The sequence below is a fragment of the Triturus cristatus genome, chromosome 11, assembly GCF_964204655.1.
Source record: "Triturus cristatus chromosome 11, aTriCri1.1, whole genome shotgun sequence".
Taxonomy (NCBI): Eukaryota; Metazoa; Chordata; class Amphibia; order Caudata; family Salamandridae; genus Triturus; species Triturus cristatus.
In genome coordinates, this window is record NC_140594.1 from 598,778,436 (window position 1) to 598,850,524 (window position 72,089).

Below are 72,089 nucleotides of genomic sequence, written 5' to 3' on the forward strand. Positions count from 1 at the left end.
GCCTCTTTCTGCACCCTTCCTCCCTCATTTGTGCACCCCTCTTGCCTCTTTGTGCATCTCTGTTCCTTCTTTCTGTACTTTTCTTGACTCTTTCGGTAACCCTCTTTTTTTTGTCCTCATACGCCATTATAAGTATCCAGAGCTACTTTATTTAAACTCTGCGGCCCCCCAGTTCATTGACACCAGCAAGAGAGCTCAGATCTTAATGGTTTGCTCTTTACACAGAACCTCTCGTAATTGGTCAGTTCCTTTCTTCTATCTGGTTATTCCCACAAACTGACCCGAATGGTGAAGTAATTCTATGTAAGGGCATAATCATTGGACATATATACTCCTGATTTAAATGTTGTCCAACCACTCTATGCATGGTAACCAGAAGGCTATCTTCTTGCTATTTTTCCTTGATGCTATATCTAGTTTCATTACGTACTTAATAGAATTTAGCCAATCCAGAAATGTCGGGGTATTACATTTAATCCAGCATTTACATATTTCTCGACAAGCAAGTAAAATAAGGAAAAAGCATAATTTATTATTGTCTAAAGGTAAATTTACATAATTCTCAAAGATGCCAAAAAATATTAGAGAAATGCTCACCTGGATGTCAAACCCAAATATGCCTTCCATACCTCTTATTACTGGATCCCAAAATGTATGTAATCTAGGGCAGCTTAAAAACATGTGCTCGTCATTAGCTTTTTCTTGCCGACATTTAGGACAGCACGGAATAGCTCCTTTAGCAAACTTTGAGAGCTTAAGAGGAGACCAGTATACTCTGTGAAGAGAGAAGAGATTATTTCTTCTTAAATTGGCAGCTTGAACTGTGGAGTATAATAAATCATAAGATATTTGCCATATTGACACTGTGTTGAAGCCCGGCAAGCACTCGCCCCCCAGCTGCGATGGAAGGGAAAAATCGCCATCAGACAATTCAATCAAAAGCCAGTAGAGATTTTCCACTTCTCTCTTATTTTGTTGTCTTGTACTTAAGGCAGTCTCTAGGTCGTTTGTGTAGCCCACCTTCATGTCATTAGCTTGTAACCAACTTTTTATTTGTAGGTATTTAAATTTAGATAACTGGTTATCCGTAATTGACTTGAGGTGCTCCCAAGATAACAAACCGCCGTCAGGAATGAGTTTGATCCAGCTGTCTAACCCGGCAGCTTTTAACGGTGTTACTAATACATCCTTGGTCCATTCAGGTGAACCTGGGGTGTCCCAGATAGGCGCCATGGCATTATAGTAGCTGATTTTTAGGAGCTTCCTAATTTTGAACCAAGTATGTGCTAGATCTTTTAAAGATCTCAGTCGGACTTTCTTGAAGAAGCATGGATCTCCAAATTTATATATATAAACATTTTCGGCTCCCTTTAGACTTCGCAGCATTTCCCTATACATCTTCCCTATATCTGAAATGTTGGGCTCAGTCATAAGCATTTTACCTGCTCTGATTAAAAAAATCCATGCATATAAAATGATGTCCCGTGCGCACAATCCTCCCTTGTTTTTTTTTTTCGAAGTTTTTTCCAGGAGATCCTTATGCCCTTAGAGGCCCATATAAAATAATTAATTTTTGCCTGGATTTTCCTCAAAGTTTTTTCATTGAAGTCTAATGGTATATTTTGAAATATAAATATCAATTTTGGTAAGAGCATCATTTTAACTAAATTAATTCTTCCAATTAATGATAAAGGTATATATGACCAGCTTTTCATAGAGTCAGATATTTCTTTTATCTATTTGACGTAAATTTGTGTCAGGTATATCGTTAATATCCTGTGTGATTTTAATGCCTAAATATCTTATTTCTTTTTTCAATAAATGAGAACCAGCATTTAAGTTCCAGGCCATGCACTCTGTTTTGGATTGATTGATCTCATACCCAGAAATATTGCCAAATTGGTATGCGAGATTATATATAATAGGAATGGCTTTTGCAAGGTTTGAAGTGTATACCATGATATCATCCGCATAAAGTGACACTTTTTTTTCCCAGTTACCACACCTAAAAGGAAGGATATCTTGATGTCTCCTGATCCTTTCAGCAAAAGGCTCTATATAAAGAATAAAAAGCACTGGAGAAAGAGGGCATCCTTGCCTAGTTCCTCTTTGGACTATAATGGAAGGGGAGAGATTACCATTTATGAGTATCCTAACTGTGGGGGCTTGATAAATTGATTAAATTACCCTACAAAATGTCTCCCCTAAATTACATTTGCACAGTACTTGAATTAAATAAGCCCAATTAACCCGATCAAACGCTTTAGTTGCATCCAATGTAATAATAGCCAGGGGTGATTTATGTAATGTCGCATGATCTATAGCGCCTATCAGGTTATAAGTTAAGTCTTGAATGCCTCTCCCTTTAACAAAACCCTTTTGATCCTGATGTAACAGACCGTTCATAATACCATTTAATCTCTCTGCCAAAATCTTGACAAAGATTTTATAGTCAAGATTGAGCAGAGAGATTGGTCTATATGAATCATATTGGTTTGGTGGTTTGGATGGTTTTAAAATCAAGGCCACAGTAGCTTCATCCCATGAGGGAGGCATATTCCCACCCTAAGTTTATCCAAGACTGGAGTCAGGACCTCAGCTAATGATTTATATAGCTCGGACGGAAGACCATCCAGTCCTGGAGCTTTACCTTTCTTCCCTGCTTCTATTGCTTTATTGATTTCGAACTGACTAATGAGTTTATTTAAATTATTAGAGGCCTCTTGTTTGGATGGAAAAGAATCAAGCCAGGATCGTATTGTTTCTTCCTGTGGATTTAGATCTTCTCTATAAACCTTTTCAAAATGTTTTTGGAAAGCTCCTTCAATTTCTACCGGAGTTTGACACAGTTTACCAGTTATACTACAAACTACTGCCTATATATTACTTTTAGCTAGATCCTGTTTTGTTTTCCAGGCTAGGAGCTTACCACTGCCTTCCCCATATTCAAAGTGGGCCATTTTAGTAGCCTCCCACCCCTTCTGTAACCTAACATCCAAAACCGCAGCCAATTCCATTCTGAGAGATAGTATTTTATCAGCAATGTTCCCTTCTATTCTATCCCCTTGAGCTATAAATTCAAGCTCTAGTTTCTGAATATTCTCCTCTATCTCTTTTACCTTCATTTTATGTTTCTTTTGTCTGTCAAATTGAATACATCCTCTCAGAAATGCCTTATAGGCGTCCCATACAATTTCTATGGAAGTACTGGCGATGTTAACTTCAAAATAGTTCTTCGTTTCTTCCAACAACCTTGCAATATTTTTTTCCTCTGATAATATAGATCTGCCCAATGTCCATCTTTTATTTCTTAGGTTATTTTGGAGTTTCAGTGTTAATGTTACTGCCGCATGATCAGATAGGTGACCCAGTAGGTGGTTTATTTCTGCTACTAAACCCCTAAGTTCCGAACTGATTTAAAATAAATCTAACCTTGATCTGTGACCATGCTTTTTATTATGGAAGGTGTACCCTCTCCTATTTCCTTTTCTTTCCCTCCAAATGTCTGTCCACCCTAACTGTTTCATCGTGTTTTTTAATAAAGATCTCATTTTACAATTCCACGATGTTCTGCTATTCAAGGATCTATCCATCACAGGATCAAGAATTAGATTAAAGTCCCCTGCCAGAATTAAAGGATCTCGAAATAGTAGGAGCCCAGCACATAAAGCCTTTCAGGGGGTTGGATCGTCTAAATTAGGTCCATAAAAGCCTGCTACTGTACATTTGTAAGTCCTAAACCTTAAACTTACTATAGCCCATCTTCCCATCTTGTCAGTTTTAAAGCCTTCAATTAATAGCGCCGGATTTATTTTTTATAAGTATTGCTACCCCCTTCGTTGTGATTTGTTGAGTGGTACAAATAACCTCTTTAATCCAATTTGTGGCTTTACACAAGCTTCTCATCTCTTGTTCATTTAGGTGTGTTTCTTGAAGAATACAAATTTGTTCGGGACTATCTCTTAAATATTGAAATATCCTCTCCCTCCTATGCTTTACCCTTAGCCCATTTAGGTTCCATGACAAAACCCTCAAATATGATGCATGATCAACTGTGGGCTGTGTCATTACTTATGTAAATGTATAGTGTGCTTCTTGATAAAGTACATTTGCCGATTTGGACATTTTTTTTCCCCTATGCTCCCCACCTAGTGTCCTCCCCATTCCCTCCCACCCTCTACCAAAGTGCTCCCCTGGAGAACCCTAACTAATTCCCTTATGGCCCTACCCAGACCATTGAGGCTCACCTCCCATCGGTCGGAGTGAAAAGTAGTGACTGTAGTTAATATATGACTCTTTATCTTCTCTATTTTCGGCTAATATTTTGATTTTAAGGGTATCCCATTAACTACATAAAAATGAAAAGTAAGGGATGAAAACATAGAGAAACCCTGTTACCCCTGAGATTCGTAAATCGGAGTAGGAAGAGAGAAAAAAAAACGTATTTATTCTTTTTAATACTTAGCTCCGCTCTTTTGCATAGTAATATCCTGCAGAAAAGTTTCCGCGTCCTCCACCCGTCTAAAAACATGCCTTCTATTATTAAACATTACTTTTAATGTAGCTGGAAATTTGAGTTGTACTGTTGCACCTTGTTGTTTAAAAGAATCTAATAGCTCTTAAATTAAACATGTTGAGTGCAGAAGGGTTCACGTTCCAGATTCTGTCTGATGTCTCTTCCATAACTGCATCTAAACAATGGGAGTTGGGAAAACTATTAGATTCTTTTAAACAACAAGGTGCGACGGTAACCCTCTTGCCTCTTTCTGCACCTCTGTGGGTTCTTTCTGCACTGCTCTTGCTTCTTTCTGCACCTCTGTTGCAAATTTCTACATACGTCTTGCCTCTTTCTATACCCCTCTTCACTCTTTCTGCACCTCTCTTTGCTCTGTCTGCATACCTGTTCCCTCTTTCTGCACCCCTTTTGCCTGTTTCTGCAACTCTATTGCTTCTTTCGGCAGTTCTCTTGCCGCTTTCTGCACCCGTTTTGCCCGTTTCTGCACCCCTCTTGCCTCTTTCGGCACCTCTTTTGCTTCTTTCTGCAGTTCTATCCCCTCTTTCTGCACCCCTCTTTTCTCTTTCTGCACCTCTGTTGCTTGTTTCTGCACCTCTCTCCCCTCTTTCTGCACCCCTCTTTTCTCTTTCTGCACCCCTGTTTTTTCTTTCTGCACCCCTGTTGCCTCTTTCTGCACCCCTCTGTGAGACGTTGGCCTGATATATGCTGTCCACTAGTTATAGTGGGCACCCTGTATCAGTCCAAACAACCCCTTATGGTGATAGGTTAAAGGCAACCTTTATTGAAAGCTATCCTAGTGGTAGTTATGGAGAGCAGCCTTCAGGCTAAGTCTTGAAGGAATGTAAAGCAGCTTGTTTTACCAGTCTATAATCTCTTGAATGACCAAATGAAAGGACAACCACATTTTTAACCATATTTAAAATATATGTATTTAAGATAAAACACACCCCTCTAGTCTCTATGAGATTGGAGTTCGAAGTACTTAAGTTACAAGTTAGCAATTAACAGTAATAGCACAAATACACGTTTGGGCCATAGGGGCATACCAAACCATATACCAATAAAGTGGTATAAGACACATGACTGAACTAGACACAAGGCCTAGAGCCTGTAGAATCGCTGGTACCCCAAGGAACCACCCAAGAAGAGACAGAGGGGACCCACGGGGGCCGTGTGCAGTGTGTGAACACAGCCGCGGGTTCCCGTTAGCTTCTATGGGCAATGTCGCGGTTGGAAATTTACAGATTAGGAACACTTGGAAATGAGTCAGGACCAAACCCTTTTGGACTTAGGAAGTTCTAGGGCTAGCACCCATGGGAGCACCGGAGTACTTGTGTTATCTCACCCAGGGAAGCCAGGTGCATAGGTGTCTTTTGGTGTCGGGTCGTCGATTTCAATGGAAGCTGGCAAAGAAGTGCTGCTGCTGTGAAGAGGAGAAGTGTCCGAAGTGATCCAAGCCTGGATCTACGATGGAAGGAACCTGAAAGCAGAGGGGACAGAGTCTGGGTCACTTACCAGTGACCAAGGGCACGATAGACCAATGCCCACAGATGTCAGGTGCTTCAGGTGAGTTGACAGGTGTCTTCACTCTTCAGACACGAGGTCCAGGAGGTGCTGATGATAACCAGGAGCTGGATGCGAGCTGACGCACAAAGTTTGTCGAGTGCTGCAGTGTTGGTGACCAGATTGGACCCAACAAGCCTTAGCAACGGCAAGTAACTTGGAATCAGAGAAAGGACGGCGGAGCAGACCAGCAAGGTCTGGGGGACTCACCCCGCAAAGGTAAGTCAGGGCACATCTGGAGCAACCAGGAAAGCCCAATCAGAAGAGGAGTTGCCTTTGTGGGGACCCACTAGACAATGGGCTAGCGATCTTGAAGGAGCCTCAAGCGGTCGCACTGGAAACTGGCCCACGGGTCAGTCGTGGAGTGGAGACCAGAAATCTTTAGTGCAGGAGATGCTCAAGGCTGGGGCTACTGGAAGCCCAAAGCACAACTTTGAGGAAGACCAGGAAGATGATGGTTCAGCAAAAGATCAAGGTGTCCAGGGGTCATGGTTCCACATCACCCACAATATCCACAGGCCTCAGCTTTACTGTGGACTCAGGGTAGCCTCGGGGAAGTCTGGAAATCTACCTCTGGTGATGCAAAGACTTCGGCGTCTGGCGGGAGCTTCAGCGATGCAGACCAGTCAGATGCTTCTTTGGTGTCTGCCAAGGAGGGGAGTCACTCCTTAACCCCAAGGGAGATTTCTTCAGTCTTCTAAGCAAAGTAGAACATCGAAGGTGAAGGATATATATTGCAGAGTTTCATCCAGGGTAATCTAAAGTCGCAAGGACTGGGTTCCCATTCGTATACAAAGTTTGGGGGTTGGACATACCAACCCTATGGGAGGGTTTGGAAAGAGGGGTGGTTACACCCATTTCCTTTGTCCAGTTTCGCACCAGAGCAGGGGCAGGTAGCCCCTGCAACCGGTTTGAACTGGACTATTCACAGGGACATCAAGTGTGCCCCCAGTGCAGGACTTCAAAGCACCAGAGATTGCTTCCGCCCAGCCCCAATACACATCTGCCTGTCTGGGGACCTCCCTGGTACAGGAAACCTATTGTCCAGGCCTCCCCTGCCGGAGTTTCGGTCAGCAGCAGGAGGCCAGACCCGTGGCTGTGGCAGTGGCATCCATTTTGTGATGCCAGGGCTGTAGAAAGTCCTACCGGGTTAGACCAGTGTGAACATGCCTCTCCCTCTAGAAGGGTGGAATGCTACCCCCACCACCAGAACTGGTGGGGGGGTAGTATTCCAAAGCGTTTGACACCAAACACAACATGTTTCCGTGCACCCAGTCCAAAGTTATCATTTACCGCGAGGTTATAATGCACTTAAGAGTATATGGTCCGGCTGCACCACAAACAGCATCAGAGGAGGTACTCCGAACGCTGCAGAGGGGCTCTGCTCATGCAGGGGCACCCTCTCACATAAAAACCAAGCACTCTGCCTTCAGGATTGTTAAGGGCTGCCATAGGAGTGACTTATAGGTTTTATATGTGTGTGCAATGGTAGTGATATAGGTAGCCTATACCACTGTAAGGGGTGCAAGCACCACCTTACCCAGGCTGCAGTAGCAGACCTGTGGTGTCATTTTGGAGTGCTTCCCATATACTAGGGGCTTATAAGGCACTCCGGAAACCAATTAGAAATGTACCTAATGTACATGGAAACCATTTTAGAGAGGAAGCAGCTAGGCTGGGGTCCTGATTAGCAGGGCCACAGCCAGACTAAGGTCGAAAAACAGTGAAACACCAGCAAAAAGTGGGGGTACCCATGTTAAGCAGATCCTACTCTCCTACACAACCCCCCTCCCAAACGCACCGGTAAATTAAACTAACCTTGACCAGTTGAGTCTTCATGTTCTAAGTGGAAATACCTAGAGAGTCCATCTGCATTGGCATGGTTACTCCCAGGTCTATGTTCCACTGTAAAGTCCATCTCCTGTAGGGAAAATGAACCACCTAAGCAGTTTGGGGTTTTTACCCTTCATTTGTTTTAGCCATAAGAGGGGCTTATGGTCTGTCTGAACAAGGAAGTGAGTACCAAACAAGTATGGCCTCAACTTCTTCAGAGCCCAAACCACAGCAAAGGCCTCCCTCTCAATGGCTGACCAACGTTTCTCTCTGGGGGTCAGCCTTCTGCAAATAAAAGTGACTGGCAGATCCTGACCTTCATCATTCAATTGTGACAGTACAGCCCCTACCCCCAATTCAGATGCATCTGTTTGGACAATGAACTTCTTGGAGTAGTCAGGACTCTGCAGAATGGGAGCAGTGCACATGGCCTGCTTCAGGTCATCAAATGCCTTTTGACAGCTAGCTGTCCACTGAACCTTTTTGGGCATTTTCTTAGAGGTTAAGTCATTCAGGGGTGTCACTATTGATCCATACCCCTTGACAAATCTCCTATAGTACCCAGTCAGGCCTACGAAGGCTCTCACCTGAGTCTGGGTAGTTGGAGCAACCCAGTCCATGATGGTCTGGATTTTGCTCTGTAGTGGTTGAACCTGGCCTCCACCAACAAGGTGGCCCAGGTACACAACCTGACTCTGCCCTATCTGGCACTTAGTAGCCTTGATAGTTAGGCCTGCTTTTTGCAGGGCCTCCAAAACATTCCTCGGGTGGACCAGGTGATACTCCCAGGTGGAGCTAAAGACAGCAATATCATCTAGATATGCTGCACTATAGTCTTCCAGGCCTGTAAGGACTTGATTCACCAACCTTTGGAAAGTGGCAGGTGCATTCTTCAAACCAAAGGGCATTACCACAAACTGATAATGCCCACTAGGGGTAGAAAATGTTGTCTTTGGCTTTGCATCATCAGCTAGTCTGATCTGCCAGTAGCCAGCTGTCATGTCAAATGTGCTTAGAAACTTGGTTGAGGCCAAAGTATCTATTAGCTCATCTGCCCTGGGGATGGGATAGACATCAGTCCCAGTGACTGCATTGAGACCCCTGTAGTCTACACAAAGCCTAATTTCTCTCTTGCCATCTGTGGTTTGAGGTTTAGGTACCAGGACTACTGGACTAGCCCAAGGGGTAAGGGTTCAATCACTCCCAAATCCAACATCTTTTTGACTTCTGTCCTTATACAGTCCCTGAAATGGTCAGGTTGCCTGTATATCTTATTCTTCACAGGCAGACTGTCCCCAGTGTCCACTTCATGAGTGCACCAGGTGGTCTGACTTGGAGTCAGTGAAAACATATGTCTGAACTGGTTGAGAAGGTTTCTGCAGTCAGTTTGCTGCTGAGCAGTGAGGCTGCCTGCCAAGGCTACACCATCAACTGACCCATCATCAGGGTTCTGAGAAAGCAGGTCAGGGAGTGGGTCACTCTCTTCCTCCTGTCCTTCATCAGTAGCCATGAGCAAGCCCATGTCTGCCCTGTCAACATATGGTTTAAGTCTGTTGACATGAAGAACCCTATAGGGACTCCTAGGGGTTCCAAGGTCTACCAAGTAGGTAACCTCCCCTTTCTGCTCAACAATTGTATGGGGGCCACTCCATTTGTCCTGGAGGGCTGCTGGGGCCACAGGCTCCAACACCCACACTTTCTGTCCTGGCTGGTAGACAGTCAGTACAGCCTTTTGCTCATGCCAGGCTTTTTGTAATTCCTGGCTAGCCTCAAGGTTTTTAGTTGCCTTGTTCATGTACGCAGCCATCCTGGAGCAGAGACCAAGTACATAGTCCACTATGTCCTGTTTGGGGGGGCTTGAGAGGTAACTTCCATCCTTCCTTAACCAGACACAATGGACCCCTGACAGGGTGACCAAACAAAAGTTCAAAAGGGTTGTAACCAACCCCCTTTTGAGACACCTCCCTCTATGCAAATAAAAGGCAGGGCAAGAGTATGTCCCATCTTCGCCTAAGCTTTTCTGGGAGTCCTTTAATCATGCCCTTTAAGGTTTTGTTGAACCTTTCAACTAAACCATTGCATTGTGGGTGATAGGGTGTGGTGAACTTGTAGTTCACTCCACACTCCTTCCACATAGCAGCCAAGTAACTAGACATGAAGTTTGCAACCCTGTCAGATACTACCGCCTTAGGAAAGCCTACTCTTGAGAATACACCCAAGAGACCTCTTGCCACCACAGGTGCTGTGGTGGTCCTTAGGGGAATTGCCTCTGGGTACCTGGTGGCATGATCCACCACCACCAGTATAAATCTGTGCCCAAATGCTGTTTGAGGATCCATGGGACCAACAATGTCAATTCCAGCCCTCTCAAAGGGAACCCCCACCACAGGTAGTAGTATCAGGGGGGCCTTTGTGGTTTCACCTGCCTTGCCACTGGCTTGGCAGGTCACACAAGAGCGACAAAACTCCTTAGTGTCTTTAGACATGTGGGGCCAGTGAAAGTGAGGGACAATTATGTCCCAAGTCTTTTTCTGGCCCAGGTGTCCTGCTAGGCGAATATCATGGGTTAGTGTCAATAGGAAGCCCCTAAACTTCAGAGGTATAACCAACCTCCTGGATGCACCAGGCTTGGGGTCTCTACTCTCTGAGTAAAGGAGTCCATCATCCCAATAAACGTTATGGGTTCCACAAGCATTCCCAACAGCCTCATCAGCAGCTTGCTTTCTGAGGGGTTCAAGAGAGGGGCATGTTTTCTGCTCCTGGCTCAGATCAGACCTGGAAGGGCCCCCTGTCCCCAAGAACTCAAACTGGTCAGGTTCAAGCTCCTCTGGGACAGTTCCTTCTTCAGGCCCAAGATCATCTCCCTGAGGAGACTGATCAGCATTCTGAGTCAGGTGGGAAGGCTCTGACTTAACCCTACTGCTCCTCCTCTTGTGAGGCACCTGGTCCATTTTTCCAGAATTCAGGGCCTGTCCAGCTTTAGACATTTTGGCCTGTGAACTAGTCACAGCAAAGACATGAGCAGGGATCCCTAACATTTCTGCATGTGTCCTGAGCTCCACTTCAGCCCAAGCTGAAGTCTCTAGATCATTGCCAAGCAAGCACTGTACTGGTAGGTCTGCACTTACCACAACCTTCTTAAGGCCAGTTACCCCTCCCCAGGAGAAGTTAACAACTGCCAGAGAGTGGTCTGTTCTGACATTGCTAGCATTGGTCACTTGGTACATTTCACCAAGTATAATCTGCCCAGGTTCCACAAGATCTTTTGTCACCATTGTGACAGTTGCTCCTGTGTCCCTGAATGCCCAAGCCTCTACTCCATTTTTTAAAGGCTGTTGTCTGTATTTGCCCAGACACTGGGCCTCACAAAGGGGGACATATCCATGCCCCCATCACAGACAAGCACAGCCTGAGTTGGAACTCTGACTAGGCCAGAGTCCATCTCAGAACCCAGGGACAACCATACTACACCCTTATTCTGGACATTGCCACCACCTATTGTAGCTGTACTAGGGGGAACAGTTGCCTTAGGGGCAATGGTGGCTAGAGTAGATTCTTTGGACTTGGTGCAGTCACTGGTCCAGTGAGTTTTCTGTTTACAGATTTTGCACCAAGGTTTCTTTTGGCCTTTTCCCTTGTTAGACTGTGACTCCCCATTTGAAAAAGATTTTTAGGGCCCTTGAGAAGACTTCTGGTCTTTACCCTTGTCCCCACCCTTGTCAGAGTTCTTAGCATCTTGCTTCTTTGGGTCACCACCTTGGTTCTGTACCTTCTGCCTCACCCTGGTTCTGACCTATTTGTCTGCCTACTTTCCCAATTCTTGGGGAAAGGTCAGATCAGAGTCTACCAGGTACTGGTGCAACCGCTGATTTTGACAGTTATTAAGAATCTGCTCCCTCATTATCAGATTGTACAATGCTATGAAGTCACACACTTTACTGCCCAATAACCAACCTTCCAGAGCCTTAGCAGCACAGTCAACAAAGTCAACCAGTCTTGATTTTGTGCCTTTGGGTGTCCCTGAACTTTAAGCTGTATTGTTCAGTGGTTAGGCCAAACCCATCTATCAGTGCACTTTTCAAGCCCTTGTAATCATCAGCATCCTCTTCTCCTACAGTGAGGAGCTTATCTCTACCTTTGTCTGCAAAGGAGAGCCATAAGATTGCTGCCCACTGACCTTGAGGGACCTTTTGTACTTTACAGGCCCTCTCCAAGGCAGTTATCCATTTGTGGATGTCATCCCCACTCTGGTAGGGAGGGACAATCTTACTTAGGTTTCTATGGTCATAAGACCTCTCCCTATCTCTAGGGAAATTGCTGCCACCAAGGGACTCTAGTCCCTCCTTTTTACTAGCTCTGTAGAGCTCTAGGGCTTCCCTATCTAGGGCCATCTACTGCTTTCTGAGGTTGAACTTATCTTGCTCATACTTCAGCAGTCTCTCTCTCCTCTCCTGGGAGGCTTCCCTCCTTCTGTGAGAAGAAACAGAGGTCCCTACAAATGAGGTAGACTGGACAGATCCCCTTGAGAGCGATCCATCCCTTCTAACCCTACTTTCAACTCTTCCTGGAGGAACAAAGAGGGGAGCATTGTTGTCCTCCTCCTCATCCTCATCAAGGGGAGCTGGGTTCAACAGATCCTAATCATTGTCATCAGTCTGGTCAGCAGTAGAGGTGGGGTAAGGGGAGTTTCCACCCTCAGCTGCTGTCCCACCCACTCTGCCTATCCCTTCCAGCCCACGAGGCCCTGAGAGATCGTCCAGCCTGAGTATCTTTAAGAGATGCTGGGTGGTTGGGCTTTTGGTTGTCTAACCTAATGGAACATAAGGCCCTAAGCTGTGCAAAGGAGAGATCCTCATATCTATAGGGGAGAAGCTCACTGGCTTCTGGCAGGGACCCACTGGTTCCTAGCTGATTAGACATTACTAATGTGGTGTGGTGTATTGCACTACCTCTACTAAACTCTCTTGAGTTTTAGAAAGGGTGTGCTATCCCTTAACACACAACTCTAAGTTCAGTAGAACTTACTGTATACTAAACTTAATGTTATATGTACCTAAGGTACCTTTAGTGGTTTTCAGTTGATCAATTCAATTGAGATTATCTGGTAAAACAATAGCAAGCTGGAATCCCACACGCGGCACACCAATGTGAGAAGTTGGCCTGATATATGCTGTCCACTAGTTATAGTGGGCACCCTGTATCAGTCCAAACAACCCCTTATGGTGATAGGTTAAAGACAACCTTTATTGAAAGCTATCCTAGTGGTAGCTATGGAGAGCAGCCTTCAGGCTAAGTCTTGAAGGAATGTAAAGCAGCTTGTTTTACCAGTCTATAATCTCTTGAATGACCAAATGAAAGGACAACCACACGAGGTATATATTTAAAATATATGTATTTAAGATAAAACACACCCCTCTAGTATCTTTATGAGTCTGGAGTTCGAAGTACTTAAGTTTCAAGTTAGCAATCAACAGTAATAGCACAAATACAATTTTGGGCATTAGGGGCCTCCCAAACCATATACCAATAAAGTGGTATAAGAACCACGACTGAACTAGACACAAGGCCTAGAGCCTGTAGAATCACTGGGACCCCAAGGAACCACTCAAGGTAGTGACACAGGGGACCCACGGGGGCCGTGTACAGTGTGTGAACACAGCTGCGGGTTCCCGTTAGCTTCTATGGGCAATGCCGTGGTTGGAAATTTAAAGATTAGGGACACTTAGAAATTAGTCAGGACCAAACCCTTTTGGACTTAGGAAGTTCTAGGGCTAGCACCCACGGGAGCAACGGAGTACTCGTGTTAACTCACCCAGGGAAGCCGGGTGCATAGGTGTCTTTTGGTGTTGGGTCGTCGATTTCAATGGAAGCTGGCAAATAAGTGCTGCTGCTGTGAAGAGGAGAAGTGTACGAAGCAATCCAAGCCTGGATCTAGGATTGAAGGAACCTGAAAGCAGAGGGGACAGAGTCTGGGTCACTTACCAGTGACCAAGGGCACGATAGACCAATGCCCACAGATGTCGGGTGCTTCAGGTGAGTTGACGGGTGTCTTGACTCTTCAGCCACGAGGTCCAGGAGGCGCCGATGACAACCAGGAGCTGGATTCGAGCTGTCCCACGAAGTCTGTTGAGTGCTGCGGTGTCGGCGACCAGATTGAACCCAACAAGCCTTCGCAATGGCAAGTCACTTGGAATCAGAGAAAGGACGGCAGTGCAGGCCAGCAAGGTCTGGGGGACTCACCCAGCGAGGTAAGTCAGGGCACATTTGGAGCAATCAGGAAAGCCCAATCAGAAGGGGAGTTGCCTTCGTGGAGAACCACTAGCCAACGGGCTAGCGATCGCGAAGGAGCCTCGAGCGGTAGCACTGGAAACTGGCCCACGGGTCACTCGTTGAGTGGAGGCCAGAAATCTTCGGTGCAGGAGATTCTCAAGGCTGGGGCTACTCGGAGCCCAAAGCACAACTTCAAGGAAAACCAGAAAGATGATGGTTCAGCAAAAGATCACAGTGTCCAGGGGTCACGGTTCCACATCACCCATGATAGCCATGGGCCTCAGCTTTGCTCTGGTCTCAGGGTAGCCTCGGGGAAGTCTGGAAATCCACCTCTGGTGATGCAAGGATTTCCACGTCCGGTGGGAGCTTCAGCGATGCAGACCCCACAGTTGCTTCTTTGGTGCCTGCCAAGCAGGGGAGTCACTCCTTGACCCCAAGGGAGATTTCTTCAGTCTTCTAAGCAAAGAAGAACATCGAAGGTCCAGGATATATATTGCAGAGTTTCATCCAGGGTAATCTAAAGTCACAAGGACTGGGTTCCCATACTTATACAAAGGTTGGGGGTTGGACATACTCTAGGGACCCACCTATGGGAGGGTGTGGAAAGAGGGGTGGTTACACCCATTTCCTTTGTCAAGTTTCATGCCAGAGCAGGGGCAGGTAGCCCCTGCAACCGGTTTGAACTGGACTATGCACAGGGACACCCAGTGTGCCCCCAGTGCAGGACTTCAAAGCACCAGAGAGTGCTCCCGCCCAGCCCCAATACACATCAGCCTGTCTGGGGAGGTGGTTACACCTCCCTGGGACAGGAAACCTATTGTCCATTCCTCCCCTGCCGGAGTTTGGGTCAGCAGCAGGAGGCCAGACCGGTGGCTGTGGCAGTGGCATCCATTTTGTGAAGCCAGGGCTGTAGAAAGTCCTACCGGGTTAGACCAGTGTGGACATGTCTCTCCCTCTAGAAGGGTGGAATGCTACCCCGCTGCCAGAACTGGTGGGGGGGTAGTATTCCAAAGCGTTTGACACCAAACACGACATATTTCCGTGCAGCCAGTCCAAAGTTAGTATTTACCACAAGTTTATAATGCACTTAAGAGTATATGGTCCGGCTGCACCATAAACAGCATCAGAAGAGGTACTCCGAATGCTGCAGAGGGGCTCTGCTCATGCAGGGGCACCCTCTCACATAAAAACCAAGCACTCTGCCTTCAGGATTGTTAAGGCCTGCCATAGGAGTGACTTATAGGTTTTATATGTGTGTGCAATGGTAGTGATATAGGAAGCCTATACCACTATAAGGGGTGCAAGCACCACCTTACCCAGGCTGCAGTAGCAGACCTGTGGTGTCATTTTGGAGTGCTTCCCAGGGGTGGCATAATACATGCTTCAGCCCCTGGTAGGCCTCTGAGGTACATATGCCCTAGGTACATAGTATACCATATACTAGGGGCTTATAAGGCACTCCAAAATCCAATTAGAAATGTACTTAATGTACATGGAAACCATTTTAGAGAGGAAGCAGCTAGGCTGGGGTCCTGATTAGCAGGGCCACAGCCAGACTAAGGTCGAAAAACAGTGAAACATGAGCAAAAAGTGGGGGTACCAATGTGAAGCAGATCCTACTCTCCTACACCCTCTTCCCACTTTCTGTACCTATCTTGCCTCTGTCTGCACCCCTGTTCCCCTTTTCTGCACCTTATTTGCCCGTTTCTGAAACTTTCTTGCCTCTTTCAGCAGTTCTCTTGACTCCTTCTGCACATCTGTTGCTTTCTTCTGCACTTCTTTTGCCTCTTGCTGCACCTCTCTTGCTTCTTTCTGAACCCTGTTGTCTCTTTCTGCACGTGTCTTCTCTCTTTCTGCACCGCTCTTGCTTCTTTCTGTACCTCTCTTCCTTCTTTCTGTACCCTTTTCCTCTTTTTTGCATCCCTCTTGCCTCTCTGTAGTTCTTTTGCCATTTTCTGCACCTCTCTTGTGTCTTTCTGCACCTCACTTGCCTCTTTCAGCACTTCTCTTGCTTCTTTATGCACTTTTCTTGACTCTTTTGGTAACCCTCTTGCCTCTTTCTGCACCTCTGTGGGTTTTTTCTGCACTGCTCTTGCTTCTTTCTGCACCTTTGTTGCAACCTTCTACATCCGTCTTGCCTCTTTCTGTACCCCTCTTCCCGCTTTCTGCACCTCTCTTTGCTCTGTCTGCATACCTGTTCCCTCTTTCTGCACCCCTTTTGCCTGTTTCTGCAACTCTCTTGCCTGTTTCTGCAGTTGTCTTGCCTCTTTCTGCACCCATTTTGCCTGTTTCTGAACCCTTCTTGCCTCTTTCTTCACCTCTTTTGCTTCTTTCTGCACTTCTCTCTCCTCTTTCTGCACCCCTCTTGCCTCTTTATGCACCTGTCTTGCTTCTTTCTGCACCCCTGTTGTCTCTTTCTGCACCCCTGTTGTCTCTTTCTGCACTTGCCTTTCCTCTTTCTGCACCTCTCTTACTTCTTTCTGCACTTCTCTTGCATCTTTCTTCACCTCTCTTGCTTCTTTCTGCACCCTTCTTCCCTTTTTTGCATCCCTCTTGCCTCTTTCTGTAGTACTCTTGCCATTTTTTGCACCTCTCTTGCCTCTTTCTGCACCTCTTTTGCCTCTTTTTGCACTTCTTTTTTTCTTTCTACATCTCTGTTGCTTCTTTAAGCAATTCTCTTGCCTCTTTCTGTACCTCTCTTGCTTGTTTCTGCACCTCACTTGCTTCTTTCTGCACCCCTCTTGCCTCTTTCTGTACTCCTCTTCCCTCTTTCTGCATCTCTCTTGCCTCTTTCTGCACCCATGTTCCCTCTTTCTGCACACTTCTTGCTTGCTTCTGCACCTCTCTTGCCTCTTTCTGTACCTCTGTTGCTTCTTTCTGCACTTCTCTTGCCTCTTTCTGCACCGTTTGTGCCTCTTTGAGCATCTCAGTTGCTTTTTTCTGCACTTCTCTCCCTTCTTTCTGACCCCTCCTGCCTCTTTCTGTACCCCTCTTGCCTCTGTGCACCTCTCCTACCTCTTTTTGCACCCCTCCTGCCTCTTTTTGCACCTCTGTTGGTTCTTTCTGCACTGCTCTTGCTTCTTTCTGCCCCTCTTTTCCAAATGTCTGCATCCCTAATGCCTCTTTCTGCACCCCTCTTCCCTGTTTCTCCACCTCTCTTGCTTCTTTCTGCACTTCTCTTGCTTCTTTCTGCACTGCTCTTGGTTCTTTCTGCACCTCTCTTGCAAGTTTCTGTATCCCTCTTACCTCTTTCTGCACCCCTGTTCTTTCTTTATGCACCTTTATTGCCTGATTCTGCACCTCTCTTGCCTCTTTCAGCACCTTTGTTGCTTCTTTCTGCACTTCCCTTGCCTCTTTCTGCACCCCTCTTGCCTCGATCAGCACCTCTGTTGCCTTTTTCCATACGTCTATTGCTTCTTTTTGCACCCCTCTGGCCTCTTACTGTAACCCTTTTGCCTCTTTGTGCACATCTCCTGCCTCTTTCAATCTCTCTCTCTCTCTCTCTCTCTCTCTCTCTCTCTCTCTATATATATATATATATATATATATATATATATATATATATATATATAGTAATTCAATAGTGACGCAATTGTAGATAAATAGTTATGATAAAGATTTACCTATTTATGCAGTCACTTCTATACATGTTAAACCATAGAATAATGTAACCATCAGTAATATGTTCATTTGTTAGGCAGAACTAAAGAATATCTATATATTTTTTTTAAAAGCACAAGTATTCTCTACATTTATACAAAGCAATACACATATACATATTCGTAGTACAAATAACTGCTTATATACAGAGGGATATGCTGTATATTTCTGATTGAGTATGGTGCTTATGTGGGGAAGAGCCATGTGGGGAAGATAAGGTGGTTATCTGTGACAAGTAGTGCAGCAACCCCGCTGTCAAATGTGTTCTTCAGGTCATCCTAGATGGCTAGGAGGGCAGATTCTGTGCCACTTCGTGGACGGAATCCCGTTTGGAAGTCTGAAAGTATGGCATTATCTTCAATGAATTGTGACAGCTTGGTGAACACGGCTCTTTCAATCAGTTTTCCTAGGAAAGGTCCGTAGTTCTAGGCTTGGGCCAAAGTACACTTCAATGTTAGCTTCAGCGTCACTCTCCTTTCCTTCATCCCTGCTTGTCTTTCCATGCTTGTGTCATGTTCTGATCTTGTGTTTGGCCCTCGCCTGGGGCATGGACCAACTACTTGTGTCCTTCCACCACTCCCATTTTTGGAGCTACATTTTAGTCGGGGGGTTAAGCACTACATATGAGTGTTTGTGTTTTCAGTCCACTTTCCATGTCCCTGTCCATATAGCTTAAATTTCTTCCCACCCGTTCCCCTTCTATGTTGCTTCTTTTCCCTCCCACCACCCCTACCCAACAATGTAAGAAAAAGGCTCATCATATGACAATGAATTGGTCGACTGTTCTGGCACTGAATGCACATATCCTTGTTCTGTACAGTGTGACTGTGATTCTGTGAGCCTTCCAGCTGAGAAAAGCTGCAGCATTATTTCTTGTCCCTCAAATATAATTTACACCTCCCCTCCTAGAAGTGACTCGTCACATGATTCGCAACTACACGACTTCACTAATGTCCTCGGGATGGTGGACATCTGGAGGTGGTCTCACCCCCAGGACACATTCTACACTTTTCAATCAGGGGTGCATGGCAGCCAGTCGCAAATTGATTACTTGTTTACCCAAGCACAACACATACAGGACTTCACCAATTTAGCCTGCCTGGCAAGAGGTGTATCAGATCACTCCCCGGTCACGGCAGTTTTCGGGGAGCGCCGAACATTGCAACCAGGCCCTATCTGGATTCAGCCCTGGGCGCTAACAATCCCTCATGGAGGGATAGCTTATGGATGGACATCGACTTCTATTTTGAGGAGAATGTAGGATCAGTCCGTTCGGCAACAACACTCTGGGGTGCCTTTGGGGCAGTTATTAAGGGGAGAGCGCTGTCCTTGAAGGTGGGTCACAGGGCGGAGCGCAACCAGCGTGTGACTGAGTTGGAAAATGAGATCCTGACTCTTGAACACACTACTTCACAGAACCCTGATCAAGATCTCCTTCATAACCTTAATATCAAAGGACAAGATTATAAACAATTGCTGTTAGAAGACACCAATAGGCGCATTCTCGCCTCCCGTCAGAGGTTATATGAACAAGGAGAGCGAACGGGTAAACTTCTAGCATGGCTGGAACGCAAAGAACAGACGGCCAGATGGGTGCGTGCAGTCAAGGGGCCGGTTGGCATCCTGTTGTCTGACCCTCAGGGCATCGCAGAGACGTTTGCCAAATACTATGAACAAACCTACAAAGTGCCACAGGACTCGCAGGCACCATGGGCAGCGGAGCTCCTGGCCACTATTAAAGTACAGACAGTCTCTCAGGAGGATAGGGAGGCCCTGGAGGTCGATATTTCCGTCGAGGAGATTCAGAAAGCAATTCAGGATATCCGGGCAGGCAAGGCGATGGGCCCCAATGGGATTCCAATTGAACTCGTGAAAATCATGGCGACAAAGCTCGCTCCACACTTGTTGAATTTGTACAACGAATGCTATGAAACCGGCCTCCTCCCGGTCGATATCCGCGAGGCCACTATAGTGGTTATCTGTAAACCCGGCAAACCGGAGGACGAGTGCACATCCTATCGGCCTATCTCCCTGATAACGGGAGAGGCCAAAATCCTGGCCAAATTATTGGCTAACCGACTGCTCCCATACCTTGCTGGATTAATTCACCCGGACCAGTCAGGGTTTATGCTAGGCCGCAATACTGCACGTAACTTACGGCGAGTACACGGCGCGCTGGGTCGGGTGGCGACTATAGAGGAGGAAGCAATCTTGCTCGCACTCGACGCAAAAATGGCATTTGACATGGAGTCATGGGAGTACTTATTTGCGGTCCTGGCTCGCATTGGTCTAGGACCGAAGTTGATGGCGTGGATCAGATTATTGTACAACCTTCCCATTGCTCACGTCTCAGTGAATAACCGAAGGTCGGGGTCCTTCCCATTGTGTCGGGGCACGAGACAGGGCTGTCCTTTGTTGCCACTCCTCTTTGCCCTGGCCCTCGAGCCTTTAGCGGTCTGGATCAGGGGGGACCCCGATATCCGCGGGTTTAAATGAACAGACGAACACGAAGACCGCATATCACTATATGCGGATGATATTTTACTCTATCTCACTTTGCCGGCGCACTCTCTTCGCCGCGTCCTTCACATTTTTCATATATTCGGGGCCCACTCTGGCTACCAGATAAACTGGTCCAAATCCCAGATGTATGCCCTTTGGGGTGACCCACCACGGAGCCCTCGAGGATATACCATCCCTGTGGCGGCCCAGGGCTTTCGCTACCTGGGTATTTTTATAACAACTGATGAGACAGTGTTCTATGAACAAAATCTGCTGGGGCCGTTGCACAGGTTTAAATCGGAAGCCACCCACTGGAAGACGCTGCCCCTCACCCTTCTGGGCAGAACGTCTTTATTTAAGATGCCTGCCACGCTTTCTTTATGCCCTGCAAAATACTCCCTACCCGGTCCCCGATTCCTACTTTTTGCAGATCAACTCAACAGTCAGGAATTTGTTATGGGATAGCTGACCGCCTCGCATAGCCACTCACACGCTCTCTATGGGTTGGTACGACGGAGGTATCAGGTTACCGGACATGCGTGTGTATTATCAGGCGTCTCAGCTGGTGGCTATTAACCGCTGGGCGTTTGGACCTCATTCTGACCCAAGCTTTCGCACTGATTTGTGGTTAATGGGGAAGGGTGGCTACAATAGAGCGCTTTATTCAAACCCCAAGAAACTAGGTCTGACCGACCCCATGGCCTGCACAGTGGAGGTGTGGCATGGTGTCCAGCGGTGTATGGGGTGGCAGGGGCACCTGACTAAAGTGACCCCCCTGTGGGAGCCAGACATCCTGGGACGCCTCAGTGCTTGTGCAGGATTCGATCAGTGGGACATGATTGGCATCACCAAGGTGGGGGACATCTGGATTAAGGGCAAGAAGGCCTCCTTTGCTGAAATCCAACTTAAATACCAGCTGGCACCATCAGAACACTTCCGGTATCTTCAGATTAGTCATGCCATAGACTGTGCCCTTCCTACAGACACTTCCCTCCCAGAGTCCTCTCCTCTGGAGGACAGGTTGTTATTGGACCCAATGGACAGCAAGGCTGTCTCCCTAACATACAAGAAACTCATCAACAAACAGCCCGATCCAATGCTGCGATTGCGTGCTAGTTGGGCGGAGGATCTGGGTGACATCACCGATGAGGACTGGCATGACGCGCTGGCTTCCCCCGCGAGGTGGCTATCCTAATGCAACTCCGGCTTCTCCAGCTCAAGATCTTACACCGGGTATATTTTTATGCCAATCTACTATTTAGATTGGGGAGGAGATAGGATACAAACTGTCTGTGACACTGTAATCAATTAGGCTCATTTATACACACTATATGGGAATACCCCCACATACAGCGGTACTGGGCCGGTGTTACTCGACAAATGGCTAGATCTTGTGATAAACCCATAAACCCTACTCCTCGCCTATGCCTCCTTAACATCTGGGAAGCAACTGACCTCACCCACACCGAACAGGCATGGGCCACCATGGGATGGAGCATAGCGAAAATAAATATTGCCCAGAAGTGGGGTGTGGATACTTTACCACGGTTGCGGGATTGGGCTAAGGACATGGATCATGCTATGGTGGCGGAGAAAACTGTATATAAAGGTAGAGGCTGCCCTTGAAAATGGGATCAAAAGTGGGGGAGGTGGAAAAAATACAGGGGGGGCATTTGCATTTCTCCCTTGGTGGAACTTAGGTGTGCGAGTAGTGCAATTCTGGAGAGAGCAGCCACAGACATGGTGACATAACTCCTCGGGCCAGCGAAACATGTGAAGAATGCTGTGCCTCCTATGCTTACGGACACTGGCGTAGCCCTTTGACCATGCCATTACAATGTTCGATGCTCCTGCTGATGCCCTATACGATAATACACAACTTGTTTGTACTTGGATGTATGTATTGACAGTTGAACTGTTTATGTAGTCTTCGCTGCAATTGTCTTTCTTTAATAAAAATGTTTTAAAAAAAATATATATAATTTACAGAGTAGAATTTTTTTCTACTGCATTCTTCTACTTTGTCCAAAATACAGTGCTCACCAGTGCAGCGCCTCTGTGAAGCATTAACAAACTCCATGAGAGTGACTTCTCTTCAGAGATTAAGGGCCCATAGAACTTGGACTGAGACTTTGACGTAGGCCTTTGACTAGATTCCGCTAGGCCACTGCACTCTAAATTACTACACTCTACACCACTCCACTCTATGCCACTACACTCCATGCCACTGAACTCTACGCCACTCCACTCTATGCCACTGCACTCTAGGTCACTCCACTCTACTCTGCACCACTCTACTCTACCACTTTACTCTTCACCACTCTACTCTGCACCACTCTAATCTATGCCACTGCACTCTAGGCCACTCCACTCTGCACCACTCTACTCTACCTCTTTACTCTTCACCACTGTACTCCATTCTGCACCACTCTAATCTATGCCACTGCACCCTATGCCATTCTACTCTAATCTGCACCACTCTATGCCACTGTGAACTACACCACTCTACTTTACATCACTTCACTTTGCACCACTGCACTCTACACCTCTCAACACTACTCTTAACCACTCTGCTCCATCCTACACCATTCCTCTCTACTCTGCACCATTCTTCTTTAGACTACTCCATTCTATGTCACTCTACTCTAGTATGCACCACTCAACTTATGCTACTGCACTATATACCACTCCACTTTATGCATCTCTTCTCTGCACCAGTCTACTCTACACCCCTGCACACTACGCCACTCTACTCTATGTTACTTCACTCTACACCACTCTTCTCTGCACCACTGCACTCCATGCCACTCTACTCTACTCTGTATCACTCCACGTCACTGCATTTTATGCAGTTTTACTCTACTGTACTCTGCATCACTCCGCTCATTTCCACTCTACTGTACTCTGCAACACTCCACTCTATACCACTACACTCTTAGCCACTCAACTTTAAGTTACACCACTCAACACCACTGCTCTCTATGCTACTGCACTCTATGCCACTACACTCCAATCTCCTCCACTGCAGTTGTCACCAGTATACTTTTCGGTACACCACTGCACACTACTCCACTGCACTGTATACCACTGAGCTCTATGCCACTCCACTCTACACTACAGCACTCCACTACTTCACTTTATGCCACTCCATTCTACTCATACCACTAAACTCTGTGCTGCTCTATTCTATGCCACTCTACTCTACACTTCACCACTGCACTCTATGCTACAGCACTTTCTGCCACTCGCCTCTCCTTCACTGCACTTGTCACCAGTATACTTTACTGTGCACCACTGCACACTACTCCACTACACTGTACACCACTGAACTCTATGCCACTCCTCTCAACACCACTGCATTCTACTCTCCACTACTTCACTCTATGCTGCTCCACTCTACTCACACCACTAAACTCCCTGCTACTCCATTCTACAACACTGTACTCTACTCTGCACAGCTCAAATGTATGCCACTGTACTCTATGTCACTCTACACCACTCTGCACCACTCCACTCTTCACCACTTCATTCCATGCATCTGTTCTCTTCATTAGTTTACTCTACACCACTGCACTCTATGCCACTCCACTTCACTCTACTTTGCACCACTCTACACTACAGCATTTTATGCCTCTCGACTGTTCTCTGCTTCACTCCACTCTACGCCACTGCACTCTACCCCACTCTACTGTACTCTGCACCACTCCGCTCTATGCCACTACACCTCTCGACTTTACGCCACTCCACTTTACATCACTCTACTCTGCACCATTGCATTCTATGCCACTGTGATCTATTCCTATTCACTCTACACCACTGTGCCATACTCTGCACCACTGCATTCGATGCCACTACGGTCTGCAGCACTCCATTCTGCACTACTCTACTCCACTCTGCACCACTCAGCTGCATACCACTGTATTCTATGCCATTCTACTCAGCTCTGCATCACTCCACTCTACACCCCTGCACTCTACTGTACTTTGCACCACTCCACTCTATGCCACTACACTCTACACCTCTCGACTTTACGCCACTCCACTTTACATCACTCTACTCTGCAACATTGCATTCTATGCCACTGTGATCTATTCCTATACACTCTACACCACTGTGCCATACTCTGCACCACTGCATTCTATGCCACTACAGTCTAGTCTGCTCCACTCCACCCTACAGCACTCCATTCTGCACTACTCTACTCCACTCTGCACCACTCAGCTGCATACCACTGCACTCTACCCCATTCAAGTCAGCTCTGCACCACTCCACTCTACACCCCTGCACTCTACTGTACTTTGCACCCCTCCACTTTATGCCACTACACTCTACACCTATCGACTTTACGCCACTCCACTTTACATCACTCTACTCTGCATCATTGCATTCTATGCCACTGTGATCTATTTCTATACACTCTACACCACTGTGCCATACTCTGCACCACTGCATTCTATGCCACTACAGTCTACTCTGCTCCACTCCACCCTACAGCACTCCCTTCTGCACTACTCTACTCCACTCTGCACCACTCAGCTGCATACCACTGTATTCTACGCCATTCTACTCAGCTCTGCATCACTCCACTCTACACCCCTGCACTCTACTGTACTCTGCACCACTCTACTCTATGCCACTACACTCTACACCTCTCGACTTTACGCCACTCCACTTTACATCACTCTACTCTGCACCATTGCATTCTATGCCACAGTGATCTATTCCTATACACTCTACACCACTGTGCCATACTCTGCACCACTGCATTCTATGCCACTACAGTCTACTCTGCTCCACTCCACCCTACAGCACTCCATTCTGCACTACTCTACTCCACTCTGCACCACTCAGCTGCATACCACTGCACTCTACCCCATTCAAGTCAGCTCTGCACCACTCCACTCTACACCCCTGCACTCTACTGTACTTTGCACCACTCCACTTTATGCCACTACACTCTACACCTATCGACTTTACGGCACTCCACTTTACATCACTCTACTCTGCATCATTGCATTCTATGCCACTGTGATCTATTCCTATACACTCTACACCACTGTGCCATACTCTGCACCACTGCATTCTATGCCACTACAGTCTACTCTGCTCCACTCCACCCTACAGCACTTCATTCTGCACTACTCTACTCCACTCCACTCTGCACCACTCAGCTGCATACCACTGCACTCTACGCCATTCTAGTCAGCTCTGCACCACTCCACTCCACACCACTCCACACCACTCCACTCTACTCTGCACCACTCCACGCCACTGTATTTTATGTCACTCTCCTTTACTCTCCATCACTTCACTCTACACCACTCTGGTCTACACTGAACCACTGTGCTGTATGCCACTGCACTGTATATCACTGTGCTCTACGCCACTGCACTCTACACCACTGCACTCAACTTTCCACCATTCCATTCTATGCCACCGCACTCCACTCACACCACTCCACTCTATGCCACTCCACTCAAAGCCACTCCACATTACGCCACTCAATTCTGCAATACTCCACTCTATATCACTGCATGCTATGCCCGTGCACTTTACACCACTACATTCTACATCGCTTTATTTTGCTCTGCACCACTGCAATCTATGCCAGTGCACTGTGTGCCCCTGCACCCTAAGCCACTCTACTCCACTCCTCTCAAAACCACTTCACTCTATACCACCAATCTCTATGCCAATCTACTTTATGCTGTGCCACTGCACTCTATGCAACTGCACTTTATGGCCACTGCACTCCACCTCACTCTACTCTACTATGCACCATTCTATTCTATGCAACTTTACTTTACACCACTAACCTCTACCCTGCCCACACTACTCTACGCCACTGCACTCTATGCTACTCTACTATATTCAGCATCACTGTACTCTAAAACACTGCACTCTACACTGTACTGTACACCACTACACTCTATGTTACTGCACTCTACACCCCTCTCCTATACACCATTGCACACTGCAGCACTGAACTCTATGTTACTCTACTCTGCACCACTCTACTCTTTGCCACTGCAATGTAGGCCTCTACAATCGATGTCACTGTACTCTAAAACACTGCACTCTACACTGTACTGTACACCACTACACTCTATGTTACTGCACTCTACACCCCTCTCCTATACAGCATTGCACACTGCAGCACTGAACTCTATGTTACTCTACTCTGCACCACTGCACTCCATGACACTCAACTGTGCACCACTCCACCCTATGATACTGCACTCTAGGCCAGTGCATACTAAGCCACTACACTCTACGTCACTTATTCTAGTCTGTATCACTCACTCCATGCCACTCTACTTTGGACTACTCTACTCAACTGCACTATATGTATCTCTACTCTACCCACAACACTAAACTCAATGCTACTCCATTCTACACCACTGTACTCTACGCTGCAACCCTTCAAATGTATGCCACTGCACCCTGTCACTCTACACTACTCTGCACCACTCCACTGTATGTGACTGCACTCTATGCCACTGCACTCCACATCAGTGGTTCCCAACCTGTGGTCTGGGGACCCCTGGGGTTCTGTGAAGCCTCCTCAGGGATTTGCAACTACTTAGAAAATTAAATAATATTAACAGATTAATAAAGTATATATAAATAAAGAAGCTAAATGTACAACTGAACATTTTAAACCATGCTGTAAATGTATAGGAATTTGAAATTGGAAGCTAAATTACTATCCTCAGATTGATTCATGAAGGCAGTGCAGGTGCATCAAACAGAATATAGTATGGATGATGGGTGGCCTCAATTGAATTTAGAAAAGCTCCAACCTTTCTATTTAAATTAAATGTGGATTTATTTGTATTTATTTGCAAATTAAATAAAATGTCTCATCATTTGTGCATTTGTTTGATGAATACATTTTTCTATATTTTTTGTGTATTGTTTTTCTGTTCAAATCATCCAAAATGCTGAGGCAGGGGTCCCTAGCTTCCAGTGATGATTAAGTGGGATTCCCCAGAAGTCAAAAGGTTGAGAACCACTGCTCTACAACACTCCCTATTTGGCAACATTCTACTCTGCACAACTGCACTCTATGTCACTGCACTCTACACCACTCTACTCTATGGTACACCATTCTACTCTATACCAGTTCACTCTGTGCCACTGCACTCAATGCCACTCTACTCTATACCAGTCTACTCAACGCCACTGCACTCTATGCTACTGCACTCAACGCCACTCTAATTCACTCTGCACCACTACACTGTATGCCATTGCACTCTGCGCCACTATACTCTATCCCACTGCAATGTATGTTACTCTTCTCTACTCTGCAGCACTCCACTCTAAGCCACTTCACTCTCCACCACTCTACTGTACTTTGTACCGCTTTACTCTATGCTACTGCACTCTACTATGTACCACTCGAATCTACACAGCTCTATTCTTTGCCACTCTATTCTACACCACTGTACTCTATACCACTGTACCCTACTCTGCATCACTCTACTCTATGCCACTGCACAAAACGTCACTGCAGTGTGCACCACTCTACTCTTCTCTGCGCCACATTACTCTATTCCACTGTACTCTACACCACTGCATTCTACTCTGCACCACTATGCTCTACTGCACTGAATTCAATGCCACTGCACTCTATGCCACTGCACTCTACTCTGTACCACTCTACTCTACACCGCAATACTCACCACCATTGTACCCTACTCTACACCACACTATGAGATGGCACTCTACATCACAGCCGTATGCACCGCTCAGCTGTGTGTTGCACCATTCTACTCTACGCCAGTGCACTCTATGCTGCTCTACTCTACTTTGTACCACTCTACACATTGCCACTGCACTATATGCTGCTCTGCTCTTCTCTTCTGCCTCTGTGTGTGGTAGTACTGTATCAAATCATTCTTTGTTAATTCCCTGGCAACTTTGCAACATAGAGTAAGACTCTAAACTACCTCTAACTCCAGCCGAATAAAGTTTAAGAGGGAAACGAATCTCACATGATTGCATGCTATTCAAGTCTATCTTCCTTATTTCAGTCTAGTGCATGCTGGTCAACATTCCGAAATTAGAAAAAGAGGTTTTAAAAAAGAAAAGGGGACTTTCTATGCCCTATTGATGTACATTGAAACATGGGCAATTTTAAACGTGAGACAGCCAAACTAGGGCCATTTTTGTATTATAAAACCAGGAGTTTCCCACCTGAATCGTGTCTTTTGCAATGTATGCTGGTGTGCAGTCACCTCCAGGTACAGGCTCAGCCTCTGGTGCACATGTTTCAACAGTCCTCCCAGAAGCCTGTGTGTGCAGCCACCTCTGGGGTGGATACACAACATCTGGAGGATGTCCGACCTTGGTACTGTAATATGTAGTGTTGAGAGGGAGGTGTGTCACAGTATCATAGTCGACTTATCGACCAGCAAAAATATTTTATGTATTGCATTGACCCACTAAACTGTCATGGTAATTATATATAGGTAAATTTAGATTTACTATTTTATTCCACAATTGATGATATAGTGGTTTTCGATATCGTGGATGTGATATTTTAGTAGGCCGATACTTTGACAACGATATGGTGTTATAACTCTGTTTAGAGGCATCTGGAAACTACAGTTCCCACAATGCTCTTATATGGGCGGACTGAAAGCAGGGCTGAATTACTATTGTGGCTCCCGGTTTTCCGTTTTATAGATAAATACAGACAGAAAAACATTTAATTTCCTGCCTGTATTTATTTTTAAATGTAGATAAAAAAGGAAATTGGATTCTTTTTTGAGTGATTCTAAATGCTGTCAGTGATGACTGCTTGGCCAATAGCTCTGCGTATTGAAAGGTAAGGGCTTAAAAAAAAGGAATTTTAGTAAATAGGCTTAAACTTCGGTAGATATGCATAACCTTGACACTAAAATGTTCTTGTTTTCATATATGTGCATAGATTTATCATCTCTGGTATTCATATTATTGAAACCTATCAGGTGTTCAAGAATGATGGCACATTTGTCAGGTACATAAACGTGGAAATATACTACTTTCAACTTCATTGTTTTACAAACCAGAAATAAATATAGATAAATACAGGTAACAAGAGCAAAAAAATAAATATGGATAAATATAGATGGAAATGTAAAAAATAAAATAAAAATACCATAAAACCGGGAGCCCTAATTACAATACCGCTGTCAGAGTCAGGTGCCGCATTGCTTATTATTTGGAGGCCTGAAAGGAGGGTCTGCCCATGAATTCTTACCTATTATCGTTGCCAGGCCAGGGGGCTGCAGCAGTGGTTCACGGGCACGCTGTCCTCAGCAGCGGGCTCAAGATGGCGGAGGCCTGATGCCATCCTGCTTCATTTCATTACCCGGTGTAATCTAACACCGCTGCAATTTCATGCTCCGTACCTTGCCATCGATCTTCCTTCTGGGCAGGCTCTGGGAGAGAGATTCAGGCCTGCCAGGGCAGGAAGGATGTGTAGGAGAGAAGGGAGGGACGAGAATCCGACAGCTACACCAGTCGTGTTTCATCACATGGAAGATTGGTCTGCTGCAGGATAAACTTTTGAAACAGATACATCATACTTAGCCAAGGAAGGATCTGCAGCTGAGCCCTGGGAGATTTAACCTCTACTGGGTCACATCCTAGAAGATTTCTATGAGAGTTAATGTCTTAGGAAGGCAGATATGGAGGTCTGTTTACATTTGCTATGGACTCCAGATGGGGGCAGACTGCCACATTAAAGGAGATCTTTACTAGTGGTGATGAATATTTGCATTAATTGATGTACATGTTCTCAGAAGTTTTACCTCAATGATTCACAGAAAAACTCAATATTTACGACATGCATAGTTTAAACCTATTCATGTTCACAGTGTCTGGCTAATTCACAAACATTTCTTGCATATGGCTAACTCATGCATGTCATGAATTACCACTTTAACTGCATGCCATTTAGAATAATGTTCAGTTAAGCTTCGTTTCCAAAGGCTTTAATATTCATTTTCTTTCGCATGGCATACGATATGTGAGCCTTGATATAGGATTGCAGTGGAATTCATTTTTACATCTTGCCTACAGAAAGCATTAGTTGTCTGATGTCGAAGAGCTATTGTCCAATTCTCTATATTATAATAAAATATACATATACTTTTAGATCTTGCATAAAATTAGATTTAGCTGTCTATTTTGGTGACCTACTGATTTATTGTCTCTAATACATTGAAGTATATATATATATATATATATATATTTTCACTGAAAAAGAAAAGGTTACAGGGATGTTATAGTATAATTAGGCTCAGATCTCAATCATACAAAACCAGTGAAATTCAGAAGTTATAGCTACTTGAGCTAGCTATAACCTATGCCCCCGCAATGCACTGCTTATGGCCTCACATATAACACAACTCATGTCATGGTCAGTGACATCAATGATGACATCTCAAATGAAACCACTGATGACATCATCCCGTTATTGTGAGGGTTTTATAAAAGTTTATGAGAGTTAAACATATACACTATGGTAGTACAAAAGTTAAATTAGTACACTTTGTGCACTACTAATGAGTTATACTATTTCTAACATATATTATGTGAGTGGTTGTGTGACTGTGTGTATCTGTGTGTGAGTGGGTCTGTGAGTAACTATTTAGGTATTTGAGTAAGTGTGTGAGTAGCTGTATCAGTGAATAAGTGGGTTTGTGAGTAGATGTGTGGGTGAGTGAGTCGCTATGTGAGTGGCTGTATCGGTCAGTGAGTAGTGTCATGGCTCTATGGGCCAGTGAGTGGCTGTATGGGTGGATGTGTGCGTGACTGTATGGGTGAGAGAGTGAGTGTTTGAATGGCTGTATGAGTGAGTGGGTATGTGTCTGATTGGGTGAGTGAGTGGCTGTTTAAGTTAGAGTTTGGCTAAGTGAGTTGGTGTGTGAATGGCTATATTGGAGAGTGAGTGTCTATGTGAATGGCTTTATGGGTGAGTGAGTAGATGTGGGGGTGCTTGTATGGATGTGTGAATGGGTATATAAGTGGTTCTGTAGGTGTGTGAGTGAGTGTGTGAGTGCTTGTATAGGTGAGTAAGTGGATGTGTTGAGAGACTGTATGGGTAAGGGAGTGGGTGTGTGAGTGGGTGTATGGGTAGATGAGTAGGTGTGTGACTAGCTGTATGGGTGAGTGGCTGAGTGTATGAGTAGCTGTAGTAGTGAGTGAGTAGTTGTTTGAATGCCTGTATATATGAGTGAGTGGGTCATTTAGTGGCTGTGTGAGTGAGCTGTGTGTATGAGTACCTATATGGGCAAGTGACTGCATGTATGAATGGCTGTATGGGTGTATGACTGGGTGTGTGAGTACTGTATGGATGAATAAGTGGGTGCATGGTGTGTGGTTGTACAAGTAGCTGTATGAGTGAGTGGGTGGTTGTGTGAGTACTTGTATGGGTCTGCAAATAAGTGTGAGTGGTTGTGTGTATGAGAAGTATGGGGTGTGAGTGGGTATGTGAGTGGTTCTGTGGATTATGTAATCAGTGATGTCATTAGTGATGTAATTTGAGATGTCATAAGTGATGTCACTGACCACGTCATGATTGATGTAATATGTGAGGTCATAAGCAGTGCATTGTGGGGGCATAAGTTATAGTTAGCTCAAGTAACTATAAGTGCTGAATTTCTATGGTTTTATGCATGTCTAACTATGGCATCCCTATAACCTTTTTTGTCAATTTCAAGTTTTTTTAATGCTATTTCCTTCCTATAATGTACCTGTGAACTTTGCTTTTTTGAGTGAATTTCGATGTTTTTTTAAAAAAAAATTCCTAACTGTAACCTGTAACCTTTGTGTGTGGGTGTGCGAGTGGTTGTATACGTCGGTGAGTGGGTGTGTGAGTGGCTATGGGCCTGTGAGTAGGTGTGTGAGTGGTATTGTGGATGTGTGAGTGAGTTTGTGAATGTCTCTATGGGCTTTACGTGGCTGTATGTGTTTGTGAGTTGGTGTGTGACTGGCTGTTTGGGTCTGTGAGTTGGTGTGTGAGTGTCTGTATGTGTGTATGAGTGGGTGTTTGAGTGGATGTGAGAGTGTGTGAGTTAGCGTGTGTGTCTTTACGGGTATGTGAGTGGGTGTGTGAATAGCTGTATGGGTGTGTGAGTGGTAGTGTGCGTGCCTGTATGGGTATATGAGTGGTTGGGTGAGTAGTTTTGATGGTATATGAGTGGGTGTGTGAGTGGATTTGTGAGTCATTGAGTGCATGTGTGAGTGGCTGTATGGGTCTTTGAGTCTTAAAGTGTCTGTGGGGGTGGGTCAGTAGCTATGTGAGTGACTGGACCAGAAAGGAGCCTCACCTGCCTTTTATCCAACAAGAGTCTATTGTTTTACACAAAATATGTACCCAACTGGAGAACTTTCTATTGGTTAATTAGTAAGTGCTAATTAGTTGTGTAAATGTCGAGTGCATATTCTACACTACACCTGCAAAATGGACCACAAGGGAATGTCTCCAGTGACCTTGTGTGCATTTTGGCAATGTGATTGCTCCCTGTGTCTTTTTATCCCGAAATCTGTAATAACATGAATCTTCCTATAGAAAAGACAAAAAGACTACAAGGAAGTAATTCTCCACTAAACAAGGGACCTTTCTCCTAACTATATGAGGTAAGTGCTTCTATGTTTGATGGAGATGTCCTCATATTCTTCGGCATCAAGAAGGCATCACCAGAATCGGCACAAAACGTGCTGGGGCCATCTTCCTGACAAAATGCAGGAAGACCTTTGCATAGTACTAAGTTGGACAGGGCAGGCCCAAACAGGCAAGGCTTCCACGTGATCTGCACGTTTTCAAACTCATAGAAATTTAAAGGGAGAACCATGGACTTTCAACAGGAGAGGCCAAGAAAGAACCCGTGTGTCACAGTCACTAAAGATTGCACTGTTATAGATCAGTGATGCATTTACCTCCACAGAGCATTTCAGTTTCTTTTTCATCCCCTGGGGCCTGCTAATTAGTGGAAAGGGAGGGGGTCTATGGGGTCCCTCTCCCTGGGCTGATTTCAATCCCAGAGACTCCTTCCCCCAGGGCCCAAGTCCTTCATGCTGTGTGCCCTAGAGTTCACCCAGGGCACCCAAGTGTGCAACATTGGTGACCACAGGGAAAGCCTCATTGCCCCTATGGTCCCTGCCAGCTCCCCATTTCCAGCTATAGCTGGCACTGCTCTCACACATAGGGAGCAGCAAAATAATCCTGCTGCCTGCATGTGAGAGCAGTATTGCCAGCTGTTTTCCTGTAGATTGAAACCTCACTCCCAGCGAGCGTAAGCAGTGTTCCTGCTCCCACCCGCTGGGTGTGGAGTGACTGTTTGCTCTCACTTGGCGAGAATGGTTAAAGCTCCCACCAAACCACAGCAAGCAGCTATCTCCCAGGGGTGGGCACCCTGGCACATTGAAGGTGCCCGCCCTGGGGGGAGGTTTCCCCAGGGCCATCTATGGCTCCAGGAGGACCCCCCTCATTTGTTGTAGGGTGGCCTGCCCTGGTGAGGTGGTGGTCCCCAGCACCAAGAATGGTCCAGAATGGGACTACACAGCCCACCTCCTGGATTGATTTTGGCCCTGGGGCCCCTACCCCCCATGATCTGGTCCCACCTAGGGCACGCATTTTCTCATGTTGGGGACTGGTCCCTGCCAGGAGCCGGCATTGCTTTAGGACAGAGGAAGCTGCTGAACATGCAGCCAACCCCACACAGTGCAAGGCTTCGATCACGCATGGGGTGGGTGGGGGAGTCGGCCATCGGCCAACCCCTAGCATGCAGCCAACCCCTTGTTGCACAACGGTTTCTTCCATGCACAATGTGGGATTGGACACCAGGCCTGTCCTGAGGTCTGGGACTTGTGGTCAAGACCCCAAAGGCAGCCAACTCCACACTGCACATGGCCCCCTTCTCAAACGTATTATGGCCATGGGGACACCATCCCACAAAGCAGTTTTTTTTATTAAGGGGAAGGGATCAGGTGGCCCCTAACCTGAGCCTTATTAGGCCCTGGGGACCCCATCTCTCAGGACCACTACTTACTAGAAAGGGGAGGGGCCACGGGTCCCACTTCCTGATTTTTATTATGACCTGGGGACCCCGTCCCCCAGGGCTGATTCTTTTATGAAAGGGGAGTCGGGCCACATAGCCACCACCATGATTCTTATTAGGCCACAGGGATCCCATCTCCCAGGGCCACTGCTAAAAAAAAAGGGGAGGGAGCCACGTAGGTGGAGGCCCTATGCCCCAGCGGCTTTCAAAAACAAGCACTGGAGCCGGCATTTGTTTTGTTTTTTATTTTTCTGTGGAATGGTGGACCTTTTTCGAATTCTCTGCAACATTTTAAAGAAAAAAATGTTTGGTCCCAGGCAGGGTTCCTTTGGGACCCTACCACCAGGCCTTGGGGGTCAGAGTATTCCTACAGTGCTCCCTTATGTCTTTTTGTTTGACTCTTCTTAGGACTCTGGACTGAGTCCTGTGTCTAAGATGACTGTCACCACTCCCTGGTTGAGGTGGAAGCAGCCAATGTCGGGATCCACGAAGGCTCCTCATTCCTATATATGCAAAACTTTTGAGCATGATTTGCTCAAAAACTACTGGATGGATTTACACCAAAGCACAAAAAGCACTCTTTCTGAACCAAGATCTAGCTTTCTGGTCGCCCTCGTAATGCACTGCTAATTACCCCATATAATACATCCTTCATGACATCTTCTATGACATCATTGATGATATCACTGCAACATTTGAAATTACATTATTGATGAGAAACTTGTGCATGGTGGGAGAGCAAGTTACATTAACCCTAGGGCACCCTTTATAGTTACTTGAGAGCACTAGAACTCTAACTGCTGAATTTGTATGTTTTAGGTGGGTGTAAAATCTGAACTTTAGTATAACGTCCCTCCTTCCCTGTAACCTTTGTTTCTTTCAGTGACTTTCTAATGTTTAAAACAAATTATATTATCTTTCGTCTTCACAACACCTCATGCAGCGGCACAATCCAGAAAAACAGCATTCAAGAGGCAAGTTCTCTGTTTTGTTGTTGTTATTCCATGTGCAAAAACAGTACACAATTTTATGGAAAGGTTTTTTTTCTCTGACAGAAGTGTTTCGGCTGATGCCATCCACTGGGTATGTTAAATGAGGGATTTGCTGGAGATATTTACGTGTAGCCACAGACACTTCAGGGGACCCTTCCTAAAAGTGTCCAGAGGTAATCAGTAGAAAAATGGAAAAAGACTTTGAGGTATTGAAAACCACGGGACCGCCACAGCCGAAGGAAACGAGCACCTGCTGTCAGCACAGACCGTGACTTCACGGTGAGCCTCTGTAGAGGACTGTATTAAAGATATTTTTCAGATGGAACAAGATGCATGCCGGGAATCGCTGTCCAGGAGGAGGGACTGGAGTATGTTACCTCATCAAGTAGCGGTCAGCTGTGCTCCTACCAATGGGGGTGAGGCAGCACGTTCAGAAATCATGAACAAACGACCCCCGTTGTCAAAGGCATTTGAAGAAGGTACATTCGCCGAAACACGTCATGCCACTCATTAAATAAATTAACTTCTTGAGAACCCTTTGTTTCCCCAGTCTTCTTCTTAAAGGAGGGATTTGTTGGAGATATATATATATATATATAAGAGGCTTGAGCGTAAGGGGACCTGAGGAAGTACTTCATAATTGTATATGGCAACCAGGACATTTTCAACAGTCACCTGTGTTTTCCCTGCAGAGTACCAGTAGTAAAGGGATGATTTTCTTTCAATCCGGCTCCGCGCAACCTCTACCCAGGCAAGAGGAATTCTGGGAGATGTAGTGTGTAATGCATTACACCACGAGGGGCAATCACATGACCAGGAGCACTGGGCGCCTCCACCAATCAGAGGGATGCAGGACTACTCAAAACATGGGTGGGGCAGTATCCTGTGACTACAGCAGCACCTGAGGAAGGCTATTCCAGCCGAAATGCATCGTGCCAAACAGCTGTTCAAATAAAGGCTTCCAAAAGAAATTTCCCCGTGTGGCCTCTCTCTCTCTGTAATGGCAGAGTTCGTTTGCATATTTTCACGCTGGCCAGTAGCGTGTTAAGAGGTCCCGCTCTTCAAGTTGGCTGGAGGATTGCTGGCTCCCGCGTTTGGAACGCTTTTCTTTTTTCCGAGGTATCGGAACTTCTCCAACCCGCCTCAGCAAGTAGGAGATACAAGAGCTGCTGCTGAATGCAGCTTGTGACTTCACATGGGGTTTTCTTCATTGCAATGTAAACCCGCAGTCCGGTGGACAATAACTTTAAGAGGCTTGAGCGTAAGGGGACCTGAGGAAGTACTTCATAATTTTATATGGCAACCAGGACATTTTCAACAGTCACCTGTGTTTTCCCTGCAGAGTACCAGTAGTAAAGGGATGATTTTCTTTCAATCCGGCTCCGCGCAACCTCTACCCAGGCAAGAGGAATTCTGGGAGATGTAGTGTGTAATGCATTACACCACGAGGGGCAATCACATGACCAGGAGCACTGGGCGCCTCCACCAATCAGAGGGATGCAGGACTACTCAAAACACGGGTGGGGCAGTATCCTGTGACTACAGCAGCACCTGAGGAAGGCTATTCCAGCCGAAATGCATCATGCCAAACAGCTGTTCAAATAAAGGCTTCCAAAAGAAATTTCCCTGTGTGGCCTCTCTCTCTCGGTAATGGAGGAGTTCGTTTGCATATATATATATATATATATATAGCTTGGGGACAGGAGCCGGCAAATGGAGGTGGTAGAAATGCAGCAGGGGTAAAGACTTCGGCCTCGCAACCCACTGGGGATCATTTGGAACTTGGAAACGAGGGCACAGCAACTCACCTGAGAAAGAAGGCACTACAGTTACCATCAGGCCAGAGTGTTGGCCACGCCCACTGAGGCGGAGACTGTGATGTATTTCAGATGCCGGAAATCGCCGTTGCCTACCTGCAGTTCAGAAGCCATGAGCCCATGATTAAGTGCTGGAAGCACGAAACGCGTCGGGATGGACTTCATTATTCGAGCTTGGCAGTTTTGTTTTACCTGTGCTGCAACCTTCATTAAAATTTTGGACAAAAAAACCTCCTGTGGTGGCCTCTCCTCTTCGGGCAACCTTTGCGATGATGTGTAGCGGCCATGCCTGGGCCGCGGTGAGAGCCCCGCTGTGTTAGCAGCCCCTTTGTTGCGGCAAACATGTGACAGCTTGGGGACAGGAGCCGGCAAATGGAGGTGGTAGAAATGCAGCAGGGGTAAAGACTTCGGCCTCGCAACCCACTGGGGATCATTTGGAACTTGGAAACGAGGGCACAGCAACTCACCTGAGAAAGAAGGCACTACAGTTACCATCAGGCCAGAGTGTTGGCCACGCCCACTGAGGCGGAGACTGTGATGTATTTCAGATGCCGGAAATCGCCGTTGCCTACCTGCAGTTCAGAAGCCATGAGCCCATGATTAAGTGCTGGAAGCACGAAACGCGTCGGGATGGACTTCACTATTCGAGCTTGGCAGTTTTGTTTTACCTGTGCTGCAACCTTCATTAAAATTTTGGACAAAAAAACCTCCTGTGGTGGCCTCTCCTCTTCGGGCAACCTTTGCGATGATGTGTAGCGGCCATGCCTGGGCCGCGGTGAGAGCCCCGCTGTGTTAGCAGCCCCTTTGTTGCGGCAAACATGTGACAGCTTGGGGACAGGAGCCGGCAAATGGAGGTGGTAGAAATGCAGCAGGGGTAAAGACTTCGGCCTCGCAACCCACTGGGGATCATTTGGAACTTGGAAACGAGGGCACAGCAACTCACCTGAGAAAGAAGGCACTACAGTTACCATCAGGCCAGAGTGTTGGCCACGCCCACTGAGGCGGAGACTGTGATGTATTTCAGATGCCGGAAATCGCCGTTGCCTACCTGCAGTTCAGAAGCCATGAGCCCATGATTAAGTGCTGGAAGCACGAAACGCGTCGGGATGGACTTCATTATTCGAGCTTGGCAGTTTTGTTTTACCTGTGCTGCAACCTTCATTAAAATTTTGGACAAAAAACCTCCTGTGGTGGCCTCTCCTCTTCGGGCAACCTTTGCGATGATATATATATATATATATATGTTTTTATACACACACTAAAAAAAATACAGATTAGAGGAACATTATAGTTAGGTGAAAATCTCATTTAAAAACATACAATTCATATCTAATAAAACCTCTGAAAATTACCAGCTATAGCTATCTCAAATAACTATAACTTGTGCCCTAAAGTAACTATAAGTCGCGACCCCGCAATGCATAGTGTCGTTATCAATGATATCATTCAAGATGTTGCAGTAATGTTATCAATGATATCTTCGATCATGCCATTGGGGATTTGATATTTGAGGTAATTATTAGTGCACTGATTTATAGTTACCTGGGATAACTAGAACTGGTGAATTCCAGTGGTTTTGTTTGCTTAAAATAGTGTGTTTTAACAGACTTTTTCACCTAACTATAGCATCCCTTTAGCCTTTGTTGACCTTTGTTTGACCTCACGCCGCCTTTTCGATAAATTAAAGTGCACCAACATCCTTCGCCCTCCCCAATCCATCCATGGGGCTTATATTTGAAAGGGCTGGGGCCTGGCATTTTCTATGATTGTGTTGCTATATCTGTGGATCTTATGCAGACATGATTAAAAATATTATGTTTTTGGCCGCAGTGGGAGGGGCCCTCTGTAATCCCCTCACCAGGCCTCGGAGGGCAAGATAATCCTACCTTGTCCCACTATATGTTTTTTACAGCCTTTTTGTTGGACAGGGGGCTAGGTCTGTTAGTCCTAAAATGGCTGCTGCCACATCTTTTTTGATATAGTGGCAACCAATCAGATCTTATCTTTAGATCTGTCAGCTCCCAGATCCACTGTGGCATGATTGACACATAAATTTGAAACCTTAATTTTTTTCTAAACTACTGAACTGATTTACACCAAATCACAAATAGCACGCTTTTTGGATGAAGATCTAGCTTTTTGCCAAATTTGGTGTAATTCCATTCAACAGTTTTTGCGGTGTTGTTGTCCAATTTTCCTTAGCTTCCGCTTGACGGATCAACCTGAAACTTTCCAGGAACGAGCTGAGGTACATGTATTTTTTTGAGGGGGAAAAGTTTTGTGGAGATTCATTCCACGGCACCAACCTTCTTAGAAAACCAAAAAATACGTACATATACTGAACTGAGGAGAAATCCTCCCCCTGTCAAGCCGCTACAGCCTTGTAAACATATTTGAAACAATTTCAACCAAAGTAAACCAGATTATTCAAATCATTTATTCCATAGTGATCCATAGTAATCCATTTTATTCAAGAAGTTATTCGATGATTATGAGACCATAGTTTCATTCCATACTTATGATTCTACAGAGAAGCTAATCCAGGCTTTAACCGTAGCACGTCGGAATCCACTATATCTCCATGGTAACCGTGTGGTTAACAAATGCATTTTGGGCTATTGTGCCCTTCGTCAGGAGTCTAAAACATAATTCATCAAAGAAACTCATCAGTTACCATATGTAATCATCAGTCACGCTTGTATTTCAACATTTCGAAATGATCAACCCTCTAAAGCCCCTCGTGGTATTATATATTAACTGTGCTCAACAAACAGCATCATTCCCCTCGCATTACCCCTTAGCACACTCCCATGCAAATATTAACTCCTATCAAAATATGTCTCCCTAATTTGAACCATACTCAAACTCCCAAAATATCGCCCATTTGCTTTGAATCAAAAAGCGCCGCCCACTCACCCCATTATCCGTATAAATATACAGTCTCCGTAATACATACATATACCACCTGTTCTGAGCAGGTGGTTTGTGTAACTACAAGCTCTGGGTAGGATGGGGGATGCAGAATGGGATTGGAGATAGCAGGGTAGGAATGGAGAAACCTTTTTTCTAGCAGAGAGAATCACTGTACCTTTGTAAGTGGAAAAATGCGAATGAGACTTGACTGCTGCTTCAGCTAAAGTCTCATGCAATTTTATCAGTAAAAAAAATTGACTCAGGTTCTTCCGCACCAGGAAAATCTAATAATCAAGCAAAACAAAATTAACATATGAACGCATGGGTTCATTTAATTGAACCTGACTAGTAATAAGGCTCTATTCCCTATTCTAACAGGAGACAAAATTAAAACACAGAGTAATTTTGCAAGTGGAATTACCAGTATTTTACCCTATGCACTCAGAATGAAGGACTATATCTATGTAGTTATGTCATAAAAGTTATATGTATATATGTGTGGCTGACACAGGGTTTGAATATAAATAAGAACAATACTTAAATAAAATAATTAAAACAAACAAATCTTATCAGCATGCGTCTAACCATTCTAAGAACATTCAGGGTCCGACTCACAAAGGTACTTATGTGTAGTAAAGCTACACTGCAGAGAGTGTCCCTTGCGGCGAATACTCCCCAAATGACTCCGCACTCGTAACTTTACCACTCGTAAGTACCTTCGTTATTTGGGCCCTTGGTGCAGTGGCGGTTCATCCGCTAATGCAGAGGAGCGTCACCCCGCAGTTTTTTTCTCAGCACTATCAGAAAAAATAAAATGACATTAACTCAGTTATTATCATTTTATTTTTTTCCTTTTTAGTGCACGGCAGCTAAATTCTGGCGGGCGGAGCGGGGCTGACAGAGCTGCCGAGGAGTGGTTTTCCCCCACTCCTAAGTGCACATACTGTTTGGCCGGCCATCCTGGGCCGACCATAACAGTTATGTGCACTATATTTTCCACCCAGGCTGCATTACAGCCTGGGTGGGGAACATGCCCAGGCCCCCATGCCCCAGCTGAGCGCTGAGCCACTGCGCTCAGACCAATCACAGCGCCACTGCATTACAGCGCTGTGATTGGCTCACGGGAGCCTGGGTGCTTCCAGGCAGCTTCTTGTTCCTACTGGGGGGAGGAGGAGAGACGCGACCAGGAGGAGCAGCAAGGAGGACGCGGCAAGCAGATAGGTTTAATTTTTTATTTTATTTAACCTCACTCCCACCCCCCCCGCCCCCGCCCCCGCCTCTCCTCCCCCTATCGGAGCCGGCCGCTGCTGCCTTAGTGTTTGGTACTCTGACTCATCATGAGAGTGTATATTCTAATCGGCTGCCCACACAGTGTGTCGAGAGGTAAAACGTAATCCGCGCATCAACTGTACTTTGTCAGCATGAAGTGCAACTTTTTTACAGGATTGAAATCATGTTTTTTTTTTTATAGACGTGATTATTTTTCTCCAGACTCTGCCTACCGTGCCATCAGATGCTGACAACTGTGGCAGCCGCTCGTGAAGCAGCGAGGCAGCGAGAATGCTGCAGTGACATGAAGTTTGCACCCCTGTCAGGCCTGCGCGCAAATGAACCCCGATGTAAGAAGTGCTGTTAAAAATGGCAGCCGGCTCTGGTTGAGCTGTCTGGTTTTGAGTCGCTGCGCTCTGTAATTATCTTGTTTGTGAGGTGTTCAGAAGTGTTGTTTTTTTTGTAAACACAGGCGTCACGAAGAGGAATGCTCATGGACGAGGAAAATGCCCAGTAGTGTTCGGCTTTCAACCTCTGCTTTATTAAGCGTTATCAAGGTTTAGACTGGGTGCTTGTGCGACGCAAAATATGGAAAAGGGAAGCGTTGATCACTGTTGTGCACAAACAAAATTCACACCGAAAGTTGACATGAGCGCTCATGTGTATTGTACCCGCAAACCCTGATGTCACATTTAAAGTTGGTGGAAACTATTTCAAACCCAGTATAATTCCACGGACAGTCAATTCAACTAAAGTCCAGCAAAGCTGCATTATCTGACTGTGTGGAAATGTGGAGGTAAATAGGCACGTGATTTTCACACGCATAGTACATTTAATTTCAATAAAGTTATGCATATTAAAACATTAGAGTTCTGAGAGTTCAACTGAAGATAATGAAGTGTTCAGAGCCAATAATGGCTGGTATAAGCATATGGCCACAACATTCCAAAGTATTTTTTGGTGTGTTTCTCCAATCTTAATTTGGAACATTCTACTCTTGATGGAATGTTCTATAGCCTCAGGCCTTATGAGCCTTCTGACTCAGAGATACCACTTGGTAAAGGCTCTCTCCCACCTTACAGGCCCTGGCGTGCTGCTTGGGCCTATACCTTAGGTTTAAGGCCTTTAACAACCTGTGTAGCCTAAGGCAGTGGGCTATAAGGCTATATTACTCAATGTATGCTTAGGGTTGTATGACAGAACCCCACATATTTCCCACGCATTCCAACACTGCGACATTACCATGAATTCTTTTACCACGCAAGTCATTACAACGACTTGCTTTAGGGGGGCGCTGGACTTCGAAATAGTATGAATTACTATTCGACCACCAGTCAATGTATCAGTAGAGAAGATGTGGGACTTAAAATCCAACAGCAGTCCAACAACTCATCCCCTAAAGCAGGTCGTTGTAATGACTTGTGTGGTAAAGGAACGTGTGGTAACATCGCAGTCAGGGTAGTGATTGCGGCGTAAAGGCACATCGTGGTATTGACTGCGGCGTAAATGCACATCGTGGTATTGACTGCGGCGTAAAGGATGTTTCCCACAATTAGGAGAGTGATTGTGTGTAGTAATTTGTACTGAAGGATGTGTCTCAGGGTCAAATCTCAATCTAGACACTGCTAAATCTTCTTTGCATCTTTGCACAATGTTAGATCATGTATAGAGCCTTGCAAAGATGGCACTGTTAGAGGGAGTGTTGGCAATACCACAATTATTATAGCGCTAATTTTTTTTCCCATTCAAGCAATGCATTCCTGAAGAATTCCAAGCAGTGTTGTGATGCTTAAATCTTGATAAATCTTCACCCAAGTGCCTTAATGTATTAACTGTGACTGTAGAAGATTTATTTCAGGTGCATTGACATCAATATTTAAGTATGTATTTTTATTTAATAGATTTTATGGAGTACTGCAAGTCACCATACAGACATGATGATATATTAGTGCATGCATATGTTATTCAGGCAGCATCGTTTCAGGGTTGTCATTCTCCAGCCAAAGGCAAGCCTTTGGTCTCCTTATACGGTCTGCGGTGCAGGTGTCTAGGAGCGGGTCTCAGTTATGGGTTGAGGTCACTCCAGAGTCTGGGTAACTGAGCACCTAGTTATCTGTCCTACTAATTCTGTTACTTAGGCTTCCTTGGGGCGAGAGAGATGAGCTGCTGGACCATGGGATCCTGGGCCGAGATGTAGTGGGTGCCAGTTTCCGAAAGTTGCTTGTTTCTTTGCTCCAAACAGTTTTATATAGCATGAACCACACCTAATCAAGTTAAAGAATGTTTTAGCTAAGTTACATTAGATACATGATAAAATAACTTCAAAGGTTTCCATTAATGTGGAACTGTTGGGTGAGGGATGACAGAGATAGAATATTTACAGCAGTGCAAATAACATTGGTTCATTCAAATCTGAAGTGTCATTGGGTCCATCAAACCAGAAAGTGATATGGGAAGATTGGGGCCTTTAGCTCTTTGAAGGTTACATATGAGGTCTGATTTCTGATTGAGGGTGGTAATGCTGGGTCCCCGCTGTAGAGAATTGTGATTTTGATTTTATGTTCCACTGGTTCAAACACAACCTGTCTGATTACTTGTGCCATCCCAATATTCTGGCAATGAGTGGGGCATCCAATGCAGGTATTGTAACAATAGTTGAGCCAGACGCGACGGCTGCAGGTAAGAGCGGTGGGGCCAGCTGGCGAGGATTTCGAGAGACAACCACGAGGGAAAATTAATTATTTATTACATTTTCCCCTCCAAGCTGGCCCCACCGCTCGTACCTGCAGCGTGCGGCTAGTTGAGGCTTACCTTAACAAGTGCTCCTGTAAGTCATACTCAGTTGTATATTTGAAGGATCAAGAATGTTTCCAGATCATTGACATCTGGAAATCAATTTGATTGACCATCAAATTTTGCTGGGGTGCCATTTTGATATGTGCATCCAATGTGACACACATTTTTGTAGGTTATGCAATGCGGATAAATGTTGAGACTGCTAGTAAGTCAAATTACATTATTTTGGACAATGTCCTTTTTCTGTAACAAGATCTCAGTTTTGCCTCCATTCAAACATAGGAAACTGTTTTCATTCAAAGTTGCACTTGATGTAGGCATTGGTGATGTTTGTCTTGCACCCCAGATCATTTTTTGGGTCCAATGTAAATGTTGGTACTGTAAGCACACGCGTGGATTCTAACCGACCCAAGACACAAAACTACGTTAAGGTTTAAAAACACATGCAATAAACATTCCAAGCAAATTATTTATAAATAGTACAATCTTAGCATTAAAAAGACAGCAAAATGACTAAAACAAAATAGGATGGAAGGTTTACTGCCACAGCTTTTGTGTTTTCCTCTGATGGAGGTATCCAAACAAGGAGAGTAGCGTTGACCTTGTCAAAGTCTGCAGACAGTTTGAGAAGAATTGTGAAAATGTACTAAATCTGATTGCACGCCTGAATATCTTAACATATGCAGTAGTGCAGTATTGGTAGAGTGAGTACAGAAAAACAGATGTTGAAAGGGACTAAAAGGCAGTGAATAGAGAAGGGGTGAGTCTTATGAGAATGCATAGGACTTTGTAGAATTTTAAGAAAAAGAGGTGTGAGAAGATTGGACTGCATGTAGGAGAAAGAGATGGGTTAAGGGAGGGTTTCTACAGTAGAGAAAAGTTAGATGGAGCGATATATCAAAAGAAAGATAGATGTCAAAGAACTGTTAAAAAGAAACATCAAGCATAGGAGAATGGCGGGAAGAAGGGGTTATAGTGAATTGGAGGAAATAGATCCCAGGAAGATGTTGTAGGAGAGGGATGAGCAATTGCAGCACATACATTGTATGAGATAACTGGGGAGCAGCAGGACTATCAAGATGATGGTGGTAAAGGAAATAAAGAAGGAGGTGATAAATGGGGGAAATCACATAAGGCGTATAAATCTTAAACAGAAAATATGAAGCAAACATAGAAATTAATGAGGTCATGTGGAAAAGGGGGATAAATAAGCTGGCTGTACTATAGAAGAAAAGAGGGTGGGAATATCAAGATCAGATAATATAACAGAAAAATATGCATTTAAAGTAGAAATTAATTTTAAAAAGTTCATAGACCACTAGTTTAGGTATATGTTTTCCAAGCTTGCTTGTTTTCCAGGATGAGAAAGAAATTATGGATCGCAGGGAGGAGCCATAGTTGGGGGTTTTGCGAGGGTATAAGAGTCTAAAAATAACTCACAATGTACATTAAGAATGTGACAAGAGCCATGTCAGTCACATTTGATATCACATAAGTTCCTTAGGGGGGGATTTATATGTCGATGGTAAGCATAATTCATCACAATGGTGACGGAGTATAATTGCTGCCAATATGATGGTCCTCCAGCCGAATTTCGATGCAGGAAGAACTTTGATGTTACCGCGACAGAGACTACTCCATCTCCAACATGGCTACACCCCTTTGGCAACCCAATGGAGTAAGGACCATTGGATGCTGACCTCTATGCCCACCTGCCTAATGTCTAATTTTCTGCAGCTCCCTCTCTCCTGCCGTGGGAGATAACTCTCATAGCTCTGGGGGCATTTTTTTTATTTTCAAAAAGAAAATCCCACTTCAGGATTTTCAGGTCACGTTGACGGAGTCATGCATCAAACTTAAAAAAAGCATTGACTGGAACTGCCTTGAAGGCAGTTCCTGCCACTGCTTCAGAAATTAGAGCTGCCTTGGCCGCCATGTTAATAATCACCCCCTTAGTCAATTATATTGATACCATAAAAGGAGGTATAGAGCATGAGGATTAGGATTCAATGAAGTGTATGAGAGGAATTGAAGATATGTGATAAACACAGGTATCCAGGGTAAATCCATGTCCACAGTAGATAATATAGACATCCAATCGGTGTGAAAATTGTTTCCGTTTTTATTCATTCTAAGTTTATTTATCTTACTTGGATATCATTATAAAGAGTAATGAAGCTTCCCCCAGATTTATGCTATGCACCCCTCGGAGAGCAGTTATTGAATTGTTGGGTGACAGATTTGTGCTTACAGCTAGAATAAGTTCTAATAAGGAGGGCTGATGGCTTCAGGGTGCATGAAACAGAGTAACAAAACATTACTGATATTACCAATACCAGGATCAAAATATATGTGCCAGACTTTATACTCTGGCTAGGGAGGGTTCATACTCACATGTGAAGAGAACAATCTCTACTAGTCCTTTGATGGCCAAGAAATGGACGCCAACTTGGCATTATTGTTGGACAATCATTCACCCTGATGTTTTCATCAACTACTGTGCTATAAGCGTGGACAAGTACTTACCTCTCTTTTTAATGCTTTTATGCACCATACCCACATGCTCCATTGGCCAGAATGGATTGTTTTTCCATATGTAAAAACCACATTAAAGTAGAGTGCTTGGGTCAAAAGATCAAAAACACTAAGCCCTGGATTTTAGGGAGAAAAGATTTTGATGTTTTAATATAGGCCTTTTTTCACTTTTGCTGGGCAGCCATTTTTCATTGAAGGAACTGTTTTGCCTTACAGAAAAAAACAGAGGGATATATTTGCCAAAATGCCAAGCAGCAACACAGCAGGACAACTTGCTGCACTGTGTTACATGACACAGAGAGGGCAGGAATGTGCCACATCTACCAACATATGGTGGATTCCTGCTCTCTCCCTGCACTGGCTCACTAAGTGCAGTTTAGTGCCAAAGCAGGCGCCCTTGCGCCATTGTGGAAGTGTGCCTGCATGACAGCCAGGACTGCTTTGCTGCAGCAAGGAATACCTCAGAAAAAAAATAATCCTCTTTCTATATCTACTGCAGTTTGTAGCACATGTAGAAAGAGGAAATAACGAGAAGAAATAAACTAATTCTCTTTGTTGCACCTCACTGGGAATGTGTAGCATTTTGACACATTCACAGTTTTACTAGTCTTGGTAATCTAGGAATACCCCAAAATCCATGGGTCAATGTGTCGGAACACTCACGCTCCACACATGGAATGCCTTTCCAGGGCAGAGTAACACAAGGCAGCGATTTGCACTGGTTTGCAGTACTCCAGATGTACTAAGCCACGCAAGGCGGCTTCGCATTGCTTTGAAAATCCCACTGAAGCTGTTGCATTACATCGCGCCACCTTGCATAACACAATTGCAACAAAAGGGCTTTATAAATTTGCCCTGGATTTTTCACTGCAAATTGGGTCAGTTTTGGCATCCAACTTCAACTTTTCCACCCAGGACAGGGAATGTGTGAAGATGGTCTTTATGACTGGTTTGTTCACACTGCATCCCCATCAGTACACTGTTTAGCCCACAGACTTTTCACCTGGAACTAAGGACCACGTTTCCAAAGATGTGATACATCACAACGCAGGAAGACAACTTTTTACAGTGTACTGCATCACATGGAGAAGGAATGAATGTGCCATATCTACAAAGATATGCCACTTTCCTGCTCTCTCCCTGTGCTGGCACACACAGTACAGTCTAGCACCATTACAGGCACCCTTGCATCGTAGGTGCAAGGGTGTTTTTGTTGTAGGCGGGATTGTTTTTATGCAGGAAGGAACATCTTCCTGCATAAAAACAATACTTAGAAGCTTTTTCCTCTTATTATGTATGCTGTAGAATGCAGCACATGCAGAAAGAGGAAACAAACAAGGAGAAATAAAGATATTTCTCCACATTGTGCCACGCCTGGTAAGGTGTACATTTTTGACGCATTCCAAGATTTACTATTGATAGTAAATCTGGGAAGGCACCAAAATCCAAGGGTGGATGCATGGGAACACCTGCGCTCCACCCATGGAACACCTTGCCAGGGCAGAGTAACGCAAGATAGCAACTTGCGCTGTGTTACTCCAGATTTACCATGCCACACAGAGCGGCACATGGTGACTCTGCATGGCACAGTAAATCTCACTTAAGACTTGAGTTGCCCTTAATTCACCTTGCGTGAAGCAAGGGCAGCGAAATACGTTCGTTAATCTGTCCAAATTCCGCATTGAATACACGGCAGTGAGTGCAAAATGCGTGAAAACATGATAGATATGTTTATTGTTTGATAAATAAAATCATTACAATGGGTAGAAAAGCAGTAATTTGCTTTTTACACGTTGCATTTATATCTTAATATCTACAATAGACAGAAGTTCCCTTCTAAAACAAGATAGCCAAAAACATCGTGGCAAAAGTAGCTTGCACTTGATTTTACAATAATCAAGGCCCTCAAAATGAGGCGGTAAGTAAAATATTGACTTAGCTGCCTTCTCACCTTTTTCGCCTCCTCGTTCCTCCTTGCTACTCATATCGCCTTCATCCTCTACCTGCCGCACCCCAGACTGCATCGTTCTCCTCTCCCTTCCTCCCGACTGCATGTTCTATCAGAGTCTGTGTCGCTTCCGCAACATACAAAAAATAAAAAATAAAAAACCTTGATACCGCGCAGAACTGACACATCTTATCTGGGGCTCAGGCCGCTGAAGGGGGAGAAGAAAATATCATTTTATTCACTGGTATGGATTTTCCATGACAAATCGCCCGCTGCGGCCTGTCCTCCCTCCGCATCCGGCTGCGTTTCTATGTTTACAGATGAACTCCCAGGATGGACCGTCCCACGCGGCCTTCGCTCATCACACGGAGCGCCGGGAGGGCAATGAATTACTGACCGCAGGAAGGTGCCGCCGAGTGCCCGCAGGTAGATTTAATTCACTCCGAGGCGACCTTGGAAAATGACCTCTCTGCTTCGTTTACGGTCAAGTGGAGCGGCAGACCAATGTGATACCTTTCCTCTCTCAGCCTCTTTGCTGCACATTGTGTCTTTGACATTTGTGCGTGTATCCTCGTCGAGAGGTGGGCTGAAGCACAGCATACCACTGAGAAGGCTAAGGTTGTGATTTATGTTATGAGTTTTTTTGTTTTTGCGTTCTCGGTTTCTATGACCTACTAGCACCTTTGCCTGATTCCATCATGGCGGTTAAGTCTGCTGTTGAGCCTGATCTTCTGAGGGTTTGGTCGTTACCACATTGTTATCTGTCACCCTCCACCTTGCTTTGCATGTTTCTGTCCCCGGAAGGGTTTTATTCTTGAACTTTGTTGATTTTTCAGTGCCTGGTGCTGGTGTCTACCTTTTTGTAGATTGATCTAGCATATGTCTCACAACGGGGTGTTGGACCTTGTGACCTTTCAACAATGCCTGAGTGTCACATTTGGTGAGTTGCATTTCTGGGACAAGATGTGCATTATAATACTTACGATTAGAGCCCACATAGGTATGCACTGATGACCGGTGGCATAAAGCAGCACAAGAGGCAGAACCATTCTACTTTTATGCACAAAAACATTCTTGTGCTTAAAAATGACTTGAGCACTCTGTCAAAATTCTTGTGTGGTGTGAAAGAACAGGGGCCATTATGAAAAAAGGGGTAACCCAAAACTGGTCGTGGACCTGGGTTTAATGTAGTACGTAAAACAATGGTCCTAAACCTAATTTTGTAGATGATACAAATCACAACCTACAATAATTACGAAGTCATTTCTTGAGCCTATACACTATTGGCTCACAGTAATTGATACAGTCAGTCTACTAAAGTGCAACAACCAATTAGTATGAGAAGCAAGGGTTTTATTCCATCAAAATTAATGCAACAGTAGATTCCTTACTGTATGGGACAGAGTGGGAAAGGGGAGAGGTTGCTCCAAGGGAACGTGCAGGATGAGAGAGTGCTCTAGTGTTACATGGTCCGTGACTGGCTACCCTCCCCTCCCAGCTTTCCACACCACCTTGAAGGATTGACATAGGCAAGTTGTCTTTGGAAGGCGGGGGGTCAGGGACCCCCCGGCCGTATTTATTATACAAAACAATAAAGGATGAATATCAACATTACATCAATTATGTTAAGAATACGCAAAATTCATGACATTAGATTTACAGTATTGAAGACAAATCAGAGGCGCAACTAGAGCCAAATTTCGGGGGGGGCTGAGCAAAACTTTCCGGGGGGCTGAACTTTAAGCAATAGGCAGAGTGGAGCTGCAGGGGCTCTTAGGAGGGGTGAAACAACAGCGAGGCCTCATTAATATGCAAATGGTCTTTAAAAGACCTGTGAAGTGCTCGGGTGCGGCTGCTTTTTTGCCCGGAAAGCTGTCTCATTCCGGGCTGCCACACACGACGGGGGGGGCTGAAGCCCTGCGAGTCCAGTGGGTGTTGCGCGCCTGAGACAAATATCAAAGGCTAACCTTAACAAACATCTAATACAGCGTGTTTCCTATCCAAATCTAACATCCTGCCTGAATTTTGCATTCTAACATTTCTGGCCGGACTGCAAGGTCGCTAACCGGTGTCAAGTCCTACTAACCACGCCCTTACCCACAGGTGCGCATGCGCGACAGGGGACCGCCTACCCCGTCGGCATCGTGAACTCCATTTAACCAACAAGGAGGGCCCTTACATTCTGCGTCATATGCTGACGTCATGATGTATGTGCGGGGTGGCTACCAGCCTAAGGAAAGCGTGACTCCCTCCCCCGCATTTTTAGCAGCTAGCGGATATTCCTGCCCCTGAAGTTCTAGGAGGAACCAGTGGCCCCTCCCCCTGGGCCGCCCCCTCCGTGGATGGTGACGCCCCCCCTAGGACCTTAAATTGCTGCTCACCGATCATGACCTTACCGCCTGACCAACCCCTAATAAATACGACGATGAACCTAGGGAAAAGAACTCGCTAAAGGACAACTACACTAAACTAAAACCAGACCATATCAATACAAAGCATGCTGTACTAATGGGAAAAAGGCCTAAGTACACACAATATTACCTTTTTAATGACAACATAATCACAGCTATATAACGGGAAAAAGGCCTAAGTACCCACAATATTGCCCTTTTAATAACAACATAATCACAGCTATATAACGGGAAAAAGGCCTAAGTACACACAACATCCATACCTGACCACAACCAATCCTAACTCAACCGGGAAAAAGGCCTAAGTCAAACTTACATAGTACCCCTGACTAGCATTTGTTCAGTAGCTTGTTTTTAGGGCTGGTGGGTGGGGAAAAATTAGCACGCCCCGGGCGTGGGGCACACGGGAGATGCGGGGAGCGAGCCAGGGGCAAGAGGGCGCCCAGCTGGCTCCCCGCACCTTTTAAAGAGCCGCTGCACCAGGGGTCGCCGGCCCAGCCGGCCCGCCCCCCGACCGACCTGAACAGCTGCTTCCGGGTCACGGGGGAGGCATCAGCCTATCGGAGGTGGGGGCGCGCCGCGCGCCTCATCGCCCCGCGACACACCCCCAACACCGAAAGGCTGGGGGAGGGGGGGCGCCGCACCGCCATGTGGGCGTGAGGGCGAGCGGCCCCCACTTTACACATGGTCCGTGACTAGCTACCCTCCCCTCCCAGCTTTCCACACCACCTTGAAGGATTGACATAGGCAAGTTGTCTTTGGAAGGCGGGGGGTCAGGGACCCCCAGGCCGTATTTATTATACAAAACAATAAAGGATGAATATCAACATTACATCAATTATGTTAAGAATACGCAAAATTTATGACATTAGATTTACAGTATTGAAGACAAATATCAAAGGCTAACCTTAACAAACGTCTGATACAGCGTGTTTCCTATCCGAATCTAACATCCTGCCTGAATTTTGCATTCTAACATTTCTGGCCGGACGGCAAGGTCGCTAACCGATGTCAAGTCCTACTAACCACGCCCTTACCCACAGGTGCGCATGCGCGACAGGGGACCGCCTACCCCGTCGGCATCGCAAACTCCATTTAACCAACAAGGAGGGCCCTTACATTCTGCGTCATAAGCTGACGTCATGATGTATGTGCGGGGTGGCTACCAGCCTAAGGAAAGCGTGACTCCCTCCGCGCATTTTTAGCAGCTAGCGGATATTCCTGCCCCTGAAGTTCTTGGAGGGACCAGTGGCCCCTCCCCCTGGGCCGCCCCCTCCGTGGATGGTGACGCCCCCCCTAGGAACTTAAATTGCTGCTCACCGATCATGACCTTACCGCCACAGGCCAGCATTGTTTCCCGACGATCTGGCCCCCCCACAACTCCTGCCTAAAGGTCATCCCTACCTCACAAAGCCCTTCAACCAAGCTAGGATATTATCGCACCATATTATATTCCCTGCCTCAGTCAAATGGACCCCATCCTGTAAATACAAGTCATCCCCCAAAAAGTCCCATGTGGGATGGTCTGTAAGTGCGTGGTTCGGAAAAGTTTATCTAACTTGGTATTGATCCTCCTTACCGAGTGATTCAATGCCCTGACGGAATCACCCCCACGCTACTGCAGCCGCGGTATCAGCTGGGACCAGACTACAGTGCAGTCAGGGCACACCCTCCTTACCCAACCCGCTGCTGAAATGATCTCTTCCAGGAGGATCCTCCTACCCAGTCTAGCAAGGTCATTCCCCCCCAGATGAAGAATCACCACCGCCGGTGGGGCTGCATGTTGGGCGACCAACTCTGCGAAGAATCCCCGAAACTGACTGAGGCAGAGACCCCCCCTCCCAAAGAAAGAGATGGACAGACCTATGCACTCTAGCTCCCTTCTACCCGAGCCTGTAAAAAAGACATGTTTAGCACGATTAACATACGAATGACCAACAATCCAAACCCTGCCTGACCGCGTTCTGTGGTCTTGACTGTTCACGCCGCGATGAGTCGCCGATACATCTTGATGAGGACCCGAAACGAGTTCTCCGTCTGCGTCACAGAGCGAAGAAACTGCAAAACCAGAAAAAAAGAAGCCAACGTCAGAAAACTCTAGGTACTTTACAACATGTGTACCCGCACATACCGTTTGTAGCAATTGGAATTGGGTGACCATCTCCCAATTCTTTTAACACTGTTCACATGCAGACCCCTTGTGATTGCCTCCGTGGCTGCGCCTATCCTAAAGGAGTGCGTGCCAAATTCCTTCGGGTCAAGGCCCACCCTGGTAATAGTCAACTCCATGACTCTTCTGAACTGGTATTTGGTTAAAGGAGTGCCGTCAGCGTGTAAGAAGAGTGACCCACCCAACAATCCACCTCTCTGCCTGATGAAAGTCTCCACATGGTGTACCGGGCAGCAAGGATTGGCCCTCGCCCTATGCAGTGCCACAGTCTCCCCACGCGCCTCCTGATCAGTTTTTGATCTCAAAATTGTCACCCACAATGTGTCACCTTGTATTGTTGTGTTCAGGAATTGGATACCCACCTGCCTATCTGCCTTGGATGCTGCAACCAACTCGCTCAGCCTCAAAGCTCCATAAAAGGCTAATGTGAAAGCTGCTTTGAACAATTGAATCTCCCAGTCTGAACTACAGACATCATGCAATGCAGGCAATAATGCCGTGAACCTCCCCAAGCCTATTGGTTTCCTAGTGTCAGCCGTGCTGCCTTGTAAGCGGCGCCAACCCCTCAGACCCTTCCGCACCGCAAAGCTGTTAGTGGGATCTTTTACTCCCTTTGCCTGTGCGTAGAAAGAGACAGCTGCCCTATGCCTGTTAGCTGTGGCCACTGAGCGACCCTCCTGGTGCAATCTACCCAGATAGTCTGTAAAGCTATTCTCTAGAGCCCATTTGGATTCCCAGTCACGCCCCAAGAAAGTGCAGTATGAACCAAACGCCCCTTCATACGCTGTCCTTCTCTTGGGGGCTAAGCAAGTCGCCACGAGGTCCTGTAATTTGGGGAACCAATCTGCCAGAGTGCTGACGGGAAGTGTGTCGGTATAGGCTCTGCTGATGGAAGATGTTCCCTGAAAACCTGCATTTTTTGGCGAGAGAGTGCATCAGCTGCATTATTAAGGACACCTGGTACATGTTTTGCCCTGAATACAACATTTAATTGCAAGCATCTCAACACAATCTCCTTCAAGAGGCGGAGTATGAACCTACAGCGTGCCGCTTGCTGATTGACGCACTCCACCACCGTCATGTCTGACCAGAATATCACTGATTTGTTACGCAGAAGTTCTGGCCAGACCATTAATGCAACCCAAATGGGGAACAACTCCAGAAAACCAATGTTGGTTATCAACCCACTGTACACCCATTCGTCCGGCCACCTGTGGGTGACCCACTTGTTTCCAAGGATGGCACCAAACCCAACACTCCCAGCAGCGTCAGTCCATAAACCTAACTCTGCTGAAGTAATGGGGGGGCCGGACCACACAACCCTGCCGTTGAAGTCCTCCAGGAATGCCATCCATATCTGCATGTCCTGGCGTACCTCCAGCGACAGTCTAGTGCGGTGGTGTTTTTCTTGCAGGCCCTTCATAGCCTGCGCAATGGAGCGAGAAAAGGGGCGAGCCATTGGTATCACCCTCAACGCGAAATTCAACTGGCCCACTGTTTCCTGAAGCTGTTGTAACGAGACCTTCTCTTTGGCCAGGCACGCGCGTAGTGCCGCCTTGAATTTAGACACCTTCTCCTTTGGGAGCCTGAAACAGCCCTCAACCGAGTCTATTTCAATGCCCAGAAATTCTAAGCAAGTGGCTGGCCCCACTGTCTTCCCCGGTGCCAGTGGGACCCCAAAAGCCCGCATGAGCACGCAAAATTCCTGCAATGCCCGTGCACACTTCCGGGACCCAGCCGCGCCCAGGAAGATAAAGTCATCCAGGTAGTGCATGACCTGCTGATGCCTGGTTGCCTGACTCATTACCCATTCCAAGAAGGAACTGAACGTCTCGAAATAAGCACACGAGATCGAACAACCCATGGGCATGCATTTGTCCATGTAAAACTTCCCATCAAACTTGAACCCCAAAAGGTGGTGATCCCCCTGATGCACGGGGAGAAGATGAAATGCAGACTTCATGTCAGACTTGGCCATCAATGCCCCTGGACCCAGGCCCCTAAGAAACACCACCGCTTGGTCAAAAGAGGCATATTTTACACTGCAGACATTCTCATCTATAGCATCATTCAAGGATGCCCCCCTTGGGGCTGAGAGATTATGAATGAGTCTATATTCGCCTTTCTCTTTTTTAGGGACCACACCAAGTGGGGAACAAACAAAGTTGGGCACTGGCACCTCGTCAAAAGGCCCTGCTAACCTACCCAGGCGTAATTCTTTTTCAATTTTTGCAGCCACCACCCCTGGGTTATGCTTTACAGACAGTTGATTCCTGCACTCAGTCTTACCTGTGTACCCTCCTGCCGGTATCCTGAAACCCCAAGAAAATCCCTCCTGAAGTACTTTAGCCGCTGCGTGATCTGGGTATCTGTTCAGCCAGGGAATCATTGCCATGACATCAATTGGAGTGTGTGATATTAAACCCTCCTCAAGTCTATTCAGGTTTCCTTCTCCCCCTGGAGCCCTGGTTGCCACCCTTAAATCTGCAGGAGGTCTCGGGGTGTGAGGGGTGCCCACACAAGGAACAGGTGTGTTTAAACTTACATGTGCCCGCTGCCCTAGTGCAGGACCGTTTGTCGAAATCCCAATATACGCCCTTTTTATCCCCCCACCCCTTGCCCTTTCCTGGTACCTCACTTCCTTGCGCATGCCGAAAGGGCTGTTGCGGCTTGGCCGGGTATATTTTCTGTGAAACGGTTGCCCCCATCGCTGTTGCCCCCCCCAGATATCTGATTGTACCATGACAAGGAATCCACCATATCCCATGCTAGAGAGGGATTGAATTCCTTAGCTTTCCTGAATGAAATGTCATATTCCTTCCACCCATTCCCCACTTGTGTCTCGCTCCACATGGCAATCCTGCTCTAGTAGCAGGCGATTTCATCTTGTAAATTGGGCGACCTTTCAGCTGTAATGGCACTAAACACGGAAAAGGCCCTCATCCAGTTAACAAATGTCTCCTCTACTCTGAACTTAACCAACTCCGTTCTCCATTCACTGGGCAACACCCATTATTTTTGTGACTTGGCGTATTCAAGTTCCCTATTATCGAGCAGCAAGGAGAAAATGTTGATATATTTTCCTGCCCAGATCATCTCCTTCACAGCCTGAGACACATGTTGCCCCAAATTCTCCTTCCTGGAGGGCATAACACCATCTTTAAGTATAGGCAAAGCCACCTCCTTACCACTGTCAATGCCTTGCGACGTCGCCCCATCCTTCTTTGCCGTCTGCTCGCTGGCGGAACCTGTTAGGGGAGTAATTGGTGCCAATGGTGCCCCTTCCCCCGCCCTGGCCAACTTAATCATCTCCACCAGTTTCAAGGCTTCTGCTGAATGATCCTGAGAGGATGGCAATACCCCCCAACTGTAACCAGGGTAAAACAGCGGCTATCTGGGATGCCAATTCCACCGGGACGACATTATTCAGGGGGGTTGGGACCCCGACGGGGGCAATGTTCACAGGGGTGGCAGGGGGAATGACCCCGACTGGGGAAACCGGCAATGCTGGTATAAGAGGAGCTGGCCCCACTGGTGCCAATGGGGGCATAAAGGGAGCATCCTTAGGTACTCCCCCTGGCATACCCTCCCCCTCAGCTGTATTCTTGGGCGTTGTGCGTGCAATTTTTTGGGACTTGCCCCTCTTAGGAGGGGTGACAAAATCACCTCTAGGCAGTGGTGGGTTGACTATTCTTTTTGGCCTGCCTTGTGGACCCGGAGGCCCGTCCAACCTCTGATTAATCTCGGCCACATTCCTACCCAACCTCATCTACCCAAGCGCCTATCAATCGCCATCATCCTGCGCATCATAGCCTGCATCATTTGCTCCATGCGGGATCTCCTATTAACTCGTGCACCCGGCATATTCCACAATCTTAATGCAACCTAATCCTAGCCAAACACCGGCGATTGTACCTTCTTTCAGATGGAGGATGTGAAGATGGCCGTAAGCACCATGCAACTGTGATCGCAAAACACACCAAGCTAGTCTTAGCGTGTGGGCGAGCGCCAACCCCTTGTAGGAAGGTCTCAAGCCCCGCGGCCCCCCAGAAGCAATGAAATGCAGGCCCGCCTCACTCCCCTTACCACCGATGACCCGTGTGTCCTCAGCCCGTTGCTGTGCTCTGCGCCCGAGATCTGTTGTCCGCCACCGGAAAGAAACACCAACGTCAAGCTTCCTACGAGAAAACAAATATTAATAGCCTGGACAACACTTTGTGAAATCAATCCCAGTGCCTGGAATACACTTGCAGCAACCAAAGCCCTTATCCAGACCCACAATTTACACCAATCTCAATAACTTACTTCCAAAAACCGGGTTTAAACTGTTTAACACCACTTGGTCTCCCCTCCAGCAGCTGCCCTGCTGGATCCTGCTTCGCCCCCTCCCTGAGAAAATTGAAATGAGCAATAAACCGGCTTCAAACCATTTAAAATTCAAGCAATTTTCTATTTGGTCTCCCCTCCAGTGGCTGCCCTGCTGTAACCTGCTTCGCCCCCACCAGAGAACAGCAACCTGATCAAATGCGTGAAACAGACAAAACCCCTGCAACCTTATCTTGCGCTCGACCCGCACCAGCCGCCTTACCGATCCGACGCTAAAAATCTGCCAATTTATGTGACTTTGCCAGAGTTTGCGGGACTCGAACCCTTGTCCTGTGAGATCCTTTATAACCGCCGGCACAAGACTTACGATTGAGATAGAGCTCCTGGTAACTCGACGCTCTCCCCGGTCAGAGACACCTGAATGGCAGGGACCGACGCGGCCTGCAACGCTCCGTGAAAATTATCTCCAAAACCGGCTTCACTGGACCTCCCTGCTTCCTCCGTTCAATCCGATCACCGACCCAGTCGACCTCAAGATCCTCGACCTGCAAAAGCAAATGAAAAATTAGCACGCCCCGGGCGCGGGGCACACGGGAGATGCGGGGAGCGAGCCAGGGGCAACAGGGCGCCCAGCTCGCTCCCCGCGCCTTTTAAAGAGCCGCTGCACCAGGGGTCGCCGGCCCGCCCCCCGACCGACCCGCCCCCCTGCCCCGGAAGCTGAACAGCAGCTTCCGGGTCACGGGGGAGGCATCAGCCTATCGGAGGTGGGGGCGCGCCGTGCGCGTCATCGCCCCGCGACGCACCCCCAACACCGAAAGGCCGGGGGAGGGGGGGCACCGCACCGCCATGTGGGCGTGAGGGCCGAGCGGCCCCCACTTTACAGAACGGTGAAATGAAATTCAGATAATGTGCTAAAAGAAATAGTTACAATAGTTCATTGGTTAGACTGATAATGATTTCTCAGTCTCATTTCAACCTGGCCACATTCTTATCATTCACATTCTGATTCCATTCAATTTAACACAAATTAATTATTGTGTGGCACGTTGCAGTTGCGGACTCGTGATCCAGGTAGGTTGTGTATTGGCGTCGACGTTTCGACCCGTCTTGGGGCTCAAGGGGTGATTGGGGCCTCGGCCTGCGGGTCTTCCTCAGGACGGTGTGGGGCAACCTGAGTGCAGATGTGGTGTCTGTGTCACACACCCACTTAGATTATGCTGGGTCTGGGGAATCCTCCCATCTTATTAAGGCAAAACAGTGTCCTCATCCAAGTTGACAGGTAAAGAACTGGTTAAACTTTCCAAGGCAATTAATGCTGGAGCTATAAAGTCATCCGGCGTCCGCGGTACGCACAGGATACTGGAAGAACAGGGGGGCATATTTATGAGCCCCTTCTGCTGCCGGAGCGTCACTTTTTGTGATGCTCCAGGGGCGCAAACCTTTGAATTGAGGACCTCATTTACGAGTTTTTCACATAGGGCAGCACAGCAAGTCACTTTGCTGCGCTGCCCTGCGTTAAAAGGAAAAAGCAGGGATGCACCTTATTTATGATATACAGAGCATTCCTGTCCTTTCCCGCTGCGCCTGTGCTGTTTTAACTGCCTTGCGTCAACGCAGGCACCCTTGCACCAGGATTCTGCGTTGTTGGCAGGATTGTTTTTGTGCAGAAAGGGAAAAACTACTGCACAAAAACAATACATGAAGACGATCCTTGTAAACCTGGGAATGCATAAAAAACCATGGGTGTTGCGTGGAAACACCCAGAGCAACACCCATGGAACGCCACCCTGACGCGGTGTAAGACACCTTAGCAATTTGCAATGAGATGCCTTACACTATATCTATGATGCCATGAAAAGCCACTCAAAGTGACTTTGCGTGGCCTCGTACATTTGGGTCTTCACTTTGCGCTGCCAGAGCGTAAAAAAAAGTGTCGCGCTGGTGGCGCAAAGGGTTTGTAAAAAAGCCCCCATAACTATGAGGCCGCACTAAGCCGCTTTGCATGGCTTTGAATGGCATAATAGATATGGAGTAAGGCATGGTAGCGCAAATCACTGCGTTGCCTTAGTCTGCGCTCCGGAGGTGTTCCATGGGCATTGGGGAAGGTGTTCCCATGCAACACCCATGGTTTTTGACGCTTCCCCAGATTTACATGAGCATGTCAACCTGGGGAAGTGCCAAAACCTTATGCCTCCTGAGGTGAGGCGTAATGAGGAGAAATACCTTTATTTCTCCTCGTTTGTTTCTCTTTACCTGTGTGCTGGGGGAATAGCCATTACAACGTGGGTTTTACCACGCATTGCTATTACATCGCATGCGTTATAACGCATGCGATGTTACAACGCGTGGTAAAACCACGCATACCATTACATCGCATGCGCTTTTACAACGCATGCGATGTAATGTGGCGGCTATCCAAGTCGTTGTTTGGAAACTGAGGCTGTTTCCTCACAACGATGTGGACCTCTGACGACGCAGGAAGCAGGAACCGGGAGCAGAGACGGCGACGCTGGACCCACGAGGAAAGAGGTAAGGCTGATTGTGCTTAGGGTGGGGGTAGTGGGTAAGTGTAGGGTAGTGTAGTGTAGTGTAGGGGTGGGAGTAGTGTGGGTAGTGTAGTAGTGTTTTAGGGTTTAGGGTAGTGTAGGGGTGGGAGTAGTGTGGGTAGTGTTGTAGTGTTTTAGGATAGTGTAAGGGTGGGAGTAGTGTGGGTAGTGTTGTAGTGTAGTAGTGTTTTAGGGTTTAGGGTAGTGTAGGGGTGGTAGAAGGTTGGCTAGTGTAGTGTAGGGGTGGGAGTAGTGTGGGTAGTGTAGTAGTGTTTTAGGGTTTAGGGTAGTGTAGGGGTGGGAGTAGTGTGGGTAGTGTTGTAGTGTTGTAGTGTTTTAGGGTTTAGGGTAGTGTAGGGGTGGGAGTAGTGTGGTTAGTGTTGTAGTGTAGTATTGGTTTAGGGTAGTGTAGGGGTGGGAGTAGTGTGGGTAGTGTAGTAGTGTTTTAGGGTTAGGGGTAGTGTAGGGGTGGGAGTAGTGTGTTGTGTAGGGGTAGGGTTGTCACTTACCTTGCATACTTTTACCACAAGTATAGCTTTACCATGCATGCCTTTGCGTTGTAATGGCATGCGTGGTAAAGGCATACTCGTGGTAAAAGTATGTGATGTAATGACATGCGATGTCATTGACATCGCGTAGTAATACCCGCGTTGTAATGGCACGCGTGGTATTAGTATGCGTTGTATCGTCATACATCCGTGTGCTGCATTCTACAGCACATATAGAAAGAATAAAACACCTATAAGGATTGCTTTTGTGCAGGAAGGTGCCACTTACTGTACAAAAACAATCGTACCGACTACACAGGCGCTATTTCACCATGGTACAAGGGTGCATACGTTGGCGCTAGCCTGCCGTAATAGCCCCAGTGGGGGGGTAAAGTACAGGAATGCACCATATTAGATAAACACAGTGCATTCTTGCCCTTTCCCTTTGATGTAGGGCAGCACAGCAAGGTGATGTGCCACACTGCCCTATGTCAAAGCTTCATAAATGAGGCCCAGTGGGCATAGCAGAATGGCACAGTGCAAACACAGTGTGTTCATGCAAAGGCAGATCAACTAAAACAGCATGAAATGACTTGGGGCCCGATTCACAGAACTAACAAGACAAAATCCTAAACTTACTACCATTTTGGTATTCACAGAAGGCACTTACTCATTTTGGTATTCACAGAAGACACTTACTCACTTCAGTATTCACAGAAGTTAGGACTCCTAACTTTAGGACTCCTAAATGCCTTCTGTGAATACCGAAAGTCTTAAAATTAGGATTTTTCTCAGTTTAGGAGTCCTAAAGTTAGGACTCCTAACTTTACTACTACTAAACTGAGAAAAATCCTAATTTTAAGGCTTTCGGTATTCACAGAAGGCATTTAGGAGTCCTAAAGTTAGGGGTCCTAACTTTACTACTACTAAATTGAGAAAAATCCTAATTTTAAGGCTTTCGGTATTCACAGAAGGCATTTAGGAGTCCTAAAGTTAGGAGTCCTAACTATACTACTACTAAACTGAGAAAAATCCTAATTGTAAGGCTTTCGGTATTCACAGAAGGCATTTAGGAGTCCTAAAGTTAGGAGTCCTAACTTCTGTGAATACAGAAATGAGTAAGTGCCTTCGGTGAATACCAAAATGAGTAAGTGCCTTCTGTGAATACTAAAATGGTAGTAAGTTTAGGATTTTGTCTTAAGTTAGTTCTGTGAATCGGGCCCTTGGCTTTTAACCCCAATGGCAAATTAAGCCAGGCACAAACAAGGGGCAATCAGAATAACGCTTGAATACTGACTTAATCAGCAGTGTTTCAGCAAATAACTCTTACTGCATCAGGCACTTAACAATTTTTCTCATTCTCACAACACAGCACTGTAATTGTTAACTGCATTGGGAGACAGATAGTAAATCTAGGCCTACGTGCCTATTGAAAATGATGTTCTCGTTATTATATAAAGCAGAAACAAAATGACATGATGCAGCATAGTCTTTTAATTCCATCAAGAGAGAGTGCTGGCATGATGGTCAGTGGTATAAACATCCACTAGCGCTGCAAAATACAATTTTAGGAACATCATCTGCTTGTTATCGATGGTGTTATTTTTTGCATCACATTCAAAGAATGTTTTTTTTCTTAACGATACTTGAAAAAGATTGACATAATAATCGTACCTGTGAATTAGGTGTGCTTTAACTCCTTAGCATTCTTTTTTTTTTAACATACTGCTTTCTAAACGCACTTTCCTTTTTGCAAGGTTTATTTTTGAATATTTTATGTCAGAAGCTTCTTTCTTACTCTACTAGTGTTTAACTTTTGTCACTGTATAATTTTGAATTTGACTTGCTTTCCTTTTTGTTTCTGATTCTTTATATGGTATTTCTGATGGTCTAGCAGATCCCAACAGACACCAAAAATCGTTTGTGATGAAAGGGACCCAGAAATGAAGATTGATATAAGATGAGGATGAAGATTACTATAGCCTTATAGCCTGCCGTAGCGGGCTATACCGGCTATTAAAGACCCGCTGCAGCGTTAAAGGCCCGAGCCGAAGGCGAGGGACTTTAACAAAGCAGCGGAACTTTAATAGCCGGTATCGCCCTGCTACGAAGGGCTATAAGGCTATTAGAACATTCTGCCACTAGAGGGCAGAATGTTCTTATGAATAAAACAAAGCCTTCAGGGAGCACGAGGGGATTGAAATCCCCTCAGGCTCACTGAAGCCTTTGTTCAGAGCTGTGAACAAAGAAACATTGGAATGTTGGAGCTACCAGCCATTATAAGCCCGGAGGTAATCAACAAAAGAACAGAGATAGACTGTAGGTCAGCCCTATATATTTTTTGTTTGATTATTATAAAAAAGCTGCTCCAAACTTAAGTATGTCATGAGCATGAGAAGCAATTTATTAGGCAATTACTAATTGTTTTTATTCTTCGAAGTATAGTTTTAACAGGTTAAACTGTTAGGGGAATGGTGCTTATGCAAATTAATAATATGATTAAAAATAGAGCTTGTACATTACAAGGTACAAAAATGTCTGCATATGTTAATTGGACATGACAATGGTGAATATCTGTAATAAAATGTTATCACTGCCTCGTCATGACACACCTTACAACATTAGTGAGTCACACTCCTGGGATAGGTGGACTTGAGTATAAGCATGTAAGAAAATGCCTTTTGCATGGTCCTCCCCCACTTTTTGCTGGATTTTATTGCTGATGTATGGACTCTGAACACTAAGATGTGGTCGTCCAGTGCCCAGTTTATGTGCTCTGACCCCTAAAAATATGTAAATTGGTTAATTCCAGATTTGCTTATTTAACTTATATATAAGACCTTGTATATGGTACTCAATGTTCCCAGGGCCTTGTAATTTAAATGTCACTAGTGGACTGCTAATTTTACTTAGCAAAATAAATCCTTGACTACGCCTAAATCTTCCTTTTTTTATATTTATGCATCACCACTAAGGTAGGTCATAAATGCCCATACAACACAGTGTATGTTATTTAAAATATAGAACATGTGTATTTAAGTTTTTCATGTCTTTGCAGTGAAAACATATATAAAGTCGTTTTTCACTGTTACACGGCTGGCTCTCCAAGAGAAAAGCACTGGGTTACATTGTAGCACTTTTGTGTACAGCTTCACTTTGGAAATAGATAGAACCCTGGTTCAAAGAATCAATTATTAAAAAATAAAATCCAATATGATGGTCAAGTTGGATTTTAAATCACTATTTTGAAAATATCACTTTCAGAAAGTTGAATATTTTCTGCCTAAAGCTTCCAGTAGCCTTTTCAGAATTAATCCCCAGGTGTCACCTGGCAGCCTACTGAAAGGTGTGAATTGCTCCCAGAAAAGGGAAGAAAAGGGCGTTGGCTTGGAGGAGGTGTGACCTCCTCCTGACAGGCTGTCCTGGGGATGTGCCCACCAAATGCACACGTTTCAAAGGGGCACCCCCTGTCACAGGCAGATATAACTCATACCTAGACCTACCCCTTTCATTGTCCAAGTAGGTAGAGTGGCACCAATCCCAGTTGGGGGAAACCTGTTGCAGAACTGTTTTTTTGGGGGCAGTTCCTCAATTCCAAGGACACATGTTTAGGGAATCATACAGTAAAACACACAGGAAGTGTAAAAGTGGAAACTGTTACCCCATTGGTTAGGGAGTGGGCAAGAGTTTCCCCCACCCACAGGCTGCACTGGGCATGAAAGTTGCACCCTCAGTACCCTTTTCAGGACTCTTCTGGACCTGTGGAAGACGGAAGAAGGACTTCACCTGCTGTTGAATCTGTGGAGAAAGACGTCAAAGGCTGGACCTGCTCTCACTTATACACAGGACTGAAAAGTGGACTCCAATAGTCAGTTGGCTGACCTCCTGTTAGATCACAGGGACACAAAAGGTTCAAGAAGCCCACTTTTCTGAAGGGCCCATCTGACCAGTTCCAACTGAACCTACGCTGGACCCTGCTGGTGGTTTCCTCTGGAGTGAGTCCTAACCCCCAAGTGGTGACCCTAAGGTTCTGGGACCCTTGGACAAGTGTCAGAGTGTGCTCCCCTGCCTAATCCTAAAAGCTCAGACTTAGAAATGTTTTCAAGGATTTTTGCCCAAAAAAATACAGATGCTACCACTGGACTGCCACCTAGCTGCAGCTGCCAGTGTCAAACGTCTGGTTAGACCCAACTTGCCGGTCTGCCCTGCTGAAAGAATCCTGACTTTCAGAAATGTTTCTAGTCTGAACGTGTAGGACTTCATTGGGACCAATGTCGAGCAACACTCCACCAACAACGATGCCTTCCTGGGCCTGACCTTTGGAAGTGTCCTGCCTTTGACGTCGAGAGCTTCAAATGTCACAACAACGCCAAGGTCCTCCACTGCAGCAAGCATCAATTGGGTCCCTCTTCAGATCCAACTGTCAACTTGGACCACCAATGACCTCATTGACAAAGATTTTCTTAGTGTATGAAATGGTGGTTGAATAGTTTAATAAATGTAGTTTGTGACTCTGTAAAGTAAGAAATGAATACTTTGCTCCTATTGCACCTGATCCAGTGGGATCTGATGTAGTTTCACCTAATTAGCTTACTGTTATGCTGCGGCCCACAATAAGCCAAGCTGTGCCTCATCTATTGTAGGACAATGTTAGTCTAGTGAACTGTACGGATTGTGTGTGTTTTCCATTGTCTCTAGCCATATGCATCTATTCAAAGCAGAAAAGGAGATGGAGGCAGAGCTACATGCTTGACCCTAAGATACTGCCTGATCTTGAGAAGAGGAGAGCGGGTGATCATTGGCTTAAGCTTTGGCAACCTTCCAACTCTGAATTGGCCCACAATGTATATTTTATTCAAGCCACACCACACATCCCTTGTTCAGCATGATGTTGCCTCCCAGTTATGAGGCACCATGATTTCTTTCTAAGTCAGAGGAGTTGCCCAGCCTGAGATGATGGGCCCTCACACTCCAATCCTAACTTATACAAAACTGCAGCAAATTCCTGCAAGAGCTGTGGCTTCTGGTCTGCCATGCACAGGGTCTCTATATAACTAGATAGAAGAAAACGAGGTGGAGGCTGATGCAGAAGGCACATATAAAGTGTCTGCCAAAGACTACACATACGGAGGAGCTGATGCAACACATTTGTTAGAACATGAACTTTATCTCTATTTCAGAAGTCCCTTAAGAAGATGATCTTTTTGAAGAGTATTAATCTGTTGAAAGGGCACATTGAAATTGAACACCTCGTAATGGGAGAAACACATTTATAGCAGTGGCGTAAAACAAAATGATTGGGGCCCCATCTGAAGAATGTGACGAGTGGCCCCTGAGTCTCCTACATCTCACAAATATTCATTGGTCTTGGGCTGAATGGGCCACTCTGACGGTTTCAGAGCCCCCTATGGGGCCAGAGGCACCTTAGGATTAAGGGTGGGCGTAGTTCGCGAAGTAGCACTTCGCGAAGCTACGCAAAGTGAAGTTCGCACTACGCGAGCTACGCGTAGCACTTCGCGAACTGCGAAGTAACATGTTCGCACTGTGCAAGATGTTGTTTTCAATGATTGCACAGTGCGGACAAGCAACCGGCACTGTGCAATCATTGAAAATGGCATCTTGCACAGTGCGAGCTGTAGTTTTCTGCTGCTCGAGTAGATTTTTACTCGAGCTGCAGCTTTCTCAACGCGAACTGGTAGTTTCTCATCGCGAGCGGTCGCGAGCATACGCGACCCCTCGCAATGAGAAACCTGACCTTCTCGCGTTGGGAATCTCGCCGGGAGGTTTATTTTCCATGCTCGCGATCAAGGAAAAAGTCTCGCCAGGATGTCATTTTGCTTGCTCGCGGTCGCCAACTTGACGTTGAGGACCGCGAGCAAGCAAAAAATGACCGCAGCACTACGCAACACTACGCTACGCGTGTTCGCACTGTGCTACGTGCAGCTCGCGTAGCGCGAAGTAGCGCGAACTTCGCAAACTACGCGAGCATAGCGTAGTGCTTCGCCCAGGCCTACTTAGGATATGCAATGGTCTGGGTTACACCTCTGATTTAAGGAGTGAAAGGACCTTAAGAAATCTTCCTTTCAATTCATCCTGGTGAAGCAATATTCATGGAAGTGTTTTAATCTGAGTGTTCTACAATTCCCAAAGGAGACTCTCTGCGGACTAATATAGTACTTTTGTCGTCAGTAGCTCTGGAAGAGGGCATTACTTCTTACTCCGTGGTAGTTGTAAATACAACCAAACAGCACTCAATTTGAGCTGGTGGTTGTAGGTGCGGCCCTCTGGCACTCATGTTTGGGGACATACACTTACTTTTCCTCAACAGGGTTTGACTCAGAGCAAGAGAGAAATAAAAACACAAAAGGAGGAAAGAAGGAGGAAGAAAAAGGCAAAAAAACTGTGACAAAGGTAGAAAGCAGGGATGAAAAAGAGTGAGATAGGAGGGCAGGGAGTGTCTGTTGATGGATTGGAAAAACATGAGGAGAAATAAAGACTGGGCAGTGTTGATGTTTGGCACCTTGAAATTTAGTAGCACCGCTTGCAGGTTTCTGGGCAAAACTTTGGACCCCAGCACTTATTCTTTTACAAAATGAGCACTGCAGTCAAATGAGCTTTTGTTGCAATAATTTACAAGAATGAAATTCACCTTGCATTCAACTATTTCTATATCATGTGCATCACCATCTTTGGTCTGAGGTTTGCTGGTCCGCTTTGACATTTTTCTGTATGGAGAACATTAGTTTGACTGCTTGGTGATATGGAACTGCAGATGAGGTCCCTTTTAAATCTTACTTTTACAACATTTGGTCAGTGGCAACAGTGTGAGGACCTGCTGGATGAGGCAGGTGAATTTTCAGTCTGCAAACAAAATAATGGATCATGAGTGGAAGAATCAAATATTGTGTATTCCCTTCCTTAGCAGATACCTTTTTTGGCAGAAACTTAGAGAATATAATGAAAAACACAATGGCGAATCTAAAATCATTACTCCAGGTTAGGCCTGCAAAAGCAAGCTAAATTTGAAGACTTAGAAATATCATTGCCTGGAAACTCTGAAAGCCTGTTCCAGGCCCTAGGAACATTTGTGAACCTTCTGCATGTCCCAAATTATATTCAAAATCCTGTGATCCATTTTAGATTCTTGAATTTAAGGGACTTTCTTTTATTGGTTTGTCAATGTATTCATTGCGGTGTCCATGAGATGTGATTTGAGTATTTAGAGTGGTTCAGGATGAAATGTCACATTCAATTACTTTTGCAAGGTGTCTCTTTGGCCTTTTTTCGAATTTGGGCCAGATAGTTCTTTGCATGGTCTTGCCTAGAATTTACAATTTTTCCTGTCCACAATACAGAAATCTTCCTTAACAATTTGGAAAAACTTCAATTGGAATTTTTGACAGGAACATTTATGTTCCTGGTAAAATTCAAATCAACAACGCAAGTGAGTGAGTTAGGACCCCTGCTGTACCGGTGGCTCTACCAAAATGTCAATTATGCAAAGGTAACCCCCTAAAGAAAATACTATTAGGTCTGGGTAAAGGGGGAGAGACACACTGAAGAGAAAAAGATACCAACTTGACCTTTATTTCTTCTAAAGTGCTCACTAAGTGCTATTGGCTCTGTTCGACTAGTAGTATAATGCTACATATATAGGGATTTTCGTAAAATCTGTTTTATTGTTTTTTTCAAAATATCTTATATTTCATACTTGTTGATTGAAAAACAGTATACATATTTCGAAATTCTACAAATAAATGTTGACAATTCTTTCCATATATTGTGACATGACTGTTATATCAGGTACAGAAATATATTTTTATCATTTCGATAAAACAAAATATCACCATTTCAAAGAACTGCTCTCATAACCAGTCCTCTCACTATAACATTCATTTGAACACAAAAACTGCCATACTCAACAATCATACCAGCGTCCCAGCAGGCTACACATACTTAAGAACAAAATGTTGATCATGATTGGGTTGTATTATTTCCAGATTCTTACTTCACCCACATTTCGCTGCTCAATTCCTTTTAGAAAAGAAAATTGTTTGGTCTACTACCCCGACTCATGTACCCCAGAACAATGTGCATTGAAATCCGAAGATATCCATTAAGCACTAGGAACAAGACAGGACTGTTAAGTTTTGGAAATTAGGTGCCATTTTTGTGTCAGAAGTTCTTGAGCCAAAGGCAAATAAATAATTATAGTGACATTGAAGAGAATGAATGAGTTTGTGTCTCCATGACATATGGCATGACTTGCTTTCCCCTCCCAGTTGCAGACCGCGGTATATTAACTGGGAGGATCACTCCATGGTTGGCAGAGCAATGTGGTGTCCCTCTAAGTATATTTGCAGTACAGCCTTCAAGTAACCCCATATAGGCTTACTTAGGTATCAGTTTAGTTTCTTGGTGGGGAACATTATATACATTTGTAGCAGGGCATTCAATACATTTACCGGGATCCTGCAGCCATTTTTGGTGTTGTATACTTTCTTGTTAAGATATGACAACTGCTCATTACAACCTTGTGAGAAAATGGAGTGTATTAAATGGTGAGGTTGTGCGTCCTCACTATGTAATACAGTTAGCAACCACTTTAGGTTCAGTAGGTTTCGTTGTCTCTGCAAAGTGTCCTCAACTCATCTCTTGAGTGAGGACAGGTTTTCCAGGTTGATCTCTATGCTTCAAAACATTTTGAAAATGTTTCCAGACTTTTGAACATGCAGGACACTTTGCCACAACCTTCTCAAATGTTTCCCAGCTACTTGAAACGTTTTAGCAATCCTTTTGGCAACAGTCCTTTGGAGTAACCACAACCTCGAGTAATGCTTAGGAGGCACGAGGACTTTTTTCTAGGTGACCCCTTTGTCAAATTCTTAGTATTCTTAAGACTTCAACAACTCTATGGTACTGCTAAATACAAGTTCTGGATCCCACCACTAGGCACCAATGTGAGGAAAGGGGGTGAATTATATGGTGCGTTTGTATAACCTCACCAAGTAATACACTTACCAACCCCTCTAGGACCAGTAGGTTTTGTTTGCTAAACCTCCAGCTCAATCCTGCGAAGCTGTGGCTCTAAAAAGCCAGGCTTCCACACAAGTGTTAAGCATTTAAACAGCACCAGAACAATTGAAGAATACACAAGACACTTAAGAAATCCAACACCAACTTCAAAAAACAGATTGTATTTCTATGCAATTTTAGACAGCCCAACAAAAAAGTTCCACAGGAGGGTTCCAGAGATATAGAATTTAGAAGTATAGTAAATATTCTCGGTTCACTTAACTGCAAACAAGCATTGGAAAATTAAATGAATTTGACACTTAAGGCCTGATTACGAGTTTGGTGGTCCGACCGGCCAAAAATCGCGTTCGCAGCACCCAGTAGCCTACAGCGCTGGCAGTCTTCGGACAACCGTATTATAAGTTGACTGCAGGGCCCATGGTGTGGCTACGGCGGTCTTGAGGCATTGGGCAATGGTTTTCTGGATCTATTGATGCATGTGTATACATTTCGACTGCACATATGTCGAATGTATACATATGCATGATACATGAGGAAAAATACCACATACCCATTGCTGGAGTCTGTCCCATTTGTAGCCAGACCAGCAATGGGTATACTGTACAAAAGAGAAACAGCCTTCAAAGCGGGCAGACCCATGTGTGCCATTTCCCTGCAAGCACAACCATGCTTACCTTAACCACGCATTTGCCTTAACCACTCATATGCGTGGTTAAGACAGTACGCAGTCAAGATGCATGGATGGGTGAGCACAGGAAGAGGAAGTATTGAGAGAGGACTCCGGGCAGCGGGTCGGAGTAAATTTAGGTTTTATAGATGAGGGTATTTTTTATGGGTCAGGGGGTGCCAGGTTGTTTATAGGGCAGGGGCCATGGTTTTAGGGATCAGGGCAGGGAGGTCGGGTAGTTTTAGGTTTTAGGAATAGTGGTATTTTTTAGGTGTTGGGTTGTTTACAGGGCAGGGGCCAGGATTTTAGGGCTCAGGGCAGAGGGGCTGGGGTGTGATCTTTACCACATATCCCTTTATAAATCACTCCTTTACCACGAAATTGCATGGTAAAGGCATGCTTGGTAAAGGAATGCATTGTTCAGACGCATTCGTTGTTCGGGCTGTGTTGTAGAGGCATGCGTGGTTTAAGTACACATTGCAAATCCTTTGTTACCACTGGTTTGAAGCTGACAGTCGGACCACCACAGTTAGCTCATCGAAAAGTCAACTTGCAATACTGACAGCGGTGGTGGAGCTCCTCGGTACAGCCCTATGGCAGCTGCTTTTCCCCGACCACGACCCCAGCAGTGTGCTGGCAATGTTGGTGGTACAGCCACGGTCTTTTGAAATGCAATCTGCCCATCTCGTATTTACAGCGGTCGGACAGTTGAGCCCACCGTGGTGAGACTGCCACTGCTGGTACGGTGGTTCACGGACCGCCAAACTCGTAATAAGGCCTTTAGAAACATTTTCCAGGAAAACTTTGGCAAGTGTCAATGTGGTTACTTAGAGTTAATTTACAATACCAACTCTGGTAGAGAGCCAGTCAGGGAGTCCAGCAAGGCCCACAGAAACAGTTATCTTGAGTATAGAAGCAGTCTTCAGTCAGTTCCAGGCACTTTTATCCCTTTATTGTAGGTTCCTATGGAGTGGTCCTGATGAGAGGTATAGGATGCTTAATATGCTCAAGGATGTTGTAGATGCTATACTGTCAACTGGGGACTTCCTGCGGCTACTCCTCAGTCTACCGACCCATTGAGGTGGTTCTGGTCACGGGGGTCAATGTCCCTCAAAGTCCTCTCGGTCCTAGCAGAAATCCAGTTGCCAGTGGGCTACCGGACATCCTGTGTCAAGGTTACTGCTAAATCCTTTCTCTTTGCCAGTTCCTTGGTGCAGCATGGCAGTCATTCTTCGATCCTTCTTCCAGTTCAGTTGATAACTAAGTTTGGGGTGTCAGGGGTGCTTGTATGCTCAAGAAATAAAAGAATGAATGAATGAAATATAATTTATGTAGCGCTCAGCTGCTTCACCAGAGTGTCCCGGCGCTGAACCTTGTAAAGTGTAAAAAATTATTATAGTTTTCTGAAGAGATGAGTTTTAGTGAAGCTTTAAATACTTTTTCAGTGTTCAACTCTCTGAGATATTTTGGAAGCAAGTTGCCCCAGGGTAGGATGCGGTTAGTAGCCAAGGGCTACCAGGTGCCCACCCTCCTAATGACCACTTTCGGTGAAGTTTGGCATCTAGTTATCCCAGGATAGACCACTCCGCCCACTTCCAACAAGGCAGAACCCATCTCTCAGCATCCAGAGCTCTCTACCCCAACCCAGGGGTGTGGCTACAAACGGGTCTACATGCCCCCGGGAAACTGGTTTGGCAATATGTTTCCCCTTTCCTGTCCCTAGATTCAGCCTGTCTGCCTGAACAATAGTGCAACTCCTCTCCCAAGTGTTACCCAT